General features: G+C 40.5%; 5 protein-coding genes, 1 long non-coding RNA gene, 1 other non-coding gene and 1 pseudogene across 7 annotated transcripts; 6 read left to right on the top strand and 2 right to left on the bottom strand.

Moving 5' to 3' along the window:
* LOC120286627 lies at window positions 1–952 on the bottom strand. The gene is made up of 3 exons (XR_005545275.1): window positions 694–952; window positions 508–583; window positions 1–78 (listed from the first exon to the last, which is right to left on the bottom strand). It is a non-coding gene; the product is annotated as an uncharacterized LOC120286627 (long non-coding RNA).
* A 2,593-nt stretch (window positions 953–3,545) lies between these two features.
* On the bottom strand, window positions 3,546–9,166 carry LOC104415579 (respiratory burst oxidase homolog protein B). Its single transcript, XM_039299216.1, has 13 exons — window positions 9,028–9,166; window positions 7,451–8,039; window positions 7,071–7,230; window positions 6,908–6,956; window positions 6,678–6,797; window positions 6,081–6,539; window positions 5,553–5,939; window positions 5,357–5,452; window positions 5,111–5,226; window positions 4,897–4,999; window positions 4,640–4,713; window positions 3,982–4,496; window positions 3,546–3,844 (listed from the first exon to the last, which is right to left on the bottom strand). The coding sequence occupies exons 2-13, from the start codon at window positions 7,959–7,961 to the stop codon at window positions 3,735–3,737; spliced, it is 2,700 nt and encodes an 899-aa protein (XP_039155150.1). The 5' UTR covers window positions 7,962–8,039; window positions 9,028–9,166; the 3' UTR covers window positions 3,546–3,734.
* Window positions 9,167–31,734: 22,568 nt separating this feature from the next.
* On the top strand, window positions 31,735–35,089 carry LOC104429945 (heat shock 70 kDa protein BIP1). Its single transcript, XM_039300628.1, is given in 9 exon segments — window positions 31,735–31,885; window positions 32,444–32,717; window positions 32,817–33,028; window positions 33,124–33,264; window positions 33,267–33,487; window positions 33,489–33,846; window positions 33,945–34,099; window positions 34,193–34,275; window positions 34,445–35,089. Coding segments are annotated over 9 exon segments (1,998 nt in total). The 5' UTR covers window positions 31,735–31,827; the 3' UTR covers window positions 34,941–35,089.
* A 3,143-nt stretch (window positions 35,090–38,232) lies between these two features.
* On the top strand, window positions 38,233–44,048 carry LOC104415576 (calcium homeostasis endoplasmic reticulum protein). Its single transcript, XM_010026910.3, is given in 8 exon segments — window positions 38,233–38,384; window positions 39,679–40,734; window positions 42,363–42,523; window positions 42,526–42,639; window positions 43,010–43,275; window positions 43,277–43,340; window positions 43,343–43,484; window positions 43,486–44,048. Coding segments are annotated over 7 exon segments (1,983 nt in total). The 5' UTR covers window positions 38,233–38,384; window positions 39,679–39,727; the 3' UTR covers window positions 43,715–44,048.
* A 2,161-nt stretch (window positions 44,049–46,209) lies between these two features.
* Window positions 46,210–52,326, top strand: LOC120287536 (annotated as a pseudogene).
* A 1,352-nt stretch (window positions 52,327–53,678) lies between these two features.
* On the top strand, window positions 53,679–62,343 carry LOC104429275 (ATP-dependent DNA helicase Q-like SIM). Its single transcript, XM_010042149.3, is given in 20 exon segments — window positions 53,679–53,746; window positions 53,823–53,923; window positions 54,043–54,103; window positions 55,802–56,425; window positions 56,509–56,728; window positions 56,808–56,881; window positions 56,884–56,917; window positions 57,291–57,480; window positions 57,622–57,758; window positions 57,760–57,905; window positions 58,113–58,339; window positions 58,779–58,835; window positions 58,956–59,036; window positions 59,211–59,274; window positions 59,705–59,804; window positions 59,885–59,968; window positions 60,275–60,362; window positions 60,917–61,057; window positions 61,500–61,589; window positions 61,897–62,343. Coding segments are annotated over 17 exon segments (2,433 nt in total). The 5' UTR covers window positions 53,679–53,746; window positions 53,823–53,923; window positions 54,043–54,103; window positions 55,802–55,836; the 3' UTR covers window positions 62,008–62,343.
* Window positions 62,344–63,108: 765 nt separating this feature from the next.
* On the top strand, window positions 63,109–63,180 carry TRNAG-CCC. The gene has a single exon. It is a non-coding gene; the product is annotated as a tRNA-Gly (tRNA).
* Window positions 63,181–64,371: 1,191 nt separating this feature from the next.
* LOC104417703 (putative protease Do-like 14) lies at window positions 64,372–69,998 on the top strand. The gene is made up of 11 exons (XM_039299507.1): window positions 64,372–64,490; window positions 64,666–64,717; window positions 65,220–65,312; window positions 65,404–65,586; window positions 65,687–65,793; window positions 66,447–66,691; window positions 66,839–66,920; window positions 67,462–67,604; window positions 68,034–68,151; window positions 69,156–69,248; window positions 69,678–69,998. The coding sequence occupies exons 2-11, from the start codon at window positions 64,666–64,668 to the stop codon at window positions 69,804–69,806; spliced, it is 1,245 nt and encodes a 414-aa protein (XP_039155441.1). The 5' UTR covers window positions 64,372–64,490; the 3' UTR covers window positions 69,807–69,998.
* Window positions 69,999–70,824: the final 826 nt, after the last annotated feature.

Raw genomic sequence — 70,824 nt, 5'->3', positions numbered from 1 at the left:
TGATCAAGGTGCCTGCATCGACGTTGCCGATCACGGTCACTTTGTGTTGCTTCAGGTCGACCTCTGTATGGTAAACGCCTGAAGAAACCAGTGGGGAAGATGGGAAAGACAGCATTAAAGGAAGGATTTTGTAACAGAAAACGAAACGAAACTGCGCGAGGATGAGGAAGTGATGCAAATTAAGAAAAAGAGAGAACAAAGTAGAAGAGAGATAGGAGGAAAGTGAAGATACCAAGAGTCAGAGAACTAGGAAAGGATGGATTTTTCAGGTGAGAGAACTGAAAATGGAAAAGCCAAGAGAAGTGAGAACTGGAGTAACGATCTCAAAAAGAAAGCAGCAAGCCCCAGATCAGAAAAATAAGCGCAACTCCACCATTACCCTTCTGCCGAAACTAGCACAAGCCCAAAATTTGAAAACACGAGGGCAAAAAACCGCAACTTCGAAGGTGAACGGAAAGTTACGAACTCATCTAAAGAACCCTTGAGGGTTTCTAGAAGAGCGGTCACCTTCAATGCACTGAAGGACCTTCTTGACTTTTCTCTTGCAGCCTTCGCAGTGGACGGAAACTCTCAAGAACAATGTCTGAACAAAACAAGAGAACAGCATTTCACGAAAACTCGCCAGAAACAGAAACAAGAAAAACTGCACAACAGAACAGAACCAGGAACAGACACGGAGACGCGATAACAAACCTTGTACTGGAGAAGGGCTCTGCCAGTCCTTCCCACGTCTCTTATTTCGTGCCCGCACTCCGGGTTTGCCATGAAAAAGAAGGACGCAGAGAAGGGAAGAGCGGACGGTTTGCTCCGAGAGAAAGGCCGCACGGAGGAGAGGAGCGTGCGTGCGAGAACTTTAAGGAGCCAGAAAGAGCGAGAGCGTGTGAAACGGGGTCTAATTAAGAGGGTTGTCGAGATTGGGGGTGGCAAATGGCAACTGCAAATTGCTGATGGAGTGTGGCAGGAATTTAGAGAGAAGGGAACGCCTGTCCACCTGTCAAGCATTTATGCTGCCCTCTCTCTTTTTGGGTAAAAATCGATTAGCGGTACACCCGCTTTATCGAAAATGAGGAACACATCGTATCTCTCTTTAAAAGCAGCTTCCAACCGGGGGTTCTCGGTTCTCCATAGTTTAGGGGTGGATGACAACCCAAAATTTGACTTCTACTTCTTCTTTTTTAATTCTTTGCTATATATAAAAATATTTGCAAATTTATTAAACATAGAAACGTTTACACATAAAACTATAAATGATTTGTTGCCATAACTAATTTAGGAAATTGTTTCACTAACTTTAAAAAGTTCAAAGGAAAAGTTATAAGTTGAAGTTATAAATTGTGTCTTGTCATGCTAATAGTACAAAAGCTCGACTACAGAGCACATATAGAGTAATGTGACATACTCTTTTTCAGAATTTCATATTTATCACTTTTTTTGTTGAAAGAAATTTCCATTCATTGGTAAAATAATATAAGAAAGGAAATCTCAAAAGTCACAACAACAAAGTAAGCCCATAAAACTCCAAAACAAACCAAAACTAGAAATCAAGGCATATCGGTAGAGTATGATTGGTATAAATAATCATATGCTCGTCCTTCAAGAACAAATATGTGATTACATTCCCTGCCGAATCACACAATATCATGAATGATAAGCACACACGCATAATCTTCATTTGTAGTTATGGCTTTACTTTTCTGCGATGTGTAGAGGTTTAGCATCTCTACACCATCACCGTACATAATCAACATAAACATGTTAAGGAAGCTTAAATCTGACACTTGTGTGAGTAAGGCTTGTAGTCAATGTGAAGTGCCAAAAGTTTGAACTAAAACACTTTGAATGCAGTATAAATTTGATACTGAAATTGTTGTGAACATCATTGAAATTGTAGGCGGAATACTTGTTTAAAATCCAAAGTCTAGAATTATATTGGGAAGAAAAGTTTCAAATATAAGATTGGGAGAGCAACGCTCCCAAATGTAATACTATATTAGAAGAGTAAGAAAAGAAACAAAAGGAAATAAAGGAAAAGCAATTGGGAGGATTCCTCCCTTTTCCAAAAAGTAGAAGAGACGAAGACAGGTTTGGAGAGGAGAAAGAGGAAGGGAAGTATGAGAAAGAGGGGCTTGGAAGAGGAAAACACTTATTTATCACTTATGTAAATGCTTATTTTACGGCAAATTACTGCACCATAAAATTAGCTAGTATACTTATCACTTAATTTTTATCCATAAGCTTTCTTAGGTCAAAGTATTGTATGCTCGTGCTTCCAAATTAATGACATGATAAGATATTATTTGTAATATTCAAAATGGTATTTACATACTTTTTCTAGTAATATTATCTCATCTCCATACACGTTCATTTTCTAGTGGGTTTAGAAACCCTGGTTGGCTGTTTTCTTAGATAACAAAAAAATCAAACTCAACAAATATGCATAAAAATACGGGAGTTAGAACTTTTATGATAATGTCGACCGAGTCATAAAGAGATTGTCTGTCCGTTAGGTAATAAATGAAACGGAAAACCACTCTATTTTTTACTTTTGATTTTTAAAGAAATTGTTCTTTTTTTTTCCATGAAATCGACTCGAAAATGTGGTTTTGATGGTCTCGAGATATTTTCATATTCTTTCATATTCTCGTTGACCAGATTGGGGGTGCAATGGATTGGATTCGTCAATCTTGACAGAGGGCAACTTGAATGATCGAAATCTAAGTTGACATTCCTCTCATTCTCTTTTACTTTATGGGATAAAGGGTTTATGAACTTTTTATATTTGTGCAATCCAATTGAATTGCTTGACTATATATTTTCATTCGAGTTGGTCATTCCGTTAAAAATAATAAGCTCGAATGTTGACTCAATAAGTGAGTCGCTTTTTCAAGTGTAATTATATGCTTCATTTGAACCCTGCCGAATTGCAAGTCAGATTCATAAATTTAGATATAGTAATAGCCCTTAATTGAAGTGGACTTGGCAGTGGGCATCGACTCGGTCCCCTTTGCTTATTTCAACCTTCAATCAGTGGACAAAAGTGCTTTAATAAGTTTCTTTTTTTATCTGACATTTGATATGCCCAAAGACATCACCCCTAACCAGCACGAACCTAAGAGAAAACAAAAAATGCTAAATGAGAATCAAGATGACCAAAACATTCGGAACGGTTGCTATATTAATGAGTTCCTCGAGAGATTTAATAAGTATATCCGATGTGACTTTATCGAAAACTATCTCAAAGGCTCTTCTTAACAATCCAATTAAGGTTCTTACAATTTCGATACACATAACATGAAAAAGTCAAAGTATCGACTCTTCTCATTGTTCATATCATGACTGGACTCTTTATTAAGCCCTTAAGAGCCATCATGAACTAACATCAGGAGATTTACAAGTCCATAGCATATTCAGTAGTTCAACTCGAACTCCTAGCACATGCCAAAAAGAGGTTGTTATATCTGAGTAGGTACTAGAAATAAAGATGGTTGTCTTTTAAAGGGAAAATTGACTGTTATGATCCATAAACTTTAATTTATTATGTAATGTTATCCTAAACTCTTTTTCACATATTCATTTATACATGCACTAATAAGATCTAAAGGTAACAAAAAAGGCAGGTGCTGGACCGACCCTTTTGGACGGTGTGAGATTGTAATTGATACATTTGGCATACATAAGAATCTGTATTAATATCACATATATGACACATTCATAAAGTATATAAACCTAAAAAGCTAAAAGTTCTCTTTGTGGAAATAGAACTTGGTGGTGGTCTTGTGGGAGAAGTCCTGAGCCAACCTCCTCATCTCCCCAACCACCCCTTGTACGCCACAATAAAACACTCCTGTAGAAGAAAGGAAACATCTTGACATTAGTCGACTCACGAGTAGATGCTGAAAATGTGATAATTAATCATTATTGGAGTGAATTATGTCTATGCTTCCTGGAAAATATGTGCTAGACGTGCTTTAGGATGCTCACCAACTCTTTCGTCGGGGTGGTTGACCGCGACGTGCTTGAAGACGTTGCGCCAGTTGGGCCTCGCGAAGTGCGTCCGTACCCGGGTGCCCGACACGATGTCGACCCCGTTCTTGGCGTGGTTCAGGGACTGGAGCATCGCGATCAGGGCCGACCGGGCGTCGCCCTCTTCGTACACGCTGGTGCAGTAGTTGTGGAGCTCGATCACGCCGTCCCTGTCGTTCTCGGCGACCTCGTTCATCACGCCTCTGAACCACTCGAACGAGCCCTGCTCACGGGTGACCCAGTAGAAGTAGGCCCGCCGGGTCAGGAACGGCTTTCGCTTGTTGCTCTTCGCGCCGCTCTCTACGATGCCCTTTTCCATCTCTTTCTGCTGCTTGATGTTGTTGAGGACGTCCTTGACGATGCTGATCAATGGTGTCGCACCGATGCCAAGCCCGACTAGGAGAAGCACGTCGTAATTCTTGTAGTCTTGTGCTGGAGCACCATATGGACCGTCGATCAAGAGCCTCGGAATCCTAGTTGAAAATGATATCCAATTAGCTTGCCCATTCTACGAAAAACTGTATACGCTATGTTCGTGTTGCCTGAATCTGCTCATCTAGACTTCAAGCCTAGCGAGGCCGAGCAGACCATGAGCTGCGCGAACAAGTCTAATTACCTGGGCACATTTTCTCCTGTTGCGATATCTGCTCTTAGAAGTCCACTTTGATCAATTGATGGAGGTTGACATGCCTACACACATTCAAAATGTGACTTTTCGTCATGTTTTTAAAAGCATATACATCCATACGACAGCATGTCGTAATTAGACTGATGCGGACCTTACTTAAGTTCAGAAGATTTCTCACAATCGGTTGCCAATAGGCAGGACCAAGTATGTCGCAAAGTTACTTAGAAATAAACTCGAACAATCACCTTCGAGAATACAGATTTAAGCTGAGATGTCCAGTCGCCCACGGTGCGTATATGAAGGCTTAAGTAATCATCGCCGGGTGCTGAGGTGATCGAAAATGGATGCCTGATAATGTTCAATTGACCAGTTAGCCAAGTTCCTTTTCAATGACTAATACAAGTAATGTACAGAAGTAATCATTTTCCTCTGTCTTTTTTGTTAAAAAATAAAAGTTACCATTGGAATGGAGAAACAGCTGCACAGTTCACAAAAATGTATTGACCGCTTGTGTATCTGAAGCCTTGAGGCTTAGACATGTGCAGAGCCATGACATTTCCTGGATAAACTGCAACCTGAAACGCACCAGAATATGACCCCAACTCAGTTATTGTGATTGTGAATGCCTCGTTTAAAACATCAGTCTGGACAACTATTCTGCAGTGTTTCAAAACAGAACAACTCTTAATCGAATCCGAGCCTCACCTTGAAGATCCGCACGGTCTTGTACCCGGACCTGAGAGCACGGAGCAAGCGCTCGGACGCATATAATGTGACTGGTACTGCAAGATACATCCAGGTCTGCGCAAACGAGTTTGTAGACATAGTTAGAAATGTGATATTGGACAAACTGTAAAAATCTCATTAATTACCAAGCAATATGATGTAGATTATCACTCACCGTTCTCTTGTACCACTTCTTGGCTAAATACAAGAAGTAGCCGTGTATCACGAAGAGCACGTAGACGATCACAAAGAGGTGGTGCGAGTACCAAAAAGCATTGAACCCGGTGAGCTTTTTGAGGGTCTTGGGGAGGTCCAGCCGGTTGCGGCGGAACCAGGGCTGGGCTAAGGTGTATGCTATGGTCATCAGCACCAGCATGGACACACCGGTCCAGCCCTCAGTCCCTTTCACGAACCACCAGTAGTTATTGGGGCGCTTCTCGCCGAAGAACTGCTTCATTGGCTCGTATTCAGCATCGGTGGCATGGAGCAGCCTAGGGAAGTCGCAGGTCAGATGGGCTCCAGCATGTAGACCAACCCCAACCGCAATGCCCCAAGCTATCACCTATTTAGGCCACATACATTTAACGCTTATAATTAGATTGAGTGCTGAATGAAGTAAATTATGTTCTCTTTTGATTTTTCCTTCAAAGCATATCCAAATACACTTTTCAACTAAATTTATAGCAGCATAATATGTTCATACCTTGTGGAAATTGATGTTGTCATTGAAGGGAACAATCACACCCAACCTGGTTCTACTCCTCAGCCAAGTGACTGTGTTTCTGCAAACTGGAAGCAAAATCAGGGCCATGTTGAACTTGGTAGTCTCAGCTCCACCTTTAGCTGTGGTCACACAGTAGCCCATCACATCAAACACAGCTCTGTGCTTGTACTGGATGAACTTCCAAGTGAACAGGCCTGCACAGATTGAGATCCATAGGCCCATGACCCAAATCCTCTTCCAATTGTCCTCAATGAAGTAGGCCAGTGCCTTGTAGTATCTCTTGATGGGGTTGTGCTCTCTGGTTGGGACCAGCTTCTGGCTCAGCATCTGGCTCAGGACCCGGCTCTCGGACCCGGCGTGGGCCGACCTTGATTGGATCGGGGCTTGCAAGAGGAGTGTCTCCCAGGTTGTGTAGCTAAAACAGGAGTTCAGCAGATGCTCTTCTCAGGTACTTGATTCAATTTAGACTTTTAAATCAAGGCAATATCTTAGATAAGTAATTGAATATTAGTAAGCACGGTACGTGGGTCATGTGGTCAACAATCATTTAAAAAAGTCGAAGGTTTGGATCTGAACATGTACCTCAATGTATCCCAGATTACTAGGATCCAACTCTTCCATGATCAAGGCTGCATATTCCTCAGCTTGTTCTTGGATCTTTGACAGCTTATTCGCTGAAGCGCTTAGTGCAATTATCTGATGTTGACAATGATATGATCACAATTAGTAACTTATTAATTATTCTCTCACATTGAATCATTTCTCATCATCATCATCATCATATTCTTTTCTTGACCATCTCTTACCTCTTTCACCTCTTCCTCGGTGATCCGACCATCTGCATTTTTGTCTACCCTGCATCATTAAATTACTTCTCAATGGATCTGTCTGAATAAGTCCCAAGTAAACCCGATTTTTTAGTCGATTCAATGTGAAAGCTATTATAGTGAAATGGGCATGTGAACTTACATATCGAAGAAGGTTTGCAACCTCGCATCGAAGCTTTGATCAGCTATCTGTTCCCAGAATTCCCGTAGCTCAGGCTTGCTTACTGCAGACGATGTTATGCCTCTCCGTCGTGCCAGCGCGTCGAATAGCTCGCTGGCAAACTCACTGGATTCATTCATCCCTAAACAGATGCAACGATCCTTGTCAGTCCGCTACTCTAATTTAATGCAAGTTCACTAGTATCTAAGAAATGTATCGAAGGACTAAATGAGTTGACAGAATATTCTTGAGATGAAATAATGTAATAAATGCAGATCTTTTCGTTTGAAACAATTAACATTGTTTATATGAATTAAGTATTCGATTCTGGCATTTCTTTTTAGCAAAATCAGTTGACATACCTATACACTGGCCGAAGAGTGATTTCGGAAGAACTCCATTAAAAGCCAATTCATCGAACCTTGCTTCAACCTCAGACCAACCTTGATCGATCTCGACATTCTTGGTCATAAACTGGAGCCCTCGCAATGCCCGTGCAGCACCGGATCTAGTCCTATCGATCTGATTATTACGCCCTTTCGACGAGGTGATTCGCCTGAGCTCTTGTGAGACTTGTCTGAGCCTGAACGACAGCTGTGCACCGAGCGACGAGGGCCGCAGCCCCAAGCGACTCGTGAACAATGCTGTCTCAGGATCTCCTCCTCCCTTAATGTCGTGAACTGAGACGCTATCTTCGCCAACATCTAGCGTGATCTCGACGTAGCATTCCTCATCTTGGTCGTCCCTGAATCTTGCATTGCTTCTGATCTTGGTGCTCATGCTACTCAGAGGGCCACTATAACCAAGTCTGGAGCTACAATTGCTGTCGGTGTCAGACCACTGAGCATGCTGGTGATGATCCTGGATCTCCATCGTTCCAAATTCAAAACCGATCGTCTGTGCGTCTCTCCTCTTTTGCACACAGCTCGTGCGAGCACTTGATAAAGACCACTGCAATTAATGGGCAAAAATTATGGATCTAGAAGAGATGTAGTGGGGTTAATATAGCAAGAATTATACAAGTTGGTCTTTTTCTTGGAGTCACACTGTGATTTTTTTCTGGAAGGCCAGGGAAAATTTTGTAGCAAATGCATGACAACCAGGTTTGATAAGTCTGTTTTTGCTTTCCGATGCCTTCTTTTGTCTATTCTCAGAATATCACATGTCCTTTTGTCTCTTGCTAGAGCTAGAGAAAAATTAACCAATTGAGCACTGAATTCCAACGGAAGGCAAGGCTAGAGGCAAAAAGAAATCTGGACTTCGTAAATGTAAACACTATCGTCTAGTGAGCCTTGTGTCTTGGCCTGATGAATCGACGCGATCTAGTGGTTTTTTAAATGAAGGTCGTGAGCGATTAATGAACGAGCAAGCCTCAGTCTTTCCGAAGTTATCAAGTTTTCTCAAGTGTTCTAAAATACTCATGGGGACGACAATGCGATAATTGTATAGGATTGTAATAAATGCAAGTAGTTGGTAAGTGGAGAGATTTAATTTCCACCGTTAGATCAAGATGATATCCACGGCTATAATTAGTCTTATACCTAGATATATAGAGACTTGTTTCCTTCATTTATATCTCATTTATAAGTAAAATACATTTTGGAGCTTCTTTCAAGAGTTTTTCTCTTTAAGATAGGCTGACTTAGTAAGGCTGACTTGAAAAGAAAGTCCAAAAAGAAATTCTTAAGGCCGCATGGGTTAAGAAAAGTTAGATCGATCTACCCATGACATTACATATTGAGCTCGTGTAAAATGCAATAGTAATCCAATTGCATGAGATGGGACATTTTAACTTTGACAACTTCCCATGTGCCAGCTCATTAATTTCTCAAACAACATACCGGAAATGAATGATAACGTAATGGAGAAGAAGCCAACTAGTAAAAATCTCGATGCAAGATGCGAAATCGAAGACCAAAAGCTCTGGTTGAAACCTTACCAGGAAAGATTTTTCCTTCGGAGGAGAACAAGAATGAGTTGGGAGATAATGTGCACTTGGCTTCGGGACCAAAATGGAGAAGTTGAAGAGAATGTTTTGAGCGTGTGATGGAGGTTTGCGTTATCCTAGGGAAGTAGAGAGAAGGGTTTGTAATATATGTAAGCAGAGGTGGCTAGGAGGTTTAGGTAGTGCAGATGAAAGAAAAGGATAAAAAAATGAAGAAACCAGGGGCTAGAGTCCGTTGGTTTTTGAGCTTTGGTTGGAGACAGTTTATTTATGTTTGGAGGCACTTCTTCAACGTTCAAACTCAGCACCAACCAACTCAAAAAACTTGTCCAACCTCCACTTGTCAAAAAGGTCAACATCGACCTTAATCTGCCAGCTTTATTCTGATTTCGAGAAGCACTGATTCTTCGCCATCGGTACTTTATGGCATGTTTTCAATATATAATAAACTATATCCAAAGCAACAATTAACCAATTAAATCTTAAATCTATTCTATGAATGTAAATTCAGTCCTAAATTTTTAATTTGATCAATTTAAACCTAAATATTTTGACAATTTACCAATGGAATACTTTTGGTTAATTTTGATTGGAAATTAGTGACATTGATGTTAGTTATCTTATGTAGCACGGTCGTTATTGATGTATATAATCTTTTATAATTTATAATTTTTCTTTTTCCTTCCTTCTTCCTTCGCAAGTTGCTAGGTCTCAATGATGGCCGACAACCACTGCCCGGTGAGGGTCAACCTCATCGGCCTTGGGTAGGTTCGTCATTGCTAGATCAAAGGAGGCGAGACTTCCATACAATAAATTTTTAAAAAAATTAAAAATTACAAAAATTGTCACGTTAGCGATTTTTAACCAACATATATTCTAAATTATAATTGAATGACCCTATCGAGGAGAATGAGATGGACGGAGGAGATCGAGACCGTTCTCTTCAATAATTGCGATCGATAACACTGTCGAAAATACAAATTAAGCGCATCAACATGAGTGCTCGAACATCTCCCATCTATATACATAGAGACCCTCACGAATTCGACATCAGAAATCAATTCATTAACCGTTACCTTTTCTCATGCCATCACCTGAAAAGCGGAACAAAGAACACATCAAAAGAGAGAAGAACGTGGATGACATATGCCCGTTTGAGAACCATTTTTCGAAAGGCCTTTCAGTAAAAGCAAGTACTGTTTGACAATTTTTTTTTTTTTTTTTTTTGGAGATCTTGGAAGCTACAGTTGTCGGTGATCGGTTCTCGATCTGATCCGATTTCACTTGGGAACCGGAAATTAGACTGGGAGGACCAGTTTCCATATTTGGGGATTGGAAACGGATTGGACCAACCGATTTGATTTGGTCCAATTCCCCCCTCGGAACCAAGAACCATATGGAAAATTACCAGTTTCCTTTTCACAGAATCGGGAACTGGATTGACGCCCCTAGAAATCGGACCAAACTAACCGGTCCTATCCGAGTAGTCCGATATGCTCACCCCTAATTTTAAAGCCTCTAAAAGCCTTCAACTTAGTGCAAATTCAGAGAAACTTGGCGTGTTTTTTAAAATGGGAATACATTTTTTTCCACTTTTGCCCTCGTTAAACTTTCATAATTTTGAAAATGTCCTCACCTCACATGAGAGAGTGTAGGCCACAGGCAAGGGGCTAGTGAGGCCAAAGCTGGCTATCGATAAGCTAGTCTGGTGCCGGCCAGCCTTGCCTAAGGTCCGTAGTGGCGCATGGGCTGCGAATCAAGGTCATGTCATTTGTTTAACTTAAAGTTCTCCTAATCTAGTCAGGCCACCCCACATCCGTTCCACCGAGTTGCATGCACGAGTCGCCGTATCTTTATCCCAAGATTCTTGTAACTTTACTCTTCCCATGGTTTTAAGAAAACCTCACGGAACCACGTTTTGCGACGTCTGACCTCGTCATATATGTAATAAATTTATACCGTCGTTTCTTACCTAGACTAGGAATTTCCACGACAATGTGCTTGTCTTGTCTGACCGCTTGCGCATTCACGCGTCCGATGACCTTATTAAAAGGATAAAGGCGTTGCCCAAAACAAAAGAAGAAGAAGAAGAAGCAGCGGCAGAATAGTCGTAAGTCGTAACTTGTGAATTGCTCGGCTCCGATTAATCATGGGTAGGTTCTAATATTATAATCATCGGTTATAATGATGATGTATCATGTAGCATGCTAATAAGAATTGTGACTGAGCACATCTACATACCTAATCACCCGGTCCGGCAGTTCCGATGTACAAGAATTGTAATTCGAGTCTATTAGAACCATCGATTGGACACACCACCACTAGAAACTTCAAGCGGTTGATTTAGAGACGGCTATCTTTATAAATTACTCCTTTGGTTCTACGCATGTGTGCTCATATCTCTGGAGTTGTGCCATACTCGATAAAATCATCTAGCAAGCTGGAAAGAAAGAAAAAGGCAAAAGAGCTTGCAGGTAATCATTTGCGTAGAAGGTGACGATGAGGACTTTTAGGGATCAATTGGGTAGGTTAACATTTTATTTTTTTTGGTCAGTAGTAGGTTAACATTGATTAGTTGCTTGCTTGCTTAGCCCCCAAAACTTATCCGCTATTAGTACGATGGGAGCTAATAGCGGATGCTCAAGTCAACACCACTTGAAATAATCATCATCATCATCTTAGGTGGAATCGGATGGCTTCAAAATACCTTTTAACGAGGACCAACTTGTTGCTTAACGATTATCACGAGTATTCCAAAGGAGGAACAACTTGCTACTTAGCGATTGTTTATTTTTTCACTCTCGTGCATGCACTAATAATTACTATTTCAATCACGGGAAAAGTACCAAAAATTCTTAAACTTATTACATTGTTACTAATTCAATTTTAAACTTTTCAATTATGATAGTTTAATCTTAAATTTTTCTACATTTATACCAATTCAGTTTATCCAATCAATTTATGTCAGAAAAGTACGAGCAACAATGGGCCACACAAGCGAGACTCAATGAGGTCGTCCTAGCTTAGGTAAGCAACCTTGCCTAATCTAGCGAAATATTAATGTTAAAATATTTATGATTAAATTGACCAAATTAAAAGGTTTATGAATGAAGTAGTACTAATGTAATAGATTTATTTTTTTTTATATTTTTTCCCAAACCGTAGACTATTGAATGACGTTGACAATTATATATGTGCTGTATCTAATTCGGCTAGATGGGCCCGATTGCAGGACATTTAATCACCCGATTCGTCATGTCGTGTTGCATATGTGAAGAAAAGCAAAGAAGACTGACCTCGGCTTTGCCCATGTTCTAATTGCCGTGAACGTGCGACGCAATTGATTCAACGAATGATGGGCAAAATGCCAAAAAGTAAATGGTAGGAAGCCGGGGTCGATTTCAAGAATGTATGTTAGCCTCCGAGTTGAAACTCTGGTGGTTTGGCCCTCTTTGGACTTTTACCTCTAGTTCTACTTAGAGCGATCGGCTATTTGGCGAGCTCGAGAGGCTGAATTCTCGTTACATGTAATCGAGCGGACCCGAGTCGGCATGATTTAGCACTATTGTATCTCGTCTCGAGCTTGAGTGCTCTAAAGATTTTATACCCAATTTGAGGTTGATTTGGAATGGGCTAGAAGTTAAGGGCAACCGCTCCTCGTCCAAAACTCGAAGAATCAAGAAATTCTCCTCGATAGTTACCGAGAAAATTACCTTAGCAGGACTAGCATTGCTCAAAACGAAGTGCACCTCAAAATCTAAGGTAGGATGTAAAGCAAATAATAGAATATACCAAATGAACAATTCAATTACCATTGCCATGGTTTCTCAAGTGGTTTTGAATTCCCCTCTGATAAGTGATAAGTACGAAAACCCATTTGCTCCGGGAAGCCATGCTCGTCTGCCGCGTAAATTTGATCGGGCTATGGCTTGGGATCAGCCCCGGCTTTACTTCCACTAGCACGTGGTGGAACGGCGGATAGGGATGACAATTGCTGATACGACCTAATAACACGATGCAAAGTTAACAGGTTCTGATTGAAGTTAAATCGTGTTTAGGTCAATTTCATGTCAACTGCAAGACACGATTAATAATCGTATTGTGTTCGTGTCTAATCGCCAGATACGGAATTAGGCCGTAAAAGCCATTTAATTTAATGGGTTAATATGGACATGACCCGTGACCCAATTAGACACAACCAATTACAAGAACTTTCTTTCATTGACGGTTATTGCATTTTGCAAATAGATTGTATAAAATATTTATATTTATAAATTATAAAATTATCAACGTTAACGCTAATTGTTCTACGTGACACGGTTGATATCTACATTAATAATTTTTGATAAAAATTAACCAAAATAACTAAGGGCTTGCATGGTTGCACCTCGTTTATGTTCCCAGGAACAGAAATTTCTGTTTTTGTTCACAGGGAACAAAAAAGGAATGTAAACGCGTTTGTGTGCGTTTATGTTCCTTTTTTTGTTCTTTTTGTTCCGGAACAAAAAGAAACGAGAAACAAGAAACACAAATTTTGTGTTTCTTGTTTCAAACACTTTGAGAAACACAAATTTTGTGTTTCTTGTTTCAAACACTTTTTGAGAAACACATTTTTTTCTTTTTTCTTTTTTCTCTTATTTTCTTGTTCTTTTTTCTTTTGGCCGGTCGCCGGCCTCGGCCATGGCCGGCGACCGGCCGATGAGGGCTGGCGGCCTCGCCCGGCCACGGCGAGGCTCGCGGCCCCGGCGAGGCGAGGCTCGAGCTCGCCCGGCCATGGCGAGGCCGACCTCGCGCCGGCCGGGCGAACCCGATCTCGCCCGGTGGCCGACGAGCCTCGGCCTCGCCCACCGCCGGGCGAGCTCGGCCTCTCGCCGGATCAAGGCGAGGCCGACCTCGCCGGATCAAGGCGAGGCCGACCTCGCGCCGGCTCAGAGGCGAGTCGGCGTCGCTCGGCGGTGGCCCGGCGGCCGCGCCTCGCCCGCCGCCGGGTGAGCTCGGCCTCGCCGGATCAAGGCGAGGCCGACCCTCGCCGGTCGCCGGCCAAGGCCTTGGCCGGCGACCGCCAAAAGAAGAAAAAAATGAAAAAGAAAAAGAAATAAAAAAAAAAAATAAAAGAAATAAAAATTATCCAAATTTACCAAACATGTTTCTATTTATTTTTTGTTCTCGGAACAAGTTTACCAAACGCGTCTTTTGTTCAGAAATTGTTCCCGAGAACAGAAACACTTTTTTTTATTTTCCCGGAACAATTTTTAAACAAACACAACCAAACGCGCCTAAATTGACACACTTTGTCCAAATATTTAGGACTAGATTGGTTAAAATTAAAGGTTTATGATTGAGTCTGCATGCATATAATAGGTTTAAGATACTTTTGGTAATTTTCCTTCTTTTTACTTACTATTCTTAGCTTGATACAAAGATCAAAAGATGCTTTGAAGATAAGTTATATTTCTAGTTACGCTCCACAAGCAATCTTCACCCAAGCAATATGAATTTTTGGAAAAGTGTCCTAATTTCAATTTGTTAAATGAGCCATGCACAAATGTGAAAAAAATCACATTTTTTCAAGTCTACGTTAAAAATCACTTGAGTAATCTAACTTATCGGGTAAAAGATACTTGAAGTATCAAAAGTTATGTATGACGATCACTTTAATGTCATTTTCTTTTTTGGTCACTTAAGTGTCACTTAAAAAAAAAAAGATCACATAAGTCTAACTTCAATATGGATTGTGAGAAATCCAACGTTGACATATTTTATTAACTTTTCGATCCTACATAACTTACTGGTGTGCTCAGTAAGCATATAACCCATAAACGACGTCGTGTAGCAAGTCAAAAAATGATCACTTCAATATAAAAAAAATGTCACTTCAGATGGAAATTTTAGTTATAATAGCCACGTAATTTCTCTAGTCGGAATTTTTCTTTGAAGACACTTAAGTGATAGATATATATATATATATATATATATATATATATATATATTTTTTTTTTTTTTTTTTCTGGGATTTGGTACTTAAATAAGCTAGCGAAAAATTTTGTATTAAAATGAGCGCCGCACATAATTTGGAGAAAAAAATGATTCTTCGTCAATCAATACTTAATGACATGTTTTCAATATATAATAAACTATATCCAAAGTGACAATTAATAAATTAAATCTTAAACCTATTATCCTAAATCTTTTAATTTGATCAATTTGATTCTAAATATTTTGACAATTTATCAATGGAATATTTCTGATTAATTTTGGTCGAAAATTGCTAACATGGACGTCGATTGTCTTATATAGCACGATCGTTATTTACATAGATAATTTTGTATAATTTTTTAATATTTTCCTTTTCCTTCCTTCTTTCTTGCAAGTTGCTAGGTCTCGATGATGGCTGACAACCGTCCATAGGATGAGGCTCAACATCATCGGCCTCGGATAAGGTTCATCCTCACCAGAACAAATGAGGGCAAGGCTTCCACATAATAGATTAGAAAAAACTGAAAATTATAAAAATTGTCACATTAAAGATTTTTAACCAATATACATTCTAAATTATAATTGAATGGCCCTAATGAGAAGGATGAATGGATTCAGGAGATCGGGACTATTCTCTTCAATGATCGCAATCGATAGTGATGTAAAAAATACAAATTAAGGGCATCAACATGAGTGCTCGAACACGGCCCATCAAAATACATATAGACCCTCACGAATTTGTCGTTAGAAATCAATTCATTAATCTTTACCTTTTCTCATGCTGTCACCTGAAAAGCGGAACAAAGAACACATCAAAAGGGGGAGAACTTGGATGACATACGCCGGTTTGAGAACCACTTTTAGAAAGGCCGCTAAATGCAAATGTGGTTGCATTTCTAAAACCTCTAAATGCCTTCAGCTCAATGCAAATGCGGAGATACTTTATGAAATTTTGGAATGTAAAAAATACATTGTTTCCCAATTTTGCCCTCATTAAACTTTCATAATTCCAAAAGTCCGTATCTCATGTAAGAGTGTAGGCCGCTGATAAGGGGCCGGTGAGGTCAAAGCTGGCTACTAGCAAGCTAGTCTGGTGTCGGCTAGCCTCGCCTAAAGTCCGTGATGGCGCATGGGCCGCGAAGCAAAGCCATGTCATTTGTTTAAGTTAAAGTTCTTATAATCTATAGTCAAGCCACCCCATATCCATTCCACCGAGTTGCATGCACGAGTCGCCGTTTCTTATTTTAACATACTTGTAACTATAGTCTTCACACGGTTTCAGACAACCTTTCGTGATCCCGTTTTGCGAGGACTGACCTTGTAATATATTATAAATTTATACCCTCTTTTCGTAATTAGATTAGGAATTTCCACGACAATGTGCTTGTCTTGTCTGACCGCTTGCGCATTTACGCGTCCGATGAGTTTTATCAAAGGACAAAGGCGTTGCCCAAAACAAAAGAAGAAGAAGAAGAAGAAGCAGCGGTAATATAGTCGTCAGTCGTGACTCGTGAATTGCTCGGCTCCGATTTTTCATGGGTAGGTTCTAATATTATAATCATCGATTATAATGAAAATGTATCAATTAGCATGCTAATAAGAATAGTTAGTGAGCATATCTAGATACGTAATCACCCGGTTTGACAGTTCCTACATACAAAGTTTGTAATTCGAGTCAAGTGGAACCATCGATTGGACACCCCCTCACTTGGAACTTGAAGCGATCGATCTCGAGACGAGTATACTTATAAATTACTCCTTTCATTCTGCGCATGTGTGCTCGTGTCTCGCGAGTCGAGCCGGTGCTCGAAAAACTTCATCTAGCAAACCGGAAAGAAAGAAAAAAGGCCGAAGAACTTGCGGATAAGAAGACTAATTATTTGCAAAGAAGGTGACGATGTGGACTTTTAGGGATCAATTGGGTACGTTAACGTTGATGGCCTGCTTACCCCGAAACTTATCCAGCCTTGGTCGAATCCCGACAGACGAACGCACAATAGCGGATGCTCAAGTCAACACCACTTGAAATAATCATTAACATCTTAGGTGGAATCGAATGATTTCAAAAGACTTTTTGACGAGGAACAACTTGTTGCTTAACGATTATCACGAGCAATCCAAAGGAGGAATAACTTGTCGCTTGGTGATAATTAATTTTCTCTCTCGCGTATGTACTATTAATTACTATTTCAATCATGAGAAAAGTATCAATTTTTTTTATTTAAATATGTTGCATTGGCACCAATTCGGCCATTACCTTTCAATTTAGCTAATTTAGTTTTAAACATTTTCATATTTATATCAATTCAGTGCATTTAGCTAATTTAAACTGAAAATTACTAACATAAACATAGGAAAAGTGCCGACGATGGTGGGACTCGCCCTCGCCCAAGCAAGGCCTAATGAGGCCATACTAGCCCGGGTGAGGATTGGCCTAGTCAGATCTAGCAAGAGGGTATCAATATGAAAAGTCTTAGGATTAAATGAGTTCAATTGAAAGGTGTTTAAGATTGAACTAATATCAATATAATAGGTTTAAGACTTTTTTTATATTGTTCTCCAAACTATAGACGCTTGAATGATGTCAACAATTATATATGCTACGTTCCACTCGGTTAAATAAGCCCAATTGCACGACATGTAGTCACCCCGACTTGTCATGTCGTGCTGCACATGTGAAGAAAAGCAATAGAAGACTCACCTCGACTTTGGCCTTGTTCCAATTGCCGTGGACGTGCGACGCTATTGATTCAACAAATGATGAGCAAAAACCAAATGGTAGGAAGCCATTGATGTGGGTTCCATTTCGAGCATGTATGTTAGCCTCCGAGTTGGAAACTCTGACGGGCTGGCCCTCTTTGGACTTAAGCTAACACGTCCTAGTTACCTCTAGTTCTTCTTAGAGCGATTGGCTATTTTGCAACCTCGAGAGGCTGAAGTCTCATTACATGCAATCGAGCAGAGCTGAGTCAGCGTGATTTAGCACTATTCGAGCTCGTCTCGAGCTCAAGTGCTCTAAGGATTTGATATCTAATTTGAAGTCGTTTCGGAATAGGCCAGAAGTTAAGAGCGACTGTTTCTCGTCCAAAACTCGATGAATCAAGAAATTCTCCACGATAGTTACCGAGCAATTACTCTTTCGTGCAGATGAATGAGTTATGGATTGTCACTTTAGTAGGACTAGCATTGCTCAAAACGAAGTGCACCTCAAAATCTAAGGTAGGATGTAAAGCGAATAATAAAATATACCAAACGAACAATTCAATTACCGGTGCGGTGGCTTCTCAAGTGGTTTGAATCCCCCCTCTGATAAGTGATAAGAACGAAAACCCATTTGCTCCAGGAAGCCATGCTCGTCTCCCGCGTAAATTTGATCGGGCTATGGCTTGGGATCGCCCCGGCTTTACTTCCACTAGCACATGGTGGAACGGCGGATAGGGTTGACAATTGCTGGTACGACCTAATAACACAATACGAAATCGACAGGTTCCAATCGAAGTCAAATCGTGTTTAGGTCAATTTCATGTCAACTGCAAGACACAATTAATAATCGTATTGTGTTCGTGTCTAATCGCCGGATACGGATAGCCCGTAAAAGCCATTTAATTTTAATGGGTTTATATGGACATATCCTATATGTGATCCGATTAGACACAACCAATTACAAGAACTTTCTTTTATTGACGGTTATTGCATTTTGCAAATAGATTTTATAACATTTAAGATATTTCACATCAGGTTTATGTTAACAGGTTGATTTTATGTCATGGCGAGTTATTATCAACTTACTAATTAGCCTCAACAAATATTTATTTTTACAAATTATAAAATTTTCCAGTCAACATCAATTGTCCTACGTCTAGATTAGTGATTTTTGATTAAAAAAAATGACTAGAATAACTAAATTGACACATTGTCCAAAGTTTATGATTAAATTAACCAAATCGAGAGGTTTATGATTAAGTCAGCATGTGTACGCTAGGTTTAAGATATTTGTGATAATTTTCCTTCTCTTTACTTACTATTTTTAGCTTAATACAAAGATTAAAAATGTTTCGAAGATAAGTTATATTTATTGTTACGCTACACAAGTAATCTGTCACCCAAGCAATATGAATATTTTGAAAAGTGTCCTAATTTTAATTTGTTAACTCGGATTCGCCCCAGTAGCCACCCTTCCAACATGGAAGAAGGAGGTGAGGGGTTCAAATCCCCACCTTCTCAAGGGGGAATGGGGTGGGGACGCGTGAGTTTCAAGAGTGGGTATCGATTCCCACGCCCTGCAAGAGGTAGGGCAAAAGTCTGAGAGTGAGTATAGAGTATGGATAGAATAAGACTGACAAAAAAAAAAAAAACCGAGTCATGCACAAATGCGAAAAAAATTACTTTTTTTTTTGTCTAGGTTAAAAAATCACTTGACTAACCTAACTAATGAGGAGAAGGACACTCGAAGCGTGACGCTCAATTTAGTGCCTTTTTTTTTTTTTAAATCACTTAAGTATCACTTAAAAAAATTGATCACGTAAGTGCCAATTTCAATTGGGTTGCAAGAAATCTAATGTGACCATATTTATTTGATTTTTCAATCCTACATGGTTTGCCGGTGTGTTTAGTTAACATATAATCCATAAATGATGTCGTGTAACAGGTTAAAAAATGATCAATTCATTATCAAAAAAGTGCCACCTTAGATAAGAATTTTAAAGAATTTTAATTATAAAAGCTATGTAATATCTTTGGTCAGAATTTCTTGTTGGAGGCACTTAGGTGATTTTTTTTCTAAGATTTGACACTTAAGTGAATCGGCAAAAAATTTCATACTAAGGTGAGTATCGTACATGAATTTTGACATTTTTAGTGTCATTCTCTCCTAACTTATCTATTCAATACTTTTATAACACGAAATATGGATCTTTTCGACCCGATGAGTCTCAATGAATGTAGTCATGTCGATCTCTAAAATCTATTTATTATTATGCAAATTTTGTGGCTTATGCAATTAGACTTTCATTAGAAGGGAAATACCTCAAATATCTTAAGATAGTACTTCTTACAATTTAAAAAACATATTGTTTTTTTTTTTTGGTGCTGGAGGCTGTCGGCTTTTATCTCCAAACGTTTATAAAAAAAAGAAGAAGAAGGAAAATCTCAAATAAGGACTCAAAGTGCCTTCTTTTTCTCAAAAGATGACTTGAAGTGAAGTCTGTCTCAAATAACGACCTAAAATGGTCATTTAGTCTCAAATAAGGATCTCACTCGCCGGCCAGTGAACAAATGCATTTCCGATTTATATTCCGGTAGCTTGATTAGGGGTATTTTTGTCCATTTTTTTAAAAAAAATTTCAGTTGTCTTGTTTTTTTTTTGGGTCAATGATTGCAATGTTCATCATCTTCTTCATCCCCCTTTCATCATCTTCTACTATCACCTGGACTATGACTAGCTAAGCTTGATCGATATCGTCTCCATCGAGTGGCGTCGAGAGGAAGGAATTACAGCTAACATACGCAAAATATTTGAGTCGTTTTCTGCCATGGACGTTCTTCTAACATCCTCGGAATTAGGCTAACGAAGAAGAGATGAAATTTTTCGAGAGAAATGTGAGGGCATACGAAAATGAGATTTTAATCAGGAGAAAGAAAACGGACTAAAGATGAGCATGGCGTCGAGGAGGACGCCGAGCATGGGGAGGAAGAGGCCGCCGACGATGCCGGGCCCTAGGATCTCCAGCAACAGCTCGCTGCCATTGGACAGACTTGATGGGCGAGCCCTTGCCCGAGGGCAGCGAGGGATGTTCTGTTATAGTACAATGGATGTTATCTTAGTGGCAATATCAATATCGTACTCATGACATGATGATTACGAAGACTTGCCCACATTTAAACTAAATGCATGAGTTACTTGATTTTTGGGTTTGAAAGAGATGAGTTGTTGAGAATGGTTCTACCATGCTATGAAAGTTGCTTCGTTGCAATAATCACTTATGAAGAATGCAACTTTTGGGTGGCTAAGACGCGGCCAGCTGCTCGTGGGCTTGGAAGAGGATTCTCCACCGAGATCCGAATTCTGCCTCAACTTCCACCGGAAGATTGGAGATGGCCAGGGGACATCACTTTGGTTTGACTATTGGCATCAGAGAGGTCCGCTGGATCTTATTTATTCAGAGCAGACTATCTCTGATTCGGGGTTGCCTTGGTATGCAGTTGTTGTAGACCTTTTTTTCTTCGGCGGGTCAGGACTTCAGGTCATTGATGGATTCCTGGAACCAGCCCCTTCTGGTTCTCACAGGGGCTCCGGATAGATTTATATGGAGGGATAATCCTTCTAGTGTCTTCTCAGTCGCCTTAGCTTGGCATATACTCAGAAGAAGGAAAGACAGGGTTGTGTGGTCATCCTTTATTTGGAACAAGGCTATCACTCCAAGATACCAATTCAATCTCTGGCTGATCACTAGGAACCGGCTTCCTACCCAAGCTTTTCTTATGTCTTATGGGAGAATTGGGAGTGAAGTATGTGCCTTTTGCAAGCTCACACCGGATTTTATTGACCACCTCTTCTTTGATTGCTGCATCACGGCTAGTATGGCTTACTTTTGGGCGGCCAGGTGCAACCTCCCATGGAGAAATGGGACTTGGCCAGAAAATCTTCAGTGGGCGATGAGATTCCTCTCAAGTAAGGATTTCTATCACGCCATTAGTCGTTTCTCTTTTGGAGCTCTGTGCCATCTCATTTGGAAGTATAGAAACGACATCCTTTTTAGAGAGTATCCGGTTATGGTTGCGGCTATCAAGAAGCATCTTATTAAAGTGGTGAAGGATAAAGCCTTAACTTTCAAAAGCGTGGAAGATTGCTCGAGAAATAGGAGGTTACAAAGAAACTAGGGCCTTGACCCATCTATCTTCAGCTCTCCTATGCCGACCACCTAGGTCGCCGTAGTCTAACCTTGTGGGTTATTCTTCTTGGCCCTGCGTGACCTTTTGGTTAGTTTGTCTTTTTTAGTTTGTTATCTCGGCCCTTCGTAGCTGTTTTCTTGGGCTTCCTGTCTCGGCCTTTGCTTGAGTTGACCGCTTTGCGGTGTTTTGTGTCCGGCGCCCTTTCACTCGATGAGACGTTTATGTCTTGTTGAGTGCAAGTTTTGTGGTGCCGGATCTTGTATATTTGTTGGTTTAAGCTCAATATATCATTACCCTTTACCAAAAAAAAAAAAAACTTTTGGTGATCATGGAATTGTGTAATGTCTTCGTGGTTAGATGGTTGGAATAAATAAAGTTGGACAGTTTTCACATGGTCTGTGGTTAATTTCACGGAAGGATCCATTATCAATTTCCAATGGACAGAATGTTGGTGATTAGATTAAGGATCATCCGCACTTCTCACTTTGATTGGTTCTTGTCTAAAGCACATGATAAGTACAAGCCGTGTTGCTCTCTATGAGCAGTGTTTTCCAATGGTAGAATTTCAACGAACCATGCAAATATGTTCCATCTATATTTATCTTCAACACTCCTGCTTTCGGTGGAATCCATGTCTGGGGTAAATCAATCTCTGGGTTTTCAGATCTACTTTTTGCGTGAGTTCTCCATACCTCAACTGCTCGTGCCTCTAGGTTGCGACGGGGGTGGGTTCGCAGCAAGGCTCCCCATGCCCGGCTCTGTAAATCAGCCGAGCTTTCTTCGTCCGGTGCACGGTTCCTCCGCCTCCAATCATCATCCGTTCGAAGACCCTGTTCTCCGTTTGGCTTGCATGCACTTCTTCCCGGAGTAGCTTCTTCACCCTGTTCCTCTGCTGTATTTCGGGTTTGCAGCTCACCGTGCAGTCTTCTGGTTCCAGATCTACCCTCTACTGCTTCTAGAATTTCCGAACTGCTGGTATCGTTAGGTCTCTGTTCGTCCCTTTCAGCTTCTTGAGTTTCCGATTCGTTGATTGCGTGAGTTTTCTGTCCATCATCTTCATGGGTCTCAGCAGGTCTTCTAATGTCATGTATTCTCTGTCTAGCAGCTTCGGGAGTCTCGGATCTCATCTCTCCTCGTCTTGCTCTGTTCCCTAAACCCACGAAGCCGCCTCTCGGTTGAAGTAATACTCTATTTGATTTACCCACGCAGCTCTCTTCGGCGGTCCCCTCTGTTCGAGGTCTATTTCTTGGCTCACCAAAGGGCCTCCGCATCCTAGATCCACTCGCTGCCCACCCATCTTCACCGGTATTTCGGAGTTCAGAGGTTCTGTGCCAAGATTGTTTATCTCTTCTTCTTGTTATGCTTTCGTTCTCTTCTTCTCTCGGCGGCTCTTTCCTCCTCAGGCTCCACTCATCACTCAGCTGTGATGTTCTTTTGCCTCTCCACACATCAATTCTGTGTCTATTGACATGTTGCAACACTTCCCTTAGTTCTGCATTCCCCTGTCTCGAGTCTTCAGTTATCTTGCTAACCCCTATTTGGACTTCTTGATCTGCAGATCCTTCATCCACGCAATCACTTGAACCACCCTTCCTTGGATTCCACTTGTTATAGCTTTTCAACATCGCTAGTGCTGAGTCAATGATAGCCGACGCCTCTGGTTGTGTGCCCCGAAAGATAGCTTGATTACGGGCCTTCCACATATTCCACAACATAATAGCCACCAAGTGCAGATTTGTAGGTGTTGATGGCTTTTTGAGGTTGCTAAACCATTCCTCTATCCTTGTCAGTCCCTGACTTGATATTTTTATCTTCAGCTCTGTATCCTCCCATATTTGTCTTGTCCATGAGCACAGCAGGAAGAGATGTTCCACCGTTTCTCTCTCGGAATGGCATAATGGACACATTGGATCAGGTAATACTTTCCGTCGAAACAGGTTATCTTTTGTTGGGAGAGCATTTTGACATAGATTCCACATAAAAATTCTGATCTTGGGTGGAGTGTGCAAATTCCATATGTCTTTCCAAAGTGAGGGGGGAGGTTGAAACGAAGATGTAGCCTGATTCACTTGACCCTGTTCTGTGTCCTCTTTGATGAAGTTGTATGCACTTTTCACTGTATATTTGCTTGCCTGTGTCCCAGTCCATACCAGCTGATCAGTTTCTGTTTGGGGCTTTATTGGGATGGTCAGAATTTCTTCCACTAATTGTTCATCAAAGTGTGCTGCTATTGTCATGATATCCCACCTCCCCTATTCTTTATTAATGAGTTCAGAAACAAGGGAAGGTTCATTAATGTTCACTGGACCCTCAATAATACCCCGTGATAACCATTTATCTTCCCTAATTTTAATTATAGATCCATCCCCTACCTTCCACTGGACTTTAGGAGCTATAGAGTCTCTCCCTAAGACTAGGCTTCTCCATCCCCATGAAGGTCTTAGGCCCGATGCTGCATGCCAAAAGTCTCTGTTTGGATAATATAATCCCTTAAATATTCTGCCCCATAGAGAATTTGGTTGTTGTGCCAGCCGCCAAGCCTGCCTCCCTAACATCGCTTTATTAAAAGAGATAAGATCTCAAAAACCCATTCCGCCTCTATCTTTTCTTGTTTTCAATATATCCCATTTCTTCCAAGTGCATGCCTGTTTTTTTTTTCATTCGTCTTCCACCAAAAGGAAGCAATTTTCTATTCAATAGCCCCGCAAATGGAAACCGGTATTTTAAACAGACATGGCATACTGGGGAAGCGCTTGAACCACCGTTTTCAACAAGACTTCTTTTCCAGCTTTTGAGAGCAGTTTCTCCTTCCAGCTTTCTAATTTAGAATTGATGCGCCCAATAATCCATGCGAACATTTGCTTTTTCGACTCTCCCCAGTCTGAAGGTATGCCTAGGTATTTACCAGTTTTATCAATAATAGGAACCCTCAATTCCCTTGCCATATTTTCTTTCAAAGATTGAGGGCTACCCTTGCTGAAGTATATGCTAGATTTATTCAAGTTAATCTCCTGTCCAGCCCCTAGACAATACTGATTTAGAATCATGGCCAGATTTTGGCATTCTAGAATAGACCCCTTCATGAAAAAGATGGAATCATCAGCAAATAATAAGTGAGAGAGCGTAGGACATCTTCGATTAAGCCTAATGCCCTTAATACTTCCATTCTCTACAGCTTGCTTCATCAATGAGGATAAGACATTTGCAACAATAATAAAGAGATAAGGCGATAAAGGGTCCCCTTGCCTGAGTCCTCTCGAAGGTTGAAAGTATTGAAGAGGTTCTCCATTGAATTTAATACTAAATGTGACCGTAGTAACACATTGCATAACCCATTTCACCCATTTCGCATCAAAACCAATCCTTAGTAAGCATGCCTCCAGAAAGTCACATTACACTCTATCATATGCCTTCTTCATATCTAATTTCAGAACTACCTGGAACATCTTTCTTCGGTTCCTTGTTCTAAGTTGATGTAGAACTTCCTGGACTATGAGAATGTTGTCCTGGATTTGCCGCCCACCTACAAAGGCACTTTGTTCTGGTGCTATAATTTCTGCTAGGAGAGGTTTGAGTCTATTAGCCAACACTTTCGAGAGAATTTTGTATCCAAAGTTACACAAACTAATCGGACGATATTGGTCCAATCTCTCAGGGTTAGGAACTTTCGGGATAAGGGAGATGTGTGTTTGATTTAGGGCTGGTGAAATGTAATTAGTTCTGCAAAGTTTCTCCACCTCCTTAAAAATGTCCCATTTAATATATTCCCAGTGATGGTGATAAAATAAACCATTGAGACCATCTGGGCCTGGTGCCTTAGTAGCTCCAAGCTGAAATGCAGCATCTGTGACTTCCTCTATAGTAACTTCAGCAAGTAGTCCCCTGTTCATATCTTCTGTTATCATTTCAGGTAATTGAGCAATCACCGGCGCAAAATTTCTGGGGCCTTGGGACTGATACAACTCTTTGAAGAATGTCACGGTATGTTCTCTCAGTTGAGTCTGCACCAGCCATGTATTTTCTGCATTTTGTAGCATAGAAATCCTGTTCATCTGTCTTCTTTGTATGGTTGTTGCATGAAAGTATTTTGTGTTCTTGTCGCCCCATCTCAGCCAGTTAATTCTAGATCGTAACCCCCAATACATTTCTTCTTGTCTCCCAAGCTCATCAATTTCTCCTTGTAATCTTTTAAAATATGCCTTATTGAAGACCAGTGAAGTATTATTTGTAAGCCCCTCTAGTTCCTGCTTTAAAACACTGATTCTCTTCTTGCCATTCACAAAGTTCCTTTTGCTCCATTGAGAAAGCGCATTCTGGACAGCTTGAAGTTTCTTGACTAAAGTGTTCTGGTGCTGATTTGTAGTTTCCTAGGCCTTCAACACCACATCCCTACATTCTTCACTTTCTAGCCAAAAGGCCTCAAATCGAAAAGGTCGTTTCCTTCTTTGATGAATTGTTTTCAGAGACAAAATTAGAGGGCTATGATCTGATCCTACTACAGGAAGAGCAAAAACTTCAACTTCAGGGTACATCAACCGCCATTCAATAGTACTTACCACTCTATCAAGTCTTTCTTTCACATATTCTTCCCCTTCCCTATTATTTGCCCAAGTAAATGCGCACCCCTTACTGTCAATGTCCATTAGAGAGCATGCATCCAAGCATTCCCGAAAGGCTGTCATTCTGTAATTTGCCGCTGGTCTCTTCCCCACTTTTTCCCAAAAGAAACGCACTTCATTAAAATCTCCCAAGCACACCCAAGGTAGAGTATTGGTTGAGCTTATATGTCGCAAGCTTTCCCAAAGTTGTAACCTCTCTGGGTATGTATATGGCGCATGGACGAAAGTCATTCTCATTTTGTTACCCGAGACCCCCTCTTCGCACTTTAAATTCACTAAGCTACTAGTCATTGAGTCAATCTCCACTGAAATCCGATCATCCCACATAAGAGCCAAACCTCCTGCCGTACCCACTGGATCAACTACTACACAATTCTTAAATTGAAGTCTTCTCCGAACTCTTTGCACAAACTCAGCCTTGTTTTTTGTTTCCATAAGAAAAACCAAAGAGGGCCTGAATTGAGCCATTAAGGCTCTCAACTCCCGAACTGTCAAGGGTGTGCCCAACCCTTGACAGTTCCAACTTAATATATTCATGGGTCACTTGGTGGCTTATTAGGGCTAGCCACCACAGCCCGTGTTTCCACATCTTCAGTCATTTGAATGGGAGTATCCAGAAGTTGAGTCTCATCTAACCAGTTTTGTGCCAGAGGTGTTGTAATTTGAGTGCTGCCTTTTCTTTGTTTTTTGAAGGAGTGAGGTTTGAGTTGAGAGCTGATTTTCTTTTTGTTGTAATCTGAGGAAGTTGCTGGTGGGACTTTTTACAGTTGAAATCTTCCGGACCTGTGAGCATTAGTACTCTTTTCCCTAGGTTTTGCATGGTCTCCTCGTGTGTATTTATGTGAGTAGGTTCTCCCTGCTGAAAAGGTTGATTCATTATGGTAATAGGCTGGCCAACTTCCATAACTTCCGTTTGTCTTTGCTGTTCAGGAGTTTCAGGGACCACCTCTTCTGTATTTGCTGCTATTGGCACTTCATTATAAAACACCTTCCAGAATGGGCTATGATCAGAAGTTTCTGCTTTCAACCAGCCTCCAAAGCACCCTCCCGGCTCGGTGAGGAATTTTCCTTCATCATAAGGTATGTCTTTGCAATAAGTAGCATAATGCCCAATTTTGCCACAGGAGTAACAAAAGAAGGGCAATCTTTCGTATTTAAAGTCCAGCCAAACGTTTTTATCCCCATGTCGCATTAATTGGCCAACTCGTAACTCAGCCTCTACATCTATCTCCACTTTTGCTTTCCCTATTTCCGAAAGGCGGGCCTCTAGCACTTTTAACCTCCAACACCTTCCCCATTGAGCTTGCTATCTTCTTTATCATATTTTCGAGTTCCATTCCGAGATGAAGACCAAATATTCTAATCCGAATGCACAGGTTTTAAACTCATAACAATGTGGCGGGGTATCCGGCTCCCAAGCTTTTAACATCAATAAATTATTTGCGAAAGACCAGGGACCTCCCGCAAGCACTCTATTTTTGTCCCCTTCATTACAAAAACTAAAGCTTATTTTCTCATTTTCCAAAGGTTTAATCTCCACATTCTCTATTTTCCAAGACTTTTTCATTGCTGTTATGAGTGCTTGAAAATTAACACTAGGTTTCTTATACGATTTGCCCAACAAGGGAGAAACGACACTCATGGATTTTTTCCTTCGATATTTCCTCATCCAGAATAATCATATTATCCTCATACATTAGCTTACCCAATTTATTGCAGAGATGGGTGAGCCGACCCACTGCTTCTTCCTTCCCCGCCATGGCCTCTGAAGATCCCGTTCACTGCCCCCGATCTGAAAGAAGAAGCTGTACCCCGATCTGAGAAAAGAACCCCTGGAATGCGAAAAGAAGAACTCGAGCGAAGCTCTCTCAAATACAAGCGCTTGGATTTCGGTGGGACCTGCCACTGGGGCTTGTTGACTGAAAAATTTCCCCAATCAAGAAGCGCACCCCTGGGAGGCGAAATGGAGAAATGAGGGATGGGGCATCGCTTGGAGTCAATGAAATGCCTCCTGGGATAACACGACTGGAATGAAACAGTGGAGGATGGGGGTTTCCATTGCTACTCACTCGGTAGAGAATGACCTTATGGTGGGTGATTAGGGTTTGAGGGGGTGAGGATGAGGGTTTCCATTGCTACACACTCGGTAGAGAAAAGCTCCGAATAGGCCAGAATTTAAGAGCAACTGTTTCTCGCCCCAAACTCGATGAATCAAGAAATTCTCCACGATAGTTACCGAGCAATTACTCTTTCGTGCAGATGAATGAGTTATGGATTGTCACTTTAGTAGGACTAGCATTGCTCAAAACGAAGTGCACCTCAAAATCTAAGGTAGGATGTAAAGCAAATAATAAAATATACCAAACGAACAATTCAATTACCGGTGCGGTAGCTTCTCAAGTGGTTTGAATCCCCCTCTGATAAGTGATAAGAACGAAAACCCATTTGCTCAAGGAAGCCATGCTCGTCTCCCGCGTAAATTTGATCGGGCTATGGCTTGGGATCAGCCCCGGCTTTACTTCCCCTAGCACATGGTGGAACGGCGGATAGGGTTGACAATTGCTGGTACGACCTAATAACACAATACGAAATCGACAGGTTCCAATCGAAGTCAAATCGTGTTTAGGTCAATTTCATGTCAACTGCAAGACACAATTAATAATCGTATTGTGTTCGTGTCTAATCGCCGGATACGGATAGCCCGTAAAGCCATTTAATTTAATGGGTTTATATGGACATATCCTATATGTGATCCAATTAGACACAACCAATTACAATAACTTTCTTTTATTGACGGTTATTGCATTTCGCAAATAGATTTTATAACATTTAAGGACATTTCAAATCAGGTTTATGTTAACAGGCTGATTTTATGTCGTGATGAGTTATGTAATCAAATCAACTTACTAATTAACCTTCACAAATATTTATTTTTACAAATTATAAAATTGTCCACGTCAATGCCAACTGTCCTACATGGTACACTTGATGTCAACATCAGTAATTTCTAATAAAAACTTACCAGAATAATTAAATTGGCACATTGTCCAAAGTTTAAGAAAAAATAACTAAACTGAAATATTTATGATTGAGTCAGCATGCAAACAATAGATTTAAGATATTTTTGATAATATTCCTTCTTTTTACTTACTATTTTTAGCTTAATACAAAGATTAAAAGCTGTTTCGAAGGTAAGTTATATTTCTTGTTACGCTACGCAAGCAATATGATTTTTTTTGAAAAGTGTCCTAATTTTAATTTGTTAATTGAGTCATGCACGAATGTATTTTTTTTATTTTTTTTTTGTCTAGGTTAAAAAATCACTTGACTAATCTAACTTATAAGGAAAAGGACACACGAAGTGTAGCACTCACTTTAGTGTCAATTTTTTTTTTTTTTTCAAATAACTTAAGTGCTACTTTAAAAAGAAAAATGATCATGTAAGTGCCAATTTCAATCCAGGTTGCAAGAAATCTAATGTGACCATATTTATTTAATTTTTCAATCTTATATGGTTTGCCGGTGTGTTCAGTTGACATATATAACTCATAAATGATGTCGTGTTACGAGGTTAAAAAATGATCAATTCATTATAAAAAAAATGTCACCTTAGATAAGAATTTTAATTATAAAAGCTATGTAATATCTATGGTTAGAATTTCTTGTAGGAGGTGCTTAAGTGATTTTTTTTCCTAAGATTTGGCACTTAAGTGAATCGGCAAAATTTTTGTAGTAAAGTGAACATCGTACATAATTTTTGACATGTCTAGTTTCCTTCTCTCTAACTTATTTATTCTACATTTTTATAACACGAAATATGAATCTTTTCAACTCGATTAATCTCAATGGATGTAGGTCATGTCGATCTCTAAAATTTGTTTATTATTATGCAAATTTTGTGGCTTATGCAATTAGACTTTCATTAGAAGGGAAATACCTCAAATATGTTAAGATAGTACTTCTTACAATTTAAAAAAACATAATTGTTCGTCCCCAAATGTTTATAAAAAAAGAAAAAAAGAAAAAGAAAAAAGAAAGCATGAGACAGCAACTTCCAATGAGCTCCGATTCTCACTCGGCAAAAACACGTCACGGTGCTATCATCAGACCAATGACAGGTGCAAACCCGTTCTGCAGAACTACGTGAGCTAAAAGAATTCTTTTACAGATGGTTACTCCAATTTTTAAATAGATTTTAGAACATTTAAAGAAATTTCGAGTCATGTTCATATCGTTGCATTGATGTTATGTTATAAGGAGTCATGTAATCATATCAACTTATCGATATCAACTTATCGATCAATCTCAACCAAATTATTTTTATAAATTATAAAATTATTCACGTTAATACCGTAGCGATTTCTACTAAAAATTAACAATATGATTAAATTGACATATTGTCAAAATATTTAAAATTAAATTAACCAAATTAATTGAAAAAATAAGAAATTAATTACAATAAGTTTAAGACATTTTTGGTAATTTTCTTTATTTTACTTACCATTTTTAGCTTAGTAGAGAGATTAAAAGTTGCTTCGAAGATAAGTTATGTTTCTTGTTATGCTTAGCGAACAAATTTGTCGCCCAAGCAATATGAATCTTTGGAAAAGTGTTCTAGTTTTACAATAAGAACTAAATCATACATGAATGTGAAAAGATCAGTTGACTAATCTAACTTACGTATTTTATATATTTGTAAGGCAAAATATGGATATTTTTAACTCGATTAATTTTAATGAATGCAGTCATGTCTCTGTAATGTCTATTTAGTAAGAATTTCAATTTTTATGCAAATTTTGTGGCATATGCAGTTAGACTTTCGTTAGAAGGGAAATACCTCAAATATGTTAAGATTTACATTTTACAATTTAAAAAACATTTTGTTCGTCTCCAAACGTTTTCAAAGCATGAGACAAGCAACTTCCGATGAGCTCCGAAATTCACTCGGCAAAAACTCGTCACGACCCCGATGCTATCATCCGACCAATGACAGGTGTACACCTGTCCTGCTCTCGACTACCTGGAGCTCTCTCCAGGAACTACAAGAACGTTCCCGACAAGACTCGAACACTTGTGGCATCCGACGTGTCCGCCTCCCATTGGCCCTTCAACGTGTCGTGTCCCAGCCAAAACTTTCGGCCCCGCCATGACGATGGAACACTCTAGCGCCCCGCCGATCGCGCCACACCCGAACACTATAAATCTCTGGCGCGCTTTAGGCAACATCATCTAACTCAATTTCTCAGCGAGAGTAGTTCCGTCTGAATCGCCGGCGATTTTCCGAGTCACAAGCAAGAGAGAGAGAACGATGGCGGCGAGGAGGATCGAGAGCAGGGCTCTGGCGTTCCTGCTTCTGTTTGCTTTAGGTGAGTCCTTACGTTGAGTTTCGTCGTGTTTTGTTTTACGATGTCGGTTTGCTCTTTCGAGCGGAATTCATGGTTTTGAAGAGGAAGTACGAACGGGTTTTCTTCGGTTTAAGTCGTGATCTTGGCGATGCGAGTGATTGCTCTGTTTTGCTTTTTATGGACTCAGCCGTCGGCGATGGCGGGACTTGATCGATTTATGTTCTAGTGAAGTTTCGCTGCATGGTTCGAATTTGAGCCGATCGCTTAGGAAGTTTAAACGTTAGACTACGATGCGATGTCTACGTATGGGCACCGATTAATCCTAGTATAGAAAGTCGAGTCGTCGGAGAACGTCGGCGCGGTGGCTCTGTTTGCTTGATGGAGAAGTAGTGGCAAAAGCCAGAGGGTGTGTTCTCCGTTTGAAATTTTATTTACTTCTGAGCAAGAAGATAGAATAGAAGTTTGTGGATTATATGAGCAGTTTGTAGTGAGAGCTTTCACGGAGAAATTGGAGTTTTTTAAGTGAATGGAGTTTCCTGATCTGTATGCTCTGCTTGTGTTGATTGCTGTCCTCTGTAGAATTCTGTCTGGGGCTGGCGGCTGCTGCTGCTGATGATTCGCCGAAGGTCGGGACGGTCATTGGGATCGATCTCGGGACTACGTACTCGTGCGTCGGCGTGTACAAGAATGGTCACGTGGAAATTATAGCAAACGATCAAGGAAACAGAATCACCCCTTCGTGGGTCGCGTTCACGGACAGCGAACGACTCATTGGAGAAGCCGCGAAGAATCAAGCGGCCATGAACGCGGAACGCACTATCTTCGATGTGAAGCGCCTTATAGGAGAAAGTAAGTGGATCTACACATGCCTTTCGGATGTTTCGCTTTTCGGCCATTGTTCGTGCCCTGTGACTGGGTTTACTTATTCGTGTTTCGACCTGTTTGCTCGAAGGTTCGATGACGCGGAGGTTCAGCGAGATATCAAGTACTTGCCTTATAAGGTCGTGAACAAGGATGGAAAGCCTTACATCCAGGTGAAGGTGAAAGGCGAAACGAAGGTGTTTAGCCCGGAGGAGATCAGCGCGATGATATTGGGGAAGATGAAAGAGACGGCCGAAGCTTTCCTGGGAAAGAAAATCAAGGACGCTGTCATCACCGTCCCAGGTATCATTCATCTACTGCAATTTTATTATCTTAGTACTCAGCGCCGTCGCCAAGTACTCGGCGATTGAGTCTTGACCATGTGCTTGTCTGTGTAGCTTATTTCAATGACGCTCAGAGGCAGGCCACAAAGGACGCCGGCGTCATTGCCGGCTTGAATGTGGCAAGGATCATAAACGAGCCTACCGCAGCGGCTATAGCCTATGGCCTGGACAAGAAAGGAGGAGAGAAGAACATCTTGGTTTTGATCTCGGCGGCGGTACATTCGACGTGAGTATCCTGACCATCGACAACGGCGTGTTTGAGGTCTTGGCGACCAGCGGCAACACCCACCTCGGAGGAGAGGACTTCGACCACAGAGTCATGGACTACTTCATCAAGTTGATCAAGAAGAAGTACAACAAGGACATCAGCAAGGACAACAAGGCCCTTGGGAAGCTCCGAAAGGAATGCGAGAGGGCTAAAGAGGGCGCTGAGTAGCCAGCACCAAGTCCGGGTCGAGATCGAGTCTCTCTTCGATGGGGTTGATTTCTCGGAGCCGTTGACGAGGGCGAGGTTTGAAGAGTTGAACATGGACCTGTTCAAGAAGACGATGGGTCCGGTCAAGAAGGCCATGGAAGACGCGGGTCTTAAGAAAACCGATATCCACGAAATCGTTCTCGTCGGAGGAAGCACCAGAATCCCAAAGGTGCAGCAACTTTTGAAGGACTTCTTCGATGGAAAAGAGCCGAATAAGGGTGTGAATCCTGATGAGGCTGTCGCCTATGGTGCGGCTGTCCAGGGTGGAATCCTTAGCGGCGAAGGTGGCGAGGAAACCAAAGGTAAAGATATGATCTACTGCACTAGAGAGTTTGCTTTGTTGCTGGTCAGTGATGTGGGATGGCTTGACGGTGAGATTGATACTGTCTAATTTGTGCAGATATCCTCTTGCTTGATGTGATTCCACTTAGTCTGGGCATCGAGACAGCCGGCGGCGTCATGACCAAGTTGATCCCGAGAAACACCGTCATCCCAACCAAGAAGTCTCAGGTCTTCACTACATATCAAGATCAACAGACCACAGTGGCGATCAAGGTATCGCCTGCATATTCACGCGGTGCTCATAAAATCATACTTGGCTTTTCTTGAGCAGTGACTCATTATCTAATTTCCGTGTAAAACCAACAGGTCTTTGAAGGCGAAAGAAGCTTGACTAAAGATTGCCGCGAGCTTGGAAGGTTCGACCTCTCCGGCATTCCACCTGCTCCCAGGTAATCTGTCATTACCTACTGATCAATGCAGTCCGATAGTCGGGCCATCTCATCTCCATGAAGATTCTAAATTTTCGAAGAATATGAGCTTGAACCTGATCTAATTCATTCATAGCAAGTTCATGACATGGCAGCGGCACTCGACTAAATACTAAGCTGTCTGTTGCAGGGGAGTGCCCCAGATTGAGGTCACATTCGAAGTCGACGCGAATGGCATCGTAAACGTGAAAGCCGAGGACAAGGCCGCAAAGAAGGCGGAGTCCATCACCATCACGAACGACAAGGGGCGGCTCAGCCAGGAAGAGATCGAGAGGATGGTGGAAGAGGCCGAGCGGTTCAGAGAAGAGGACCAGAAGGTCAAAGAAAAGGTGGATGCGCGGAACAAGCTGGAGAGCTACGTGTACAGCATGAGGGCCACCATCGGCGACAAGGACAAGCTCGCGGACAAGATCGACGCGGACGACAAGGAGAAGATAGACAGCGCCCTCAAGGAGGCGCTCGAGTGGCTGGACGAGAACCAGAACACGGCGGAGAAGGAGGACTTCGACGAGAAGTTGAAGGAGGTCGAGGCGGTGTGTACGCCGGTCATCAAGCAGGTCTACGAGAAGAGCGGCGGTTCATCATCGGCAAGCTCAGAAGATGATGAAGCTTATGATGAGTTGTGAAGAACCAGGAGTTCTTTCGACATTTTGTTCGGTTCTCTCTCTTTTTTCTATACATCAAATCGATGGAGATGACAGTAGCTATAGGACCAATCATTTTCGGGTCTTTGTTGTTGTTAATGAAGAATTGAGAATACGATGTCTTTCAAAGTTGCGTTTCTTGGCTTGTCGATGTTGCTGGGAATACGACAGTTACACAGTTCTTTTCGCGAATTGTCGCTAATGGCTTTGCTTGTATTCCAATTGAAACCGAAGCAGAGCTGGGAATTGACTCTAAACCATCGCGGACGAACTGCTCACTAGCCACTGGGCGAGGCAGTCGCGGAAGGAGGCGAGGCCAGCCTTGCCATTGGCGGTTGAGGCTGCGTTGCCCAGCCGTCCGGCAAGCCTGGCCTCACTCAGAACATCAGGAAAAGAAGGAGAAAAGAAGAAAATAAATAAAATTAATATTAAAAGTCGTGGGCGCTTTAATAATTGATGCGGCTGAGTGAACCTTGAATGGCCCCTGGAGAACCATTTTGGGTGCATCAACCAGTTCTAACTATTTTAAAGTATGCATAAAGGTGTTAAAAAAAAGTCATAAATTTATTGTATTTGTGATAGTATTAGTTATAAAGTTTTTCATTTGATATAGTTCTAAACTTATCAATTTAATCCTAAACTTCTTGAATTAAAGTCAATTTAGCCGTAAATCTCTTGATTTGGTACCAATTCAATTATTCTTGCTAATTTTGGCCAAATTCTGCTAAACGCGGATGTTGGACGACTTATATGATACAGACGTTAACAATTTTTAATAATATTTTAATTTATTATTATTATTATTATTTTCTCTCCTTCCTTTCTTTTTCCTTTGCCTAAGCCAAGACGAGGTTGAGCCTGATAACGGTTGGCCTCTCAGGGCTGCTGATAAAATGAAAGAAAGCTAACAAAACAACCAGCTTTATGAACAGTGGGCTTTCCTTTTTCAGCCATCGTGTAGAAGTTGTTTGAAACTTGACTAGGGGTTAACGCAAGGAGGCGTTGATATTCGAATCGCTACTTGTTAATGTCTTCACTTATTTTTCTTGAAGTTACATCATCAAAGATTTGAAGTGTCACAAAACTCGTTAGATCTCATCGAGCCTACAGAATCAAATCATCAAAAATGGAGTAAGTAGTCGAGATAGTTAAGTTGTGTGATCGACATAAATTATAAAAGCAGATAATCTTATTTATAGTTCATGAGCATGCAATGGAAGAAGAAAAAGAGCATGCTGATGGTTAAACCTAGGTTTCCTTGCTGAATTTCACCGCGTGGCATTTTTCCAAATCCTTGGACGGTCGATTGTGTACGTAAAGTTTGAAACTCGTAGAAAGTTGTCTCATTCTTGTCCAAGCGAAGCCCCAGAACAATCAGTTAGCCTAGCAATTGGCAGACTTGACTCCCAAAACTTTGCAAACACTTCATTATGCTTTATTTGTTTTGTGGTTATTCATATTTCAGACTTTCACTAACTCTCATTATGCTAAGCACCTCGACTGGTCCAACCCCGTTTCTCCACCTCTTGTCCTCATTATATCGTTCGATTTAGATGTAAGAATGAAAGTTATATGCCTTAGCTTAGCATTGTCTTCTTCCATGCTTGTCGCACTTTTTGCCCCGTTTGGATTTGCCGAGTCTCTGAGTTCGCAAATAAGTCTCCAACTTATTTATTATTTGAACTCTTATTGGGATTGGGTAAATATGCAATATCATGGATTTGTCTGGATTGACTTTTACCTTTTGTTTTCATGTTGGCCAATTACCTTAGATGATAATTCCAAAAAATCAGTAGGAAAGACAAAGTAAGCCCTAATTCACTAATATACAAATTTGGCCAACTCTTTTACCCTTAGCACCAGTTCGTCTGCCGCTCCATTTTTTTTCTCTCAAGCGTCCTCTCCCCTTCGGAGAATTTCTCCGCGAACGGCCTTGCCATAGCGTCTACTTTCCCTTAGCACCAGTTCGTCTGCCGCTCCATTTTTTTTTCTCTCAAGCGTCCTCTCCCCTTCGGAGAATTTCTCCGCGAACGGCCTTGCCATAGCGTCTACTTTCTTCTTCTTCTTCTTCTTCTTCTTCTTCTTCTTCTTCTTCTTCTTCTTTTTTTCGTTGCAATTTGATTGTGCATATTGTGTGCTCTCTGCGGTTTGTTTGGATTAAATGATATAAATGTGATTTCAGGAGGCTACCATATTCTTAACCGCTTGTTTTGAGTGCATAGAACCAATGCAACCAAAAGTCAAGCTGCGGAACATGTTCTGGAACGTGGTCTAACAAGTTCTCGTGAGTGAGCTGAATCGCTTCAATTTAGGCTTTTAAAATTGACAATTTGATAGATGAGTTACACTGTGATTTTCGTGTAGGCCAGTGAAAATCTCATAGCAAGTGCATGATAACGATCTTAGAAATGAATAAGCTTTAGATTTCTATTTCGCTTGGGAGATGAGAAGGCTAATTGTAACCGTAAATTTACTCTAAATTTGACAATGGATATTATCTCCCCATCTTCCCAATTACTTGCATTTATTATATAAGTGTATAATTATTGCATCGATCACGCTTTGAGTGTTTTGGAGTACTCGAGAAAATCCTAAAACATCGGAAGAAATTGGGGGTTGCTCATTCACAAATCAATCACGGTTCTTTGTATAGAAATCTTCTAAGTCGTGCCAACTCCTTGTACCATGTAACAAACTCAATCTCGGCATAATTTTAGCAAACTTGAACATATCAAAAGCAGTCGTGTTAAAAAAAAATATTCTTATGCACTTAAGTTAACTTTCTTCATAATGAGCTCACGTGGATGGTTATATTCCCATTATGACACAAGGCACAATGAGATACGACCCTATTTCTCAAAACTTATCATGTATTTTTCAATTTCAAAAATTTCCAATATGGGATATGCTCTACAGATTCTATAGCCTGTTTGGCTATGTTGATTATGTAGAATTCACAACTATCATAATTTTTCGACGCTACTTATATTATGATCCATGATTCTTAAAAAAAGCAATTAGGATGTGGTAATGTTTGTCATAATTGGTGAAGTGAACGATTTTTATTTTATTTTATTTTCGCTGAACAAATTTGAGTATTTTATTTTGGCAACTAAATTAAAGAAATTTTCTGACCCCCGAAAAAATAAATTAATGAAATTTGCTCGGGGTGTTGGATCCTCCGGGTGACTTCACATCCATGTAATATCCACAAATGCCCTCGGGCTGGTCATCTAATTACAATTCGGAGACCTGGTATGTTACAGAATCTCAAGGCCCTTCCCTTCCCTCCGGTCCTCCACCAGACACCTCCGCCAGACTCCTCCGCCACCAGCGTCACCGGGGGGCCGCCGCTCGCCGCTCGCCGCCGTAGCTCTCGTCGCCGGCAGCTCCACTTCTCGTTCTGCTTTTTACAGATATAGATAGGTCATCTCTCTCTCTCTCTCTCTCTCTCTCTCTCTCTCTCTCTCGTTCGCTTGCTCATGGATGCTTGACCATTCGAGTTAGGGCTTTTTTCCCCTCCCTCTTTCTCTCTGACTATGGAAGATCACCGTAAACCCTCGATGACCATCGCCCGTGGTATTAGAGAGATCCTCCATTGCAGAGCTGAATTGGATTTTCGTTACTTGTAGGTTCGAATGGTTCTGCTCTACTTTTCCGGATGTGTCGGATAGTTGGGAAACTCGTAGGTGAATGGCATGGCAGTTTTTGGTCGCTTTGTCCCTTTCCTGTTTTCCATTTTGGCGAGCTCTTCTGCTTGGCTGAATGCCTTACGTCCTATAATTCGTGGTGATACTGAGCGAAAGTAGGTTTACACATTTCACCTGAAATCCTATAATTTCTGATTCGTGCGGCCCTTTAAGACCGCTCTGCTAATTTGTGGCTGTTGCTCGTCTAGCTAAATGCCCTGAAATTGTGAACTTTTTGCTGAAAGTTTTGGTGAAGTTGATTTCTTTGTCAGAAAGAGAACTGTTTTGAGCTTCAGTTCAACTGCATTAGAAATTTATCTTCTTATCCAATCATGTATGGCGTCATTTGCTGTCTGCAATTACCTGACGGACCTCTGTTTAAAGAGGTAGCGATGATTTTCGGCGCATCTCATTGTGTTGACTCTAGTTTTATATCTGGTGTTGTCTCGACTGCTGCTACACTTTGGCCAAACTTAACTTGTTTTGCATTAAGATCCTTCCGATGTTTGAATTTGGTGTTGCACGGTAGTAGTTGTAGGTTCGAATGGCAAGGAAATAGCAGAACAGAAGTGTTTAATTGTACACTGGGCATACCAATGCTGTTGTTGAAATCTGACAAGTATAAAATCTATAGTTTTCTCAGTATCGGTAAAATTTTCTACATCCTGGTTTGAGACAGACTGCTTTAATGTTAAGCAAAGTAAGGTTGATGGAAGGGGATTTTTTTCTTATGTGGTGGTGAGACAGTTGACCGATTTATTTCCGAAATGATGTTTCTCCATAGTTTTCTATCAAATACTTTTGGGAGCATTTGGTAATGCTAAAGTACATTGGCAATTTTTGTACCTGTTCAGAGATGGACTGTGATTCTTTATGCCTTTTTTTCTTTCTTTTTAAGACTAGTGCAGATCTTTCAATTTTCTATACAGCTACCAACAGAAAATCAACTTTCTTTATGTGATTCTGCTTTGAATATGCTGAGTTGATTTATCTACTGCAATTCTTCTTAAACGTCATATATAATGTTGCAGGAAGATTTTGTGGTTGGGTTGATAGTCCATTCCATCAGTAACTCTGCTGATGGATCCTGCTATGGCATATGCTCAACAACAGCGGCAAGCAGCAAATATGCAGCAGCAGCAGCAACAGTATGGATTTCACCCGCAGCATCAGCAGTTCCCTCCTGTGCAGGGTCCTCCGTTCCTACCTCCGCATCCTTCTCTCCAGCAATTCCCTTATCATCACCCTATGCAGCAACAGCCTCAGCTTTCTTCCCATGCTCCTCCACTTCCTCACCTTCTTCATCTTCAGCAGCAACAGCAGCCACCATCTGCTTTCCCTCCACACATGGCTCCACCACTTGTTCCTTCACCTTTCCTTGGTCCATATGACTCTGCTCCTCCTCCAGTTCCTCCTCCCGCTGATCCTGAGCTTCATAAACGCATTGAAAAACTTGTGGAGTACGCTGCTAAAAACGGACCTGAATTTGAAGCCATGATTCGCGAAAAACAGCAAGATAATCCTGCATATAGTTTTTTATTTGGGGGTGAGGGGCATGGTTACTATCGTCACAAGCTTTGGATGTCCACGCGTTTTCCAGGCAGTCACTTTCCTCCTTTTTCACCGTCTTCAATGCCTATTATGCACCAACCTCCCAATCCAATGTTGAATGCATCTTCGCTGAACACACCACTGAATGCTGCCGGTGCTGCTCCAGGGTCTTCAGCCTCTATGTTAGGTGCTGCTCAAATGCATCAACAGCCTTTTCCTCCATTCTATGAGCAGCAGTCCCATCAACATCTCCCACCCTTTATGGCTCATGGTCGGCCAGAGTATGATAAGTCATCTGAGTCCTTCAAAGGACTATCTGGCCCACTTCCTGCTGATGTTGCTGCAGAGCTTAGTGACGTACTAAGTAATCTCACTGGTACAAAGGATTCAATTAAAGGGGCCAAAATTTGGTTCATGCAGAGATCTCCATTTGCTCCAGCTCTTGCAGAGGCTCTTAGGGACAGGGTCTATGCAATGGATGACTCTGAGAGACAGCTGCACATCATTTACCTTGCTAATGACATTCTTTTTGACAGGTGAGATTCTTATCATGTGCCATTTCTTGTCCTATTGAGGAATCTGACTTCTATCTGTTCAGGATAATCTTATTATGCTTGCAGTCTAAGGTTGATTTGTAGATTCTTTTACTGCTTCATACTATTCCCCTCATAGTGATTGCTTATGCTAGTTCTACTTTCAGTCTTTTTCTAAAATAATGGATGTTCACTGGTCCTTCTGGAGTATTGTTACATTGTTAAACACCCCTCCTCCTGCTCCTTCTCTCCTTTATTTTATTTTATTTTATTTTATTTTATTTTTTTATGTATGACTAAGTCAAACCAAACCCAAATAAGTGATAACTCAGACAATTGGACCAGAAATATTGGTTTTACACAGGAGCATTTCTCCAAGTTAGTTAGAATTAATGATTGTTACTTCTAGTAAGTATATTTATAGGTATCTTGAAGAGAGGGACAGCACTGTGGTAAATTTTTATGTGCTTAGAATGTGGAAGAAGTCTCGTGAGTTTATTTCCCAGTTGGTTCAACTAGGAGTTTCATATGCTTAACGTGACACTGTTCACATCAACAAGGTCAAATTGTAAGATGTGTTTATGTAGCTATTGGTTAAAAAGTATCTTTTGTGGCTCAGGTAGTGAATACTGTCCAAGAGGGGAGCTATGGAATACTCTTTTGTAATTAGCCCCCTCAATTACATTTTGCCCGAGATGGCTTAGTCTTTCTACCCTGGGGGATTTCTCCTTCTCTTGTATTCCAGTAAAATGATTTCAGTAAAGTAAATGTCAGGAATTGTGGACAGGGAACTATACACACAAGTGTGACATGATTTAGTGGAACGATCAATTATTAGAGCTTTAGATGGAAAAGTTAAAATGGAAATATGAAATTTTGCACTGTAAAATTGAGAACCGAATTTGAACAACTTTTTTTTTTTCTTTTATATAACTCGGCTCAACGCATGGGCTTGCATCTTTAATCTTGGGTCTTGCTGGTTTGTTCACATGGTTGGGGACTTGTGTGTCCCTTGTTGGTGTTGTTGGGTATTTTGACAAACATGGTTAGGATGAGATGGTCATGTGTTCTATGGGTTTTGCCTTACTTAATTGCTTTATTCTACAAATCCTATTTGTCGGTCCTGCACCCCGATGCATATTGGGAACATGTTGATCCTTGTTCTTGTAGGGCTTACATGTGGCATGTGTTACGAGTCTTCTCTCTGTTGACCTGCCTTTCCTTTCCTTCTTTCCCCTCTTTTTTCTCATTGTGGATAATGTATGGATTGATAGGTCTGCCATCAGTAGCAGCATGGTAGGCTCTCTGTATGATATGTTACACCATAAAATAAAAAGGCTTTCCATTATTAGTATGGAGATTGGGATTGACTCATAAGTATAATTTCCTATCCCACTGAACCATGTATCTATATGACTGCGCCTGTTCAATAGAATTGGTGATTTTTCCTTCTTGTGGCCTTACATTGTAGCTTATGTTCTCCATAATCAGGAGATGCAAGTCTCGTTTCTTTTTCCCTACAGATCCTTTCAATTTGTAATGTCTGTCACGGAATGTTAGACAGTTCTGCTGTGATTTTCTAGTTTGCATTCTGTCAGGGGCGCTGTAACATTATCTCTTATTTGTTGCAGCTTGCAACGAAGGGTTAATCCTCATGAGCTTGATAATGAGGCCGTCGCGTTTAAACCTGTTTTAGGTTCAATGCTTGCAAGGATTTACCACAATCCTCAAAACAAGGAAGAAAATCAATCACGTCTACAGAAAATATTACAATTTTGGGCTTCTAAGGAAGTTTTGATCAGGATACAGTTTATGGTCTAGAGGGTGATATGATTGGTGGGGTACCTAGTGGTTCTTTTCCTGGGCCTTCAAAAGAACTATCCATGTCTTCCAAAGACTCTGCCTCAGGTATTCTATCACCTAAATTAGATTTCTTTGAATGGCTAATTAAACTATGCAATTTACTTGAAATGCATTGGCTACATAGGAAAAAAAGAAACATTACTTAGACTAGATCAAATTGTTCAATCATCCTAGAACAAGGTCTAGTTCTTGTTGCTCCCTTTCCTTGCAATTTTCTTATTTGTTCCAGCTTACAGTCGTGAAGAATTAGATCAAAGTGATCAATCATCAAATATTCTGGCTTCTTACTTCCTGGGAAAGAGCTAGATGTGTAAAGCTCTGATGAAAATGGCACCGGCATTGTTATTGTTGTAGTTGTTCATATGAGATTAGTAGTTTCATGTTTGAAAATTACCTAGCTTGTTATCTTGTGCAGGGTTGCCACAACAAACACCAAATCTCCCTCGCTGGCAGCAAGAAAGGCAAAGTTCTGTTTCAGGTCTACCGGATAAAGACCCAGCCTTGCAATCCTCTTTAGCACCTCAACAATTTCTTCCTAATGCGGTACCTGGCGGTGCTTTCCCAGGGTCCATTCCCATGCCCTCAGCTGTTCAGCCTTTACCAGCATCAAATGCTCATGTTGGCGAAAAAATGCCCCCATATCCTTTATTCCCACCTGGTCTTATACCAGGAATGGTTAGAAAAGATGCAGATTGGCAGTGGTGTGCCTTACTCTCCCATGAGCCCTTTGGACATTCCAAACGTAATACCCCATCTACTGTGCCTCCATCAGAAATTCTCGAGAGGGTGTCGAAATTCTTCAAAGAAATTGGAGAGGTCAACCCTTCTGAAGGACCCATGGAATCAGATTCTAGAGAAGATGATGAGGATTATGCAAGAGAGCTTCCTGTTCAAGGGAGGAGCATGCATACCCCCACCTCCCAATCTACAGGTTGACCCAGAGACAGGTGCTTATGCTGATGGAAGTGTTGATCGGAAAAGTGGCTCAGGTAGATTGGGACTAGGGGCAACGGCCAATCCCAATGAAGTGAGTCAATACGATGATGTTTATACTTCTTACAGGAAGCAAAGAAGCACGAACTACCATTCATCAATGAGTGCACGAGCTGCTGCGAGGTAGTAAGATGGAGCATGGTGTGCTCATCTCCCCAATCCTTACTGCTCTCTGAGAGAGTCTGTTTAGCCTGAGGAAGTGATGTTTTAGATCGAAGTTCTGTATTTGTACAATCAATGTTTCAATTTGAAATTAGGGAAGGTAGGCCTGCTTGGGGTGCACCATCCTAGTATTTTTCTCATTTTGCCGTGAGGATGTCCAGGTCCCCAACTCTTCACGGTACAGAGTTATAATCTTTCTCATCATTATGGATAATGCTTACTGTGGATATTATACTTTGGAGAGTTCTGCATATTTGCCAAGGAATATGCACTTCGATCTCTTGTTTCTTTTGGCTAAATCCAAATATTTTCTTATTGTTGAAAGTATTCGTTTGGAGCATTCATTTAGTCCCAAACTTGAACCCCCTCTATAATCTATTTATAGTACATTTTGAAGGATCTTCCGACATGAGATCGTGCGCTTAGATATGTATGAAAACGAGTAGTTTTGCTTTCGTGGGAATGTTGAATAACCGGTGTTTCCTGTAACTTGAGCATCTATTGAACCATGGACTGAAACTTTGCATCGGGCCTCTAGAGAGGATCTCGCAATGTTTTTCGATTCACTTCCTAAGTAGGATAAGATTATCTATTTGGGTACATGAGCACTGTTAAATAATGTTTCTCTATCGTCCATGGAGTTTAATTTCTCACGGCGGTGACGTGGTATCGGTTCCTTGTTGCCGAGTCAACAGTCTACATCACCAAAAGATCATTTCGTGCCTACGCCACGTTAGCAAGCCATATCATACCCGCTTCAACGATTAAATTAACAGAGCATACGGTAATGCGAAAGGATGTCATCGAGCGAGTAGGCATTTTGATTGCATAAAGAGAAGGTCGAGGATCCAATTGCACGAGATGCAACGGTCTCTCTTCTCACGAGCCCATTCCGCAGCGTCGTTTCGTAATTCGTATCCATCGCCCTTGCAAAAAGCGCGCAAAACGCACCGCTTTGGGCGGAGCAGCAAATACGACGCTGCAGCAACTTCACACCGCAATTCAGGCTCTGCAAATCCCTCTCTCCCTCCGAAAAAATAAGGAAAGAAACTCGAACGGGGCTGGCGCTCGAGCTCAACCTACGCGCGCCTGCGAAGAGGAAGGTCGGATCAAATCTCGCGAGCATTTCCACGAACGCCTTCTCTCTCTCCCTCCGTCCGCCGATCGCAGTTCGGGTTTCCGCCGGTCGGCTCCGCAGGAACGAGGTAAATGCGCTCGCGGAGCGAACCGGATGGATCGTCCGAGCTTACTTTGTCGCTCGATGAAGACGCCGGTCTTTTTGTTGGCCGGTTCGTAGTTGAGACGGGCGTTCCTGGTTTGATTGTCGTAGTAGAAGGAAATGAACGATTCCGTCGGGGCGCGCGTGGCTCGATCGAACGTAGCGAAGAACGCCCAATTGTGAGGAGACAGCATGCGCGTTATGCTGATGTTTTAGAGAGTGATTTTGTTCTTTAGGAGGAATGGAGATAGGAATTTTGCTGGCTGGATGGGCTTAATTTAATCAGGGCATTGCTGTTTGGTTGAGTCAGTTCTGTTTAATGTGTTTTTAGTGTAAATTTTCATGCGAGAGAGGAACACAGCCCAAATGCCAAAAGCATAGGCCTGCCATTTGTTGTTTCTTTTCTTGTTCGTTTCACTTTTGTTGGAATTGGGACTTGCCTGGTTGCGGGTTTCAACGGTTTTTGATGCGAAAGCTGAGATGATCGAGTCCCTCACCATGATATAATTCCTAATTTTAAGAATCGAATGACTGTCTTTTCCTTTCTTTTGGGTTCCGTCACTGTTCGGCAGGCAAATAGAAATTAATTCTCCTGTTGTTGCTGATAAGGCACAATTCTTCTATCCCGTGTACACCCGTTATTTCTGTGAGTCCAGCTTACTTACATGATCGCTGTTTTATGACTTGGAGGACTTGCAGGCTTTCTTGAATGTACAATTCTTTTGCAACATGTGCACGTGGGACCGATATCTTGTTATACCGATGACATACAGAGAGATTCCATTTATTCTTACACCATCATGTGACATTCTTTATTCCTTTCTTTTATTGTAGTCTCCAGTCCATCCTAAAAATTCAGAATCTATATCATGAATGGTGAAGCTGTCGATGGTGATGCCGTCGTTGCAAAACTTGTTGAAATGGGATTTGAATATTCTTCAGCAGTAGAGGCTGTGAAAGTGGTTGGTGCTTCAATAAATGATGCGGTTGACTATATCCTCAATGGCCCTTCGAGAACCAATTTGGGTGCATCAGCAAGTTCTAACTGTTCCAAAGTTTGTGTAAAAGCTTCAGGCAAAAGAGCTTCGTCCCTGTCACAACCCTCAGGGAAAATGCAGCAATCTAACATTCTGGATCATTTTGGTACAAAAATGCAAACCAAAAGAAGTAAATTTAATGTGGCAAAAGATGCTTTGAATGCGGGGTCAAAAGTCTCACCTGTCATGGAAGGAAACGGAACGTCCATCCTGATATGCATCGAGACACCAAGATCAAATCAGAAATTATTGCTGTTGATTGCCCAGTAGAGCTGCGTCTGGGAGCAGACTGGGAGCAGCAAGTTAGTAGTCTCTTACGGAAGCAATTTGGTCATGCATCCTTGAAGAGTTTCCAGAGAGAAGCTTTGGCTGCTTGGCTATCTAACCAAGATTGCCTTGTTCTCGCTGCAACAGGATCTGGTGATTTTTATTTGCTTGTGATTGACCAAAATACTTTCAGACCTAGAGCTGGTTCCATATTCAGGAATGATCTCTGTTTTGCAGGTAAATCACTGTGTTTCCAGATTCCAGCCCTACTGACTGGGAAGGTGGTTGTTGTGATCTCACCATTGATAAGTTTAATGCATGACCAGTGTCTAAAGCTCGCAAAACATGGTGTCTCTGCCTGCTTTCTTGGATCTGGGCAACCTGACAATAGTGTGGAAAAGAAAGCGATGGAGGGAAAATATGGTTTGATATATGTTTGCCCAGAGACGGTTTTAAGGTAAGAGTTTGACATGTCATGTGCAGTGGTGTTATCTCTTTTGTCATTTTTTTACCGAGTGATATGGATCTTCCTACAGGCTGATAAAGCCACTACAAAGTCTTGCAGCAGGCCGAGGAATCGCATTATTTGCAATTGATGAAGTCCACTGTGTTTGAAATGGGGCCATGATTTTCGGCCTGACTACAGGTTAACCCTTTTCTTCTGATCTGATCTTTCTCTGTGCACTACCTAATTTGTCTGGCGGGTGATTAACCATCTTAGACCTGACTTGCTAAAAGTGTCACATACGTTAATCATAGACATGATGGTAAACCTGTCATTTTACCTCATATATTTCTATCTTTCATTTCTGTAATACAATTTGATTTTCGTTACAGTCATTTCTTCTCTTTTTCTTACCTGTTGCTCGGTTATTTACCATGACTTTGACCATTGGTTCAGCTTTGCATGTTAATGATCCTGGTTGATAGAGAGGACAATTATGATGATTAAAGATTATGGTAAGGATTCTTTCCTGACTGAAGTTTTTTCACATTTCAGGAAACTATCTGTGTTAAGAGAGAACTTCAGCACTTCCAAGATGAAGTTCTTGAAATTTGACATCCCACTGATGGCTTTGACTGCTACTGCTACTAACCGTGTTCGAGAAGATGTTATTCGGTGCCTTTGCATGTCAAAGGAGACAAAGATTGTGCTTACATCATTCTACCGCTCCAATCTACGTTTTCTGTGAGTTCGTTGTTTTCTTTTGTTCTAAGGATTGGATTAGGTTTTTTTGTGTTCATAGGGATATTTAAGTGCTTGAAAACAGAAATATGCACCAGCATGAAATTTGGTAGATTTGCTCCTAATATGGACCTGCTGTTAACAGGTTAAGCATAGCAGAACTTCTTCACGGACTTACAAAAAGGATTTCCATGTTTTGATAAAAACATATGGTTTGAGAAGAAAGATCGGTGACAACCAGCATCTCGACTGTGCTGAAGATTCCGATAATACATCAGTATGTTCAGAGGACGATTACTGTGACAGATATGAAGATGATGAAGCGAATTTGGTGAAAATGATAACACCTCTTCGAGGAGACAGGATTGTCAGTTGAATTCTTAGAAGATGAAACGGACACCTTCCAGGGTGTGGATGATTGGGATGGTATAACTTCTTATTAAAGAGGCATATCTTTGGAATTCTGATTATGGCATGATGTTTCCACCATTGCTGTTTATATATGCTTGTAGGATGGGGAGCAAGGGACTTTATGAAAACTTACTCATAAAATGGAAATTGTCCGAAAACTGTGCTAGAACTTTTTCATCCTGTAATTTGATGTGCTATTCAATTGGCCCTTGCAGTTCCCTGTGGAGAATTCCATGGAGAATCTCCTGATTTACAGGAGGTATGCAGTTCTTTTGAGATGTCTGATTCACCAATGGAACTGGAGGAAAGGCTGAAGCTTCAGCAAGAGCCATTAGATCATGGACCTACTATTATTTATGTCCCTACGAGGAAAGAAACTGTGACAATTGCCAAATTCTTGTGTGACTTCGGCATCAAAGCAGCAGCTTATAATGCCAAGGTTTCATTCTGCATAATATAGACCCTTTTTAATTGATGTATTCTCAATTTGATGGTTTGATTTTGGTATCATTCTTGCTTCAAACTACTCCACATTCCTTTTATATTAATCACCGGGTTTTTCACTAGAATTTTCACCAAAAGATTTGAATCACGTGGATAAATATCTCCAGAGATTTCATGTCTTGATTTCTGCAATGCTGCCAGAGATATATGACTTGTATCTGTAGAAGTAGAGATAATACATGAGCAGTTCAAGCGCTCAATGACCATTTACCTGGTATGAATGTGATGTCATGTACATCATAAATGGTAGAAATTACAAGTTAGACAGATATAAGATATCCTTTAACTCTGTTTATCTTGACATTTTACTTACAAAATATTTATTCCATTGTAGCTGATAAATTGTTTATTTCTTTACAGTTGTCAAAATCATATCTTAGGCAAGTCCACAAGGAATTTCATGAGGACAACGTAGAGGTAACCATAATTGTATATTGGATTATTGTCCTCTGCAAATATAGTGCATAAGATAAAATGTGTTAAGTGGCATGATCTGCATTTGATCCTTTTGTGGAGTATCTCCTCCATATCACAGCATGCAATAGGAATAGTTCATTGAGCATCTCCTTCATAATACTGCTATTTGAGACCTGCTTTGTTACCTGACATCCAGGTTGTTGTTGCGACTATGGCTTTTGGAATGGGGATCGACAAGTTAAATGTCAGAAGAATCATCCACTATGGTTTGCCACAGGTCAGCATCTCAATGTCTTTTATACTGCACTGATTTTCCTTTTACCCCATTCCTTTCTTTGTTTTTTCATCCTTCTTTTCCTTGCTAAGGATGCTTAAGTGGCACTTCTTACATATGAGTTTGAGATTCCGGGTTGAATTCACTTGCAGAGTTTAGAAGCATACTATCAAGAAGCAGGGCGTGCTGGAAGGGATGGAAAATTAGCAGATTGCAGTAAGTTCTTTAAACTGTACATTGTGGTTTGAGACCGTTAGTTTTGTATATCCATAGAAAGAACTATCGAATTCTCTACTTAATAAGGGAAGCCCAGGTGGGCAGGGAGGGAGAGTTCTATGCTATTTTAAACCTCAGAAGAGCATGGAAATATATTCACAACATATAGATTTCCACTTTATAGTGTTATTGATCCTTCGTTTCTCGTTTATCGGCTCTGGTTGGAGAAATTTTTTTCACCTGGCTGAATTGTTTTAGTTCTGTTTCACATTATTTATTAGACTTAGGATAACTTCATACTTTTTTTGGTGAGTGATCCTGGCAGTAATGATGCACTATGCAGTGTCTTTCTCCATTTATTCGGTATTTTGTAAGCTACAATATGTATTGTGTGTATCCTTATATATGTCTTCTCTCCTCCTCAATCAGTACTCTTTGCTAATTTAGCAAGAACACCAACTCTGTTGCCTAGTAAAAGGAGTGAAAATCAGTTGAAACTAGCGTACACAATGCTGTCTGATTGTCACAGGTATGTTTACTTATTCTCCTTCATTCTATTAGTTGGACATGTCTTAATATTTTATGGCCAGCCTTTTTCTTTCTGCTGCAGATATGGAATGAACACTGCAAACTGTCGAGCTAGATCACTCGTTGAGTACTTTGGGGAGCACTTCAGTCACGAGAAGTGCTACTTGTACATTGCTCATCCTTTTCTGCTTTATTTGTAGAATATGCTCTCATGAATTATGGTCTATTGAGCAGCTACATCATGCTGAAAATTAGGTTGACGGTAGATTTATCTCCTTAGCCAGATCGACGTGATAAAATATGACTTATCATTCCATTTCATGAAATCCTGCCTTTGCTCTTGGTACGTCACATAGGATTCAGAGAAGTCGACAAAAAATAGGATTCAGAGAAGATAGTTAATTCTTTGAGCTCCCTTCTATGATATCAAATGATTACTTTTCAAGATTATGGAGTATCTATCATTGTAGGTGCGATGTGTGCATTAAAGGACCTCCTGAGATGCTGGATGTGAGGAAGAGGCTGATATTTTCATGCAGGTTCTCGCTGCTCACAAGGTTAGTTCATAGAACCATGAGATATCAGGAGTTCATATCTGGTTAATCTTCACAATGTTTTGTGTTCAAGGGCTCCAGTCCTATACTTTGTTGGAGATATGACAATATCAGTTCTCATTGTAGATGAAATGTAATGGCACCATATTATTTCTTCTCACTGTATGAGATGTTCCACAAACATCATAGTGGAGGATAGAAGGTCCTTTCTGTCATTTAGAACTTGAAAGATATGCTTTAGATTGTTTAGAGAGATGGGCATTTTAATTCGTTTGGAGGAAAGATGAAAGGGCGAAAGATAGTTTTATTTGGTATTCTCAGACCATTACATAATGATAAAGGAAGAGCAAGAGGTTTTTTAGGCAGCAGGACCCTTCTTATTTTGATTGAGTGAAGTTGTCCATTATAGATGGAATTGGCATTAGTAAATGCAGTTGCTGCTAAGAATCTTCATTGTTTTTTGATGGCTTTACATGCAAATTAGCAAGGGATGTATCGTACAATGACATATGGTGATAGGTAATCTCTAAGTCCCTGTGATGCAGAAACAATATGCTTTGTCTCGGGGAAACAGTGGATACATTGCCAACTCATATGATGATGATATAACACGTCGTGACGTCAAACAAAGACAGTATGTTGAGAAGCTATATCTTAAGCTCTTGGTCAGTAAAATCAGGGAGCAGGTACTCTCTCTCTCTCTCTCTCTCTCTCTCTCTCTCTCTCTCTCTCACACACACACACACACCCACACCCATCCACACACACACCCCACTACAAGTAGCTGCCTCCTTGAGGGAGGGGCAGTTCAAATATAGCGTCTTCTTCCTGGCAATTCATCTGTTCATTCTCCTTTCTCCTCCTGGTATCGAAAGGGAGAGCATATTCTCAGATATGGTGGACAAATGCTTCACTGCTTGTCAGGTTCTCTTTGTTAGCTTGCTGCTGCCAGTGCTAAAATGTGACTTGAAATGGTAAAAAGGTTCGAACCAAAAAAAAAAGGTGAAAAAGAACGGTGTACAAATATGTTCAATGATGAGTCGCTTTTATCTGATGCGTGTCGCATAGATCCATGTATTTCCTTTATGTCAGCTGTTACCTGATGTGCTGATATTCCCCTCTGCAGTCTCCTAAGTACATGGCAATTGACATGTTATGGTGGCAAGGTCTTGCTCGAGTTATGGAAAGTAAAGGATACATCAAAGAGGGTGATGAGAAGGTATGCACTCTTATAATGAATTAAACTAGACATTTTGTTGGAAAATATAGACATGAGTAGATCTTGTCTTGCCATCATCTGATAAGTGGATAACACGGACATCAAGGACATTATTTTTAGGGATGGCCCTGCATAATCTCTCAGTACACTTATTGTCAGTTCAAAGCTTTCTGTTTAACTAAGGAAACACTTGCATGGTCGTGTAGTTCCATTGCTTTTGCACACATTCAGAATGCACATTCAATTGAAGGTACATATCTGCATCATCATGGGCTCCTTAGTAATTCAGGACTTCCTTTTTGCAGGCTCATGTTCAGATAAAATACCCTGAGCTAACAGAAAGAGGATGGGATTTTGTGCAATCACAAAGAGAGGAAAGCTTGTACATATTTCCTGAAGCTGATATGCTCCTCGCGGGGAGAAAACGGAGATCATTTTCCACTTTTTCTGAATGGGGTAAGGGCTGGGCTGATCCTGAGATACGTCGCCAGCGGTTGGGGAGGAGGCGATCAAACAGGAAGCCAAGAGAGAGGAAATCAAAAGGTTTTAAGGCCAGTCAGAAAACTGTTCGAGGAAGGCTATCTAACTTATTAAAACTAAAATCAAAGTGAGGCGGTTGTTTTGGGCAGGAACTTGCCCAAGTGTTTGGTTTTATCTGTAATTACTGAATTAGGCACTGACATACATAAATTCATTGAAATGTATTTTTTTTTTTTTTTTTCGCGAAACAGCTTTTGAATGCATATGCTTCAGCTTCAAATAGATCTTTTTTAGATTAGAAACTACTTTCATCGCAGATAATTACACGATGGAACGTAAACTTGTGCTGGATGCTGGGAGTCGTGCCTCATTGGTCATTTTTTGAGCTGGTTTGTTGCAGTGAAATGCATTTCGTGTCTTTGCATCGATCACCTTCTTGAGTCTTAACGCGTTGCCAAATATGGAATCCCGTCGTCCACGAGCAAATGACGGATTCCGTATTTTGTTGAAGTAACTCGTCGCCTTTAAGAAAACTTAGAAAAGTAAACTGTAGGATTCGATTCCGCTTCACCTTCGACTCCCCAATAAAGCAGTGGGTTTCCTCGGTCGCTCAAAGCTCGTCGTTAGCCGTCATTATCTTATGAGCAAAGGGGTTTGCAGTCAATAAAAAGGGGGAAAAAAAAGAAAGACAATTGTCGTTATCTTGAGAGCATAGAGGTTTGCAGTCAAGAAAAAGGGAAAATAAAATAAAATAAAATAAAGACTATTGTCGTCCTTGACCTCCTCATTTAATCACTTTACCGATTTTGTTGGCCGGTTCGTAGTTGAGACGGGCGTTCCTGGTTTGACTGTCGTAGTAGAAGGAAACGAACGATTCTGTTGGGGCGCGCGAGGCTCGATCGAACGTAGCGTCCTCTCTTGCGTTTTTCCTTCTCGTGGAAGAATTAGCGAAGAACGCCCAATTATGAGGAGACAGTATGCGCGTTATGTTGATGTTTTAGAGAGTGATTTTGTTCTTTAGGAGGAAGGAAGATAGGAATTTTGCTGGTTGGATGGGCTTAATTTAATCAGGGCATTGCTGTGTGGTTTTTTTTTTTTTTTTTGGTCTGAAATGATAGACGTTTTCATTCATAATAAGCAGGACTTACAAGAAGATAATAGGTAATATTCCGAAAATAAAATCTCGGAAAGGGCTGGAGGAGGGACGGACCTCCAATTTTGAGGTAGTGAATTGTTACTGTGCAATTTCGCTAGCATATCAGCAGCTTTGTTAGCATTCCGTGGACAGTGACTGAGCTTCGTGAGTGGTAAGCGAGCGAGCAGGCCTGTGCATTGTTCAATTATGGGCTTCACCTGCCATGGAATCTCGGCCCAGCCCAAGAGACTTTTGGTATGCGGTAAAGCAATCAGTTTGGAACTCCACTTCACTTTGCTGTACTTGCCCGAGTTCTGTCTCTCCCACGTGCAGGTCTGTTCGAAGTTGCAGCAGCTTCAACCCTTGCAAAATCGCTAGGGTTTCAGCTTGAATCGGGGATGAGGCTCGGACCTGCCGCACAAAACCGTCGATCACTTGCCCGGCGTGGTCCCGCAAAATACCAGCGATTGATCCGGTTTGTTCCCCTGTTTCCAAGATCCGTCGACGTTCATCTTCAGCTTTCCTTCCTCCGGTGGCCTCCACTGGTTCGGTGAGTTCAGATCTGAGTTCTTCTTTACTTCTTTTGGCTGCCATCTGCTGAAATTTCGGAGGTGGGCTTCCGCCAGGTCTACTATGGTGTTCGGTTCCAGTTTTTGGCCTCTGAAGATCAAATTGTTGCGTGCTTTCCAGACAAACCAGAGGATCATCGCTAGCAGCTCTTTCTCGGGTGGGTGTCTTTGTTCTTCGAATCTGTCCAGTAGCCACTTATCAAAGCGGGATATGCTATGTGGTTCGCACTTGATTCTCACCCTTGGGTCGTTCCATATTTCTTTTGTCCATTTGCAGAGAAGAAACAGGTGCTCGGTTGTTTCCACTTGATTATTGCATAGCGTGCAAAGGGGTTGAGGTAATACCTTTCTATTGTATAGATTCTCTCTTGTTGAAATTGCATTCTGACAAACGCTCCATATAAAGATGCGTATTTTTGGGGGGATAGATAATTTCCAGATCTTTGTCCATAAAGTGCGAGGGGGTGTAAATGAGGTTGACGCTCTGTGTTGATCTACTGTTGTGTTGTCTGCACTTATATTGTTATAGCCGCTTTTCACCGTATACTTTCCCAACTTGTTACCTCGCCAAACTAGAGTATCTTCCTCCAGGATTGGACTTAGCGGGATAGATAGAATCTCATTTGCTATTCTGTTTTCAAAGAGGTGCTGGACTTCTGCTTCCTTCCATCTCCTGTTTGTGTCGTTTATCAGTTCAGCTACTGTTGTGGGTTCATCTCTGTTTGCTGGGCCTCCAATCACACCAGATTCCAGCCACTTATCCTCCCGAATGCTGATTGGACTTAGCGGGATAGATAGAATCTCATTTGCTATTCTGTTTTCAAAGAGGTGCTGGACTTCTGCTTCCTTCCATCTCCTGTTTGTGTCGTTTATCAGTTCAGCTACTGTTGTGGGTTCATCTCTGTTTGCTGGGCCTCCAATCACACCAGATTCCAGCCACTTATCCTCCCGAATGCTGATTGGACTTAGCGGGATAGATAGAATCTCATTTGCTATTCTGTTTTCAAAGAGGTGCTGGACTTCTGCTTCCTTCCATCTCCTGTTTGTGTCGTTTATCAGTTCAGCTACTGTTGTGGGTTCATCTCTGTTTGCTGGGCCTCCAATCACACCAGATTCCAGCCACTTATCCTCCCGAATGCTGATTTTTTTCCCATCCCCTACCCGCCATTGGATCTCCTTTGCAATGGTTTCTCTCCCCACCATAATGCTATGCCAACCCCATGAAGGATGCTGCCCTTTACCTGCCTTCCACATATCACCATTTGGAAAATAAACCCTTTAAGTATTCTGCTCCATAAGGCTGTAGATGATTGAGATAATCTCCAGGCCTGTTTTCCCAGCATTGCTTTGTTGAAGTTTACTAAATCTCTGAATCCGAGGCCTCCTTCATCTTTTCTCTTTTTCAATGCTTCCCACTTCTTCCAATGTAATCCGCTGCTATTTTCATTTTGCTTCCACCAAAAGGTAGCCATTCTCCTTTCAATCGATCTACATATTGAGATGGGAATTTTGCTGTGTGGTTGAGTCAGTTCTGTTTAATGTGTTTTAGTATAAATTATCATGCGAGAGAGGAATAGCCCAACATGCCAAAAGCATAAGCCTGCCATTTGTTATTTATTTTCTTGTTCGTTTCACTTTTGTTGGAATTGGGACTTTGCCTGGTTGTGGATTTGGACGGTTTTTGATGCGAAAGCTGAGATGATCGAGTCCTTCACCATGATATAATTCCTAATTTTAAGAATCAAATGACTGTCTCTTCCTTTCTTTTGGGTCCATCACTGTTCCGCAGATTCTCCTGTTGTTGCTGATAAGGCACCATTCTTCTATCCTATGTACACCTGTTATTTCTGTGAGTCCAGATTACTTACGTGTTCTCCCTTTTATGACTTGAAGGACTTGTAGGCTTTCTCGAATGTAAAATTCTTTTGCAACATGTGCACGTCGGAGCAATATCTTGTTATGCTGATGACATACAAAGAGACTCCATTATTCTTACACCATCATGTGACATTCTTTATTCCTTTCTTTTATTGTAGTCTCCAGTCCATCCTAGAAATTCAGAATCTATATCATGAAGGGTGAAGCTGTTGATGGTGATGCCGTCATTGCAAAACTTGTTGAAATGGGATTTGAATATTCTTCAGCAGTAGAGGCTGTGAAAGTGGTTGGTGCTTCAATAAATGAGGCAGCTGACTATATCCTGAATGGCCCTTCGAGAACCAATATGGGTGCATCAACAAGTTCTGACTGTTCCAAAGTTTGTGTAAAAGCTTTAGGCAAAAGAGCTTTGTCCCTGTCACAACCTTCAGAAAGAATGCAGCAATCTAAAATTCCGGATCATTTTGGTACAAAAATGCAAACCAAAAGAAGTAAATTTAATGTGGCGAAAGATGCTTTGAATGCGGAGTCAAAAGTCTCACCTGTCATGGAAGGAAACGGGAACGTCCATCCTGATATGCATCGAGACACCAAGATCACATCAGAAATTATTGCTGTTGATTGCCCAGAAGAGCTGCGTTTGGGAGCAGACTTGGAGCAGCAAGTTAGTAGACTCTTACAGAAGCGCTTTGGTCATGCATCCTTGAAGAGTTTCCAGAGAGAAGCTTTGGCTGCTTGGCTATCTAACCAAGATTGCCTTGTTCTCGCTGCAACAGGATCTGGTGATTTTTATTTGCTTGTGATTGACCAAAATACTTTCAGACCTAGAGCTGGTTCCATATTCAGGAATGATCTCTTTTTGCAGGTAAATCACTGTGTTTCCAGATTCCAGCCCTACTGACTGGGAAGGTGGTTGTTGTGATCTCACCATTGATAAGTTTAATGCATGACCAGTGTCTAAAGCTTGCAAAACATGGTGTCTCTGCCTGCTTTCTTGGATCTGGGCAACCTGACAAGAGTGTGGAAAAGAAAGCGATGGAGGGAAAATATGGTTTGATATATGTTTGCCCAGAGACGGTTTTAAGGTAAGAGTTTGACATGTCATGTGCAGTGGTGTTATCTCTTTTGTCATTTTTTTACCGAGTGATATGGATCTTCCTACAGGCTGATAAAGCCACTACAAAGTCTTGCAGCAGGCCGAGGAATCGCATTATTTGCAATTGATGAAGTCCACTGTGTTTGAAATGGGGCCATGATTTTCGGCCTGACTACAGGTTAACCCTTTTCTTCTGATCCGATCTTTCTCTGTGCACTACCTAATTTGTCTGGCAGGTGATTAACCATCTTAGACCTGACTTGCTAAAAGTGTCACATACGTTAATCATAGACATGATGGTAAACCTGTCATTTTACCTCATATATTTCTATCTTTCATTTCTGTAATACAATTTGATTTTCGTTACAGTTATTTCTTCCGATCATTCATTTCTTCTCTCTTTTTCTTACCTGTTGCTCGGTTATTTACCATGACTTTGACCATTGGTTCAGCTTTGCATGTTAATGATCCTGGTTGATAGAGGGGACAATTATGATGATTAAAGATTATGGTAAGGATTCTTTCCTGACTGAAGTTTTTTCACATTTCAGGAAACTATCTGTGTTAAGAGAGAACTTCAGCACTTCCAAGATGAAGTTCTTGAAATTTGACATCCCACTAATGGCTTTGACTGCTACTGCTACTAACCATGTTCGAAAGGATGTTATTCAGTGCCTTTGCATGTCAAAGGAGACAAAGATTGTGCTTACATCATTCTACCGCTCCAATCTACGTTTTTCTGTGAGTTTGTTGTTTTCTTTTGTTCTAAGGATTGGATTAGTTTTTATGTGTTCATAGGGATATTTAAGTGCTTGAAAACAGAAATATGCACCGGCATGATTTTTGGTAGATTTTCTCCTAATATGGACCTGCTGTTAACAGGTTAAGCATAGCAGAACTTCTTCACAGACTTACGAAACGGATTTCCGTGTTTTGATAGAAACATATGGTTTGAGAAGTAAGATCAGTGACAAACAGCATCTCGACTGTGCTGAAGATTCCGATAATACATCAGGTATGTTCAGAGGACGATTACTGTGACAGATATGAAGATGATGAAGTGAATTCGGTGAATGATGATGACACCTCTTCGAGGGAGAGAGAATTGTCAGTTGAATACTTAGAAGATGAAACGGACACCTTCCAGGGTATGGATGATTGGGATGGTATAACTTCTTATTAAAGAGGCATATCTTTGGAATTCTGATTATGGCATGATGTTTCCACCATTGCTGTTTATATTTGCTTGTAGGATGGGGAGCAAGGGACTTTATGAAAACTTACTCATAAAATGGAAAATGGAAATTGTCTGAAAACTGTGCTAGAACTTATTCATCCTGTAATTTGGTGTGCTATTCAATTGGCCCTTGCAGTTCCCTGTGGAGGATTCCATGGAGAATCTCCTGATTTGAGCCAGAAGGTATCCGGTTCTTTTGAGATGTCTGATTCACCAATGGAACTGAAGGAAAGGCTGAAGCTTCAGCAAGAGCCATTAGATCATGGACCTACTATTATTTACGTCCCTACGAGGAAAGAAACTTTGACAATTGCCGAATTCTTGTGTTACTTCGGCATCAAAGCAGCAGCTTATAATGCCAAGGTTTCATTCTGCATAATAAATACCCTTTTTAATTGATGTATTCTCAATTTGATGGTTTGATTTTGGTATCATTCTTGCTTCAAACTACTCCACATTTCTTTTATATTAATCACTGGGTTTTTCACTAGAATTTTTCTTTACTTTTTCACCAAAAGATTTGAATCACGTGGATAAATATCTCCAGAGATTTCACGTCTTGATTTCTGCAATGCTGCCAGAGATATATGACTTGTATCTGTAGAAGTAGAGATAACATGTGAGCAGTTCAAGTGCTCAATGAACATTTACCTGGTATGAATGTGATGTCATGCACATCATAAATGGTAGAAATTACAAGTTAGACAGATATAAGATACTTTAACTCTGTTTATCTCGACATTTTACTTACAATTCAAATAATTATTCCATTGTAGCTGATAAATTGTTTATTTCTTTACAGTTGCCAAAATCAAAACTTAGGCAAGTCCACAAGAAATTTCATGAGGACAACGTAGAGGTAACCATAATTCCTTTGTGAAGTATCTCCTCCATATCACAGCATGCAATAGGAATAGTTCATTGAGCATCTCCTTCATAATACTGCTATTTGAGACCTGCTTTGTTACCTGACATCCAGGTTGTTGTTGCAACTGTGGCTTTTGGAATGGGGATCGACAAGTTAAATGTCAGAAGAATCATCCACTATGGTTGGCCACAGGTCAGCATCTCAATGTCTTTTATACTGCGCTGATTTTCCTTTTATCCCATTCCTTTCTCTCTTTCTCTCTCTCTCTCTCTCTTTTTCTTGGTCATCCTTCTTTTCCTTGCTAAGAATGCTTAAGTGGCACTTCTTACATATGAGTTTGAGATTCCGGGTTGAATTCACTTGCAGAGTTTAGAAGCATACTATCAAGAAGCAGGGCGTGCTGGAAGAGATGGAAAATTAGCAGATTGCAGTAAGTTCTTTAAACTGTACATTGTGGTTTGAGGCCATTAGTTTTGTATATCCATAGAAAGAACTATCGAATTCTCTACTTAATAAGGGAAGCCCAGGTGGGCAGGGAGGGAGAGTTCTATGCTATTTTAAACCTCAGAAGAGCATGGAAAGATATTCGCAACATATAGATTTCCACTTTATAGTGTTATTGATCCTTCGTTTCTTGTTTATCGGCTCTCTGGTTGGACAAATTTTTTCACCTGGCTGAATTGTTTTAGTTCTGTTTCACATTATTTATTAGACTTAAAATAACTTCGTACTTTTTTTGGTGAGTGATCCTGGCAGTAATGATGCACTATGCAGTGTCTTTCTCCATTTATTCCGTATTTTGTAAGCTACAATATGTATTGTGTGTATCCTTATATATGTCTTCTCTCCTCCCCAATCAGTACTCTTTGCTAATTTAGCAAGAACACCAACTCTGTTGCCTAGTAAAAGGAGTGAAGATCAGTTGAAAGTAGAGTACAAAATGCTGTCTGATTGTCACAGGTATGTTTACTTATTCTCCTTCATTCCATTAGTTGGACATGTCTTAATATTTTATTGCCAACCTTTTTTTTCGGCTGCAGATATGGAATGAACACTGCAAACTGTCGAGCTAGATCACTCGTTGAGTATTTTGGGGAGCCCTTCAGTCACAAGAAGTGCTACTTGTACATTGCTCAACCTTTTCTGCTTTATTTGTAAAATATGCTCTCATGAATTATGGTCTACTGAGCAGCTACATCATGCTGAAATTTAGGTTGATGGTAGTTTTAGCTCCTTAGCCAGATTGACCTGATAAAATATGACCTATCATTCCATTTCATGAAATCCTGCCTTTGCTCATTTTGGTACATCACATAGGATTCAGAGAAGTTGACAAAAATAGGATTCAGAGAAGATAGTTAATTCTTTGAGCTCCCTTCTATGATATCAAATGATTACTTTTCAAGATTATGAAGTATCTATCATTGTAGGTGCGATGTGTGCATTAAAGGACCTCCTGAGAAGCTGGATGTGAGGGAACAGGCTGATATTTTCATGCAGGTTCTCGCTGCTCACAAGGTTAGTTCATAGAAGCGTGAGATATCAGGAGTTAATATCTGGTTAATCTTCACAATGTTTTGTGTTCAAGGGCTCCAGTCCTATACTTTGTTGGAGATATGACAATATCAGCGCCAGACTATTTCTTCTCATTGTAGATGAAATGTAATGGCACCATATTATTTCTTCTCACTGTATGAGATGTTCCACAAACATCATAGTGGAGGATAGAAGGTCCTTTCTGTCATTTAGAACTTGAAAGATATGCTTTAGATTGTTTAGAGATGGGCATTTTTAATTCGTTTGGAGGAAAGATGAAAGGGCAAAAGATAGTTTTATTTGGTATTCTCAGACCATTACATAATGATAAAGGAAGAGCAAGAGGTTTTTAGGCAGCAGGACCCTTCTTATTTTGATTGAGTGAAGTTGTGCATTATAGATAAAATTGGCATTAGGAAATGCAGTTGCTGCTAAGAATCTTCATTGTTTTTTGATGGCTTTACATGCAAATTAGCAAGGGATGTATCGTACAGTGACATATGGTGATAGGTAATCTATAAGTCCCTGTGATGCAGAAACAGTATGCTTTGTCTTTCGGAAACAGTGGATACATTACCGACTCATATGATGATGATATAACATGTCTTGGCGTCAAACGAAGACGATCTGTTAAGAAGCTATATCTCAAGCTCTTGGTCGGTAAAACCAGGAAGCAGGTACTCTCTCTCTCTCTCTCTCTCTCTCTCACACACACACAAACACACACGAGCGCGCGCATGCACTCACCCACACACGCACCCCACTACAAGTAGCTGCCTCCTTGAGGGAGGGGCAGTTCAAATATAGCGTCTTCCTCCTGGCAATTCATCTGTTCATTCTCCTTTCTCCTGCTGGTATCGAAAAGGAGAGTGTATTCTCAGATATGGTGGACAAATGCTTCACTGCTTGTCAGGTTCTTTTTGTTAGCTTGCTGCTGCCAGTCCTAAAATGTGACACTTGAAATGGTAAAAAGGTTCGAACCAAAGAAAAAAAAAGGTGAAAAAGAACAGTGTACAAATATGTTCAATGATGTGTCACTTTTCTCTTATGTGGATCGCATATTTTATGTATTTCCTTTATGCCAGCTGTTACCTGATGTGCTGATATTCTCCTCTGCAGTCTCCTAAGTACAAGGCAACTGAGATATGGTGGCAAGGTCTTGCTCGAGTTATGGAAAGTAAAGGATACATCAAAGAGGGTGATGAGAAGGTATGCACTCTTATAATGAATTAAACTAGACATTTTGTTGGAAAATATACAGACATGAGTAAATCTTGTCTTGCCATTATCTGATAAGTGGATAACACGGACATCAAGGACATTATTTTTAGGGATGGCCCTGCATAATCTCTCAGTACACTTAGTGTCAGTTCAAAGCTTTCAGTTTATCTAAGGAAACACTCGCATGGTCGTCTAGTTCCATTGCTTGTGCACACATTCAGAATGCACATTCGATTGAAGGTACATATCTGCATCATCATGGGCTCCTTAGTAATTCAGGACGTCCTTTTTGCAGGCTCATGTTCAGATAAAATATCCTGAGCTAACAGAACGAGGATGGGATTTTGTGCGATCACAAGGAGAGGAAAGCTTCTGCATATTTCCTGAAGCTGATATGCTTCTCTAGGGGAGAAAACGGAGATCATTTTCCACTTTTTCTGAATGGGGTAAGGGCTGGGCTGATCCTGAGATACGTTGCCAGCGGTTGGAGAGGAGGCGATCAAACAGGAGGCCAAAAGAAAGGAAATCAAAAGGTTTTAAGGCAAGTCAGAAAACTGTTCGAGGAAGGCTAGCTAAATTATTAAAACTAAAATCAAGGTGAGGCGATTGTTTTGAGCAGGAACTTGCCCAAGTGTTTGGTTTTATCTGTAATTACAGAATTAGGCACTGACATACATAAATTCATTGAAATGTATATTTTTCGTGAAACAGCTTTTGAATGCATATGCTTCAGCTTCAATTAGATCTTTTAGATTAGAAACTACTTTCATCGCAGATAATTACACGAGGGAACGTAAATGTTGTGCTGGATGCTGGGAGTGGTGCCTCATTGGTCATTTTTTGAGCTGGTTTGTTGCAGTGAAATGCATTTCGTGTCGATGCATCGATCACCTTCTTGAGTCTTAACGCGTTGCCAAATATGGAATCCCGTCGTCCAGGAGCAAATAACGGATACCGTATTTTGTTAAAGTAACTCGTCGCCTTTAAGAAATCTTCGAAAAGTAAACTGTAGGATTCGATTCCGCTTCACCTTCGACTCCCCAATAAAGCAGTAGGTTTCCTCCGTCGCTCGAAGCTCGTCGTTAGCCGTCATTATCTTGTGAGCATAGAGGTTTGCAATCAATAAAAAGGGGGAAAAGAAGAAAGACAATTGTTGTTATCTTGTGAGCATAGAGATTTGCAATCAAGAAAAAGGAAAAAATAAAAATAAAAGAAAAACTATTGTTGTCCTTGACCTCTTCATTTAATCACTTTACCGATTTTGCATTACCATTGGATGGAATTTTCGATTATCATGATTTCAATTGATGGCACTAATAGTAAGAGATACTACCATAAACTCACTGTAGATTTTTGCTTCCTTTTGGAAGACCCATGATCCGTGTATATAGTTGAAAGCAACCAATCTAATATGATCATTATTTTTGCTAGCTGATCACCGTTGCGATATGATTGTTATAGAATACAAGATAAAATCAAAATCGTATATGTGTCCCACAACATCAAAGCGCATCTAGTGTAGTGGTATCATAGTACCCCTCCCACGGTACTGACCGGGGTTCGATTCCCCGGATGCGCACGGTTCCTAGATTAGTTTCTCCTTTTTTTTTTTTGTCGTTTAGGACTCTCTCTCTCTCTCTCTCCTGTTTGTCCTTTTGGTTGAAGGTGTAGCTTCTTCCAAATGATTTCGAAGTAAAATTTTCAGTCTGCCATATGGAGAGAGGTCGTCTTCAATGTCTGAGGGCAAAACGGAAGATTTTTCAAACGAGGGTGGATCTAGAATTTTTTTTTTTTTAATGGGGGCAAGATTTGGTCAAACTTGAGTACCTTGGCAATTCGTATAGTGTAATCACATTTATAGAATAGCAATTTGTAGGCTTCGTTTGCCTATAGCAACTGCATGTTCATGGTTCCAGAACTGTTTATTCAGCTTTATCTATTTATGGGGGGCAAGCTGAGTTTATGTATTTACTACTGACTTGTGATTTTCCTCTTTTGAGAAATTTCAAGGGGCCTAAAAGTTATTTTTTAGGCTGAAATACCTAAAACTATTCTAAAGAGATGGAGAAATTGAGAGTGAGGTCCTGCTTTTACATATATAGGTGCATTTGTCTAATGGAAAACTTAAGATTTGAAAGATATTTTACAAAAAAAAAATGATTGGTTACGTCACTTAAGAGAGATAAAATAATAAAAGGCAATATCAACATTTTTCGTTAGTCAAGTTAGATGGAAACAATAAAAGAACTTAACTGCACTAATTTGATAAATTTTAAGACTTGATTGTAATTCTTAAAAGTTTTATAACTCAATTGCATTATCGTAACAAGTTTTAAGACTTTGCACTCGTCCCTAAATATTTTAAAATTTTAGGCACATTGTAGGAAACACTATAAAGTGAAATGTACTCTCAAAGAGACCTAAATTCTGAGAAGAAAATTAATGAGCTGTCTAATTCACAAATAGTTGTCTGCTTCCTAACAGTCACACGTTGCTTCTTGTAGTTGTTAGGGAAGTAATATAACATGCACGTTCTCTTCCTGTCGCCATTTGACCAGTATGAACCGTGTGCCATTGCTCCATCAATGCTGCTTCTTTTCTAAGAAAATGGATGAATCCCATTCTATACAGCAAGTGTCAATTTTTCTTAGGACAATGGAACCGCGGCGGTGCATATTTTATTCGCAGATGAAACCCGCAGATGAAACCTGCGATCATTTCCTCTTATATCTAAACGATAACCTCACCAAACTAGAAGCTGCATTAAGTCAAGGACTCTGGCTTGGAGGCAACAGCTTAAGATCGTTTCTTTGCAGGATCCGATCATTCGCTGGAGACGTCCACTGAATCTGGGTTATCACTTGATCTCTGCTCAGGAGCTTCCTACGGGTGAGTTTCCTTCTGCTTCTCCTCTCAGCACGTTGCTCTGTTCCAATGCGTGCCCGCGAAAATTTTTACTTCTGGAGGGATGTCTAGAGCAACTTTTGGCTTTTGAGTATCGTTAGCAGAGAAAATTTTCAATCTCTTTTTTCTCTTTTTGGCCCCTTGAATCTTGATGCTGCAGATGGCGAGAATTGCTGTTGCTGGTACCTGGCTGTTCCATGGATATGCTAGCAGTAAGTACCTTGGTCTACTTCATGCAGATGCTTCTGTTGGTGCATCTATGTTTAATATGTTGCGATTCGGTCTATTTGCCTAGAAATATGATGTATAAGCAGAGCACTTTTCCAGGTTAAATCTCTCATTTTTGCAGTTAAGGACATCTTTTTGCGTATCTTTGTATTAAGTAGAAGCACAAGAGTTCGTTGGATACGGTGCACTTTAGAATGTTCTAGGCCGTACCTGGCAGAGCCCGTGTGACTGACACTCCTTTTAAATAGAGATGTTAATGTGATTGCGTCCAACTGATCAATGTAGGTTCGATAATTCCAGATCCTAGGGGTAGGTGAATCTCACAAGCAACCCATTAGATCTAAGGTCGAAATGTATTGTCTTGCATGAGTTGGATTTGTATTAAGGATTTTGGAGTGGCTAGCACGTCCCCAAGTCAAATTGTAGTTCTTTTGTATTTGTAGTTGATAGTGACTTGATAAGCTACCATGTTTGATTTGAGTCCAGAACCAAAGCCATCAGTCTCGACTCCTGCCCAATTGCATAAAGAATTCACGCCAGCTCTCCCGGCATTTTTTTCCTTGAATCGGCAGCGACTCGGTTTGTCTCCTTTTGAATTTCATCAGAAGCAATGTTCAACACCACTCTTCCTTTGTCATCCTCTGTCCATTTTTCATTTTGCGACTTGCAGAAGTACTTCCCTCCAAGTCTCTTCAAACTAGTTTGATTAGGTGTTATGATACAAACAAGGCAGCTTCTGCTAAATCTGAAGAAAATGCAACACCAAATAAGGGATATTTTCGCAGTATAATTGCTGAAGCCGCTGCTGGGATCACTCCTGCAGTTGTTCATTTATATGCTCAACAAGGGCAAGGTATGCCATGTGACCGTTCTCTTATCGAGACTTTTTTGGCTGAAAATCTTCTGTTCCTTGTTTTTTTGCGCTAATCTGAACAGTCTCTCTTTACCTCCAGATGAGAAATTTGGTTCTGGAGCTGTAATTCATGAGGATGGCTACATTTTGACATGCTCTCATATTTTCTTTGACAAAACCAACATGATACATTCATCAAATGGGAAGGTTGGTGCTTGAAGATGTCCCTTGCTGTCCAAATTTAGTGGCTTAAGTTCAAGTTTCTCACTTTTTTTTCTTCTCGACCACAATGTCTAGGAACTAACGACTTTATCATGTACTTGATGTAGACATGTAAACTTCACATGTAGCTAAGAATCGGAAAGAGCACCACTTTGTCAGATACTTAGCCTTCGACTTTGCTCGATATATTGTCATTCTACTCTCTGCATATAAGCGTGTAACTAAAGGCATAAAAAACATTGCCTCTGCCAGTATCTGCATGATTGGTGGAGTTTTGCATGCCCAAATTGCTTCCTTGACCCGATGTTGATGAGAATGCCACTCTGAAGTGCCATAATTTTCATTTTCTTTTACCAGTATTGTTTCTCAGGCCCCTTCCGTGACTCGGGTTATATTCTCTTTTGTTCTTGAACGCAACTCTGCTGACAAATTGAAAAAAAAAGAAAAAAAAAAGAAAAAGAAAGAAACCTAGTTGTGTTGGAAAGTCCAAGACCAGAAGCTTAAACCATTACATGGATGGTGACTCCTTGTATTTAAGGGTCAGATAAAGATTGTGGATGCTCCTGTTTTCTAGACAAAACTCACAGGTTTAATCAGGGATGGTCCTGGGCTCTTGGCTTACAGAAAGAATATCGCAGGTTCTCGTACGTTTGCAAAAACCCAAGGAAGATGTTGTAGGCCAAGAATCCAAGAAAGATGTTGTAGGCCAAGTTGTTGATGCTTACGTTGATCTTGACATTGCCATCATAAAGATCGATCCCCCAAGTTCTTCTCTTTCAACAGCAAAAGTTGGTTCATCTAGTGAGCTTCGTCCTGGAGACTGGGCAATAGCCATGGGCAGTCCACTTTGCCTTCCAAACACTATTACACTCGGGATTTTCAGGTCATTCATCTCGTACTACCAACTGATCAAGCCATTAACTTTTGTCCTAGTCATTGCTTTCCTTAGTTAATTGTATTAGCACAAAGTGTGGTTGTATAATTATTACATAAAGTGACACTTCCTTCCCTCTTCTTTTGCATAATATAGCCATGTTTGTCGGACGAGCAAAGACATCAGTGATGGAGGAATGCACGTAGAGTATCTACAGACAGATTGTGCAATCAATCCAGTAAGATGCAACAATTCCTGCATTTGCCTGCCTGCCTGTGATTGGTTTGTGATTCCTTTTGCTGTTGCATTCACATATTCGATGATAGTAATATTAGACGAGTCTCTGTGCATTAGCTGCTATATCAGGATACAAGTTCTGCTCAAACTCCTAGATATGTGTTATTATTAATGTGGGAAGAATAGGAATTATAATGCCAATTAGTTTTATGGGGAAAGTAAGTCTAGCTAACAGAGAGGTGCGATGCTGCTTGAGACTCTCTAGAAGCGTGAGAAAAGGAAATAGAGGGATTGTGTATCCCGTCACTAGTGTGCCGCCTATCTGTGAAATGTTGGCCGCGACCTATTATCCCATAAATGTTTATGATGAAGAATTGTAGATTGTACCTAATGCAGTCTAAGTGTATAGACGTCACGGACTGCATTGGTGGTAGATTCAAGTGCATGCACTTCTCTGTCCAACTTAAGCTAGCTCTTTTGGCATAACTGTGGTATTCTCCTTAACTTGACAATTAGTTGCATTCTTTTCTTTGTTTGTGAAGGGAAATTCTGGGGGTCCTCTTTGCAATGTTGATGGAGAATTAGTTGGTGTCAATATAGAGGAACTTCAAAAAGCATCTGGAGTGAGCTTTGCTGTACCGGTTGATTTTATTTCAGCAATCATAAAGCCCTTCCAGAATTTTCAGTAAGTTCTATTTTGGTGCCTCAAACCTGCTTGATATGCAAACTATTGTTATGTCGGTATGACAATCAATTGTTTCCTATCCTGTTTTATGCAATATAACGGGTGATTCATTTTAAAGCAGTTGTTTCATTGATATTCTGATGTGCATGTTGTTCTTGAGCAATCGGTTCTTTTCTGTTGCATTTCTCTGCTATAACTCCAGATGTTGGGTAGGAAAGAAATAGTTCGATGACGTTTGTAGTTTAAACTTGTAACAATTTCTCTTGTCATTGATCACTAACTAAAATGGTCTTGTCAAAGTCTTTTCAAATATTGATTTTCCGAACTGGTGTCCTAATATGAATCATTTGAGTAACGTCTTTCTGAGAGAGTTTAGGATTTTTGGAGCATATGATCTTTACCTATGTAACAGATAGTAACTTGTGGCAGGAGTCCTTTACGACCCGATTTCGGATGGGTTGTGCGGAACTTCAGTAAGAACTCTGAAGCACTTGCAAAAAATTACAGCAAATTTCGCTATGGAAATGAAGGTGTCTTTGTACAAAGGGTGCGTCTTTTTTCATCTTGCTTCTCTTCCATCCTCTCGATTTCCTCATGAAACATATTATTTTAAATTAAGAATAAGTGTACTGAAAATTCTAAAACTTGTTATGAAAGTGAAATTGAGTTTTAAAACTTTCAAAAAGTGTAATCAAATTATAAAACTTGTCAAGTTGATGCAATCAAGTTCTCCTATTAACTTCGTCCAACTTGACAAATAGAAAATTAATCAGTTTTAGTACTTGATTACCCTAACTTGACAAATGTTAGGACTTAATTACATTAATTTAATAAATTTTAGGATTTGATTGCATTTTTTGAAAATTTTAGGACTCAATTGCACTTTTGTGAAAGTTTTAGGATTTGATTGCATTTTTTGAAAGTTTTAGAACTCAACTGTACTTTCATAATACCTACCCCATTGGTGGTCGCATGGTTTGCGTTCAATCCCTCTACTGGAATGGAGTGAGTTTGAATCTCTGCGGTCGCTTTTGCAACTCACCCACGGTCCGGGGGAGATGGGCCCCCTTGGGTCGCCTTAGGTTTACGCTGCCGGTTGCCGGCTGTATGGCGGTTCCGGGTCACCAAAAAAAAACTGTACTTTCATGATCAGTTTTAGAACTCCCAGTATACTTATCCCGTTAAATCATTCATGAAATTGTTTGGAGAAATTGTTCCACCTAATAAGCCAACATCACTTGTTGACCATGCTACGATAAGAATCATACCGCATAAACAACATTAACGCCATTCTGGTGCTGCCATTTCTTTGTCGAAGCACCCTAAAGAAAGCTCTCTTTAGGAGACAACTTATGTTGCATGCTTTGAAGTAATCATTTTACTAGTGAAAGTCTCGATTCACGCTTCCATGACAATGAACTTGCATCATGTGTACCAAAGGAAATTTGCAATGTAATGTCATTTTATTCTCATAATGCTGTTCAAGCTTGTCTTTGAGACAATCGCATGCTTCTTGTTTGTTAATATTGCCGGTATTCTCATCTTCATCAGGTAATAAAAGGATCCCCTGCTAATCGTGCTGGCATTCAAGACCGCGATGTCATCGTGGAATTTAATGGAAAAAGAGTTCGAGACATAACAGAGGTAAAAGCTTTCTTGATCTAGCAAAGCATCAGTGTTGGTTCAGAAGTTGTTTACTTTGGTGCATTGAGCAAACAATAAATGGAACCCAGGAATCATTATCAAAGTTATCATGGAACTACATGACGCATTCGTTTGAATGAATTGCACTTGCTTTACTTGACTTCGGCCTATTCTTGACGGGAAATGAGAAAGGCTTTAAAGGCTTGTCACTCTCTACATGAACTTTGCTCAACAATAGTTTCAAGATGAGGAGTATTGGATGGTATATAAAATGGAAGAAAAGAAGATAAATTACAGATTAGGGATGGATGCAGAACAAACAAACAAAGTTGTTCACTTACAGTTTGCGATGGCAGCTCACCTTCAGCTCTTTGACTTATAATTATTGAAAACGAGAACTAAAGTGCTTGATTCACCAACTTGTTGCAGATGATGAATGCTATGGGGGAAAGATCTGGAAAACCTGTTGAGGTACTTGTGAAGAGAGCCAGGGATGGCAGGGATGATTCAGTTCGTCTGACCATTACTTTCCAGGAGAAACCTGTCTCGAGATTGTAGGAATTCGGAGGCCTCGACTTTAATGTCGACTTTGCTAGATGAATTGTTATTTGCAGTACAATAAAAGTCCAAGCGATCTGTTACCTTGGATCCTTGATTTCATGAGAGGGCAATAACGTGGCATGTATCATGTCATGAAAGAACATTGACCTGGTGAGGAGAATAAAATGGGTGGCTATTTTGGTTGCAAGTGATTCAGTACCATATCAATGCGTCGGAAATCGAAAATTCAATCTACCTACGATGTACCGAAAATAGAATCGAAATTCGCTGGATGAGAACCTCGTACAGCTACTTTCAACATGTTTGGCTGGTGTAATGCGCGAATCACATTCTGATAACGTTAGATTGAAACCCGAGGTGATTCAAATACTTGTTTTATACATCGGCCTTGCTAAATGAGCCTGAAATTACTCAAGATAGCACCGAGGAAATGAAAATCCCAACTCAACCCCAAGATTGGCTTACCGAGTTATTTCCTAAATCTTTAATTCTCAGGTTGTAGAGAAGGCGAGTTTGCATTTCCAGCCATTTATATCTTGAGTGTTTTAAGGACTTTTAACAAGATTAGGATATTTACTTAATTATGCATATGGGCTTTGCTAGCATGACAGTCCTTGGGTACTATGAATATAACAATCTATTGTGAGTAACAAATTCTTGAAGAAATAGGTTTCATAATAATTTATAATTATTTGTTATTTGATTTTTATGATCCGAATAGACTGTTATTCTCGCAATACATTAAAGAATGTCATCCAATCATTTCTCTTATGCATATATCTCATTTGATGGTACATCTTCTTGATTGATTATATATAATATTATGTTTATATTATTTCCCTAAATAGTTATTAAATAAGCCTATAAATAGTTTCATATACTATTTATCAATGTATATTGATATATACAAAATTCTTTAATTCTTATCTTCTGCATCATTATCTTTTCAACTTGGTATCATTATCTTTCGCATCATTATCTTTCACAAAGGTGGCTTTCTTTCGATGCCGGTTGC

This window comes from Eucalyptus grandis, chromosome 8, assembly GCF_016545825.1.
Source record: "Eucalyptus grandis isolate ANBG69807.140 chromosome 8, ASM1654582v1, whole genome shotgun sequence".
Taxonomy (NCBI): Eukaryota; Viridiplantae; Streptophyta; class Magnoliopsida; order Myrtales; family Myrtaceae; genus Eucalyptus; species Eucalyptus grandis.
This window is presented reverse-complemented; position numbering and strand designations above follow the sequence as displayed.

Bases quoted from the DNA above. Each gene is read 5' to 3' on its own strand.
- LOC104415579 (XM_039299216.1), bottom strand. From the start codon at position 7,961: ATGGAGATCCAGGATCATCACCAGCATGCTCAGTGGTCTGACACCGAC. The intron at 5,940-6,080 runs GTATGAACATAT...TGGCCTAAATAG, and splicing joins ACAACATCAATTTCCACAAG to GTGATAGCTTGGGGCATTGC. The intron at 5,000-5,110 runs GTAACTTTTATT...GAACATTATCAG, and splicing joins GCTGTTTCTCCATTCCAATG to GCATCCATTTTCGATCACCT.
- LOC104417703 (XM_039299507.1), top strand. From the start codon at position 64,666: ATGGCGAGAATTGCTGTTGCTGGTACCTGGCTGTTCCATGGATATGCT. The intron at 65,587-65,686 runs GTATGCCATGTG...CTTTACCTCCAG, and splicing joins ATATGCTCAACAAGGGCAAG to ATGAGAAATTTGGTTCTGGA. The intron at 66,692-66,838 runs GTCATTCATCTC...TGCATAATATAG, and splicing joins ATTACACTCGGGATTTTCAG to CCATGTTTGTCGGACGAGCA.